The sequence below is a fragment of the Zingiber officinale genome, chromosome 1B (assembly GCF_018446385.1).
Source record: "Zingiber officinale cultivar Zhangliang chromosome 1B, Zo_v1.1, whole genome shotgun sequence".
Lineage (NCBI taxonomy): Eukaryota > Viridiplantae > Streptophyta > Magnoliopsida > Zingiberales > Zingiberaceae > Zingiber > Zingiber officinale.
The window spans coordinates 34,782,914-34,855,002 of NC_055986.1; the positions used below are offsets into that span (position 1 = coordinate 34,782,914).

The following is a 72,089-nucleotide window of genomic DNA, read 5'->3' on the forward strand; positions in this document are numbered from 1 at the left end:
AAATATGATGTAACCATGATTTAAACCTATAAAATCAACATCAAAACCATGCATAAATGAATCAAAATAATGCAGTAAAATCATGGTTATCAAATCCCCCGCACTTAGTCTTGAACGTCCCGTGCAAGTAAAGAAAACTAAAAATCATCTCTATAGAAAATTTCCTAACAATACCTAAAAGATATATAGTAAAATGAATTTAACTAAGACCATCTAAAAATCACAAACAATCATGAATACAATCCAAACAATAATCAGTAGGTATGGTAGTTTCAATCTAATCGAAAAATTAAGTAAGTTGCAATCTCACAAGGGATTTACCTAATCTATCTCTCACACTCAAGCATGTGTATAAGTGGAGCTCAGTCAATGCAACTCACAACATTTCACTACCATAAGCTTGCTTATTTTCTAATTCTCTACCACTATAGAACATAGCATATATGAATCAAAAGGATAATATCATGAAGAATTGAAATTGAAGCAAAAAGAACAATGAAAATAGATGAAATTGGCAAAAGAAAAATATTAAATGAAGGAAATGAGAAGATGAGAGTTTTGGAGGAATATACTTGATGAGTTGACCATTTTGATGTGAAAAGAGATGAATACCATTTGTTTTTATCAATTCAAAACATCAAGCTAACCTCTCCTTCAATTTAATAACCAACATAGAGTCTTGATACATTGTCTCCCTTTTGACACTCTCTTGAATGTGCTAATTTTCAAAAAAATTTCTTTCACTATTTTTCCACTTCAATTTCAACAATTTGAAACAAAAACAAACTCACATTAGCTAATGGAAAATAGCTCCCTCCCCCACACTTAAAACATTGTCCGTCTCGGGCAATAAAACATATCATTGAATCAAGCAAAACAATCAACGTTTTTAAGGTGTTGCTGTAATCTGCAAATGGATTCTGATTTCTATAATCTGCCTCTACAGATTCCAGCATCAAGCATTGTAAATTCCAGCATCAAAGAAGATCAAAATTTCAGCTCCATGAAGTACCAAATCAAACTCCATGCATTCAAATTCATCATCCAATACAGTATTTCTCAGAATTTATTTCCTGTCAGAATTAACTCAAGCATTTGGCACAAAGTTGGGTATACAATGAATGAATTCCAAACATTATCTAGGCCATCTCGGGCAATGAAACTCAACAAATTCACTCCAAGTTGATACAACAATTCCAAAACTGCATATTTGAATCCTGAAATTGATGGCTGAACTAAATCTCTAGGCTCATCTGATGGAGTTCAATCTGTTTGAAACTATTTTGAACTATATCTACCATTACATTAGGCTGAGAATAGAGCTTCTGTTCAGCAGCTTCAGTTTCAGTAACCAAATTTCTGACTTTCGACATCTGCATTTCAGAAATAAGAATTACATGCATAACATAATATGCAGAATTCCAGAATTCAGACTTATGACTAAATTCCAGTTTAAACTTAAATCATGAAGAGTTAAATTGCAAACATTGTTGGCAAAGCACTGTTCAAACACAAATTCAAATTCCATATATCTGCAGATATTTGATATTACTGGACTGGGCTGGTTTCTGCATACAGGAGAGTTCTTCATACTTAGTTTCATTTCTGCAGATGTTGCAGAATTCAATACCTAAATAATTTCTGCAGCTATAATCAACATCGCTTCAACACCTTCAAGCTACAGCTTCCCAAAAACAGAATCATATGTTGCAGAAATCACAGAAATTATGCATTCACAGATTCCTCACTGTTGCACAATCCAGCAAAATCTGATTTTTTTTTTCTGATCTGATATCAAAACTGGTATTAATATCAGATAGCTCGAGGGATATGGTCATGTTATATAAGTGGAGAACTAAACAAGTTAGCGCAACATCAGTAGCAACGTTCTGGAAATGAACTTTTCCATATCTGAATTGTTTCCACTAAGCAAACAGTTTCAAAAATCTGAATTTTCCACTGATAAGTAAACTGCAACAAAAACTTGGCACACACATATCGACTTGATACATCCCTTTTAGTTTCTACCAGAAAATTCTTCAAAGATGTCGCAATTCAGCCACTCATTTCTCAACAAACTCAGGTTCAGCAAATCTACTTTCGTTTCCACTGTTTCTTTGTGCCAAATGATTACCTTTATCTTCATCACTGCCTTCTAAAGCATAGAATACAGTTTCATAAATTTCTGAACTTGTTTTTCTGAATTCAGAGTATCATCACAGAAATGCTCCAGCAACAAAAATTTCTGCTCTACTTTTCTGATCTTTTTGAAAATTCCAGCCAAACATTAAAGCTTTAACCTCCAAAAGTCTATTCTCAAAGCATTCAACCACAATTAGCTTGGCCTTCAATTCCTTCCAATCGAAAAATTCATCACATACTCTAATACATTCCTGCACGTTAACTTATATGCATTTCTGCTTCATTCCAAATTCTGCCTTGACAAACTCTGCTGACCAAGATAAAAAAAATCTATAGAACACCAACAACAACCTTGATCACAGTGAGTTTAAGAATCTGGTTTCCTTTCTCTTGAAGAGTACATGGCTCGTACTAACTCATTTCCCAAAATTAGCCCAAAAACAGTGATCTACATATTTCACAAGCATGCTGGACAGATTCTAGCTACACTTCCATGATCCTTCTTTTCTTTTCTGAAATTACAGATATTCCAACTCACTGATTTAAGCTCTGAAGTGCAACTGGCCGATTCAGCAACTTCAACAATAATTTTTCAAAGTTTGCCTATTGCAGGAACAAGCCGAAACAAGTGCAGCAAGGTGTAGATTACAGATGAAACTTTCAGAGAATCAATTGGCACAAACTGCAATTGCTTCTGATTTTACATTAGGCATCTCTGATTCAAAGTTTGGAGACTGTATTCTTCAGAACTTGACAGGACTGCAAATCCTGCAACACTTTCCACACTTTGTTAATCATTCAATTTAACTCATCACTTCCACATAAAAATAACACCATTCGATTTGGCTAATCATATAGCTCTTGAAATCACAGCTTCTGAAACAGAATCAAAATTAATTCAGAAATTGCAGTAACACTGAGTTTTGTTTCCAGCTTCACCTCACTGTTTAGAGTGTCAATTGTTGCTCTTTTCTTCAACTTTCCAGAGTAAACGATGCTATCTTCACATGCTTCATGAGTGGAATTACACCCAACAATTAAATTCCAAATTCTGGTCCATTTTAATTAGATTTCAGTAGCTACAAGTACTCACTATTTCTTCATTTCTTTGTGTCCAGAATGAATTCTGTGCAGAAATTATCCTTTCTTGAATTGCAAATTCCATGAAAGACAACATGCCATTTGTTTTTAGTACCTTCTTAATATTCAATTAAGCCTCCCTCAATTCGATATTACATCCTGAATTTTGATACAAATCTGATACACAAAATTTCAGCACTGCACTTGAATTTCTGCAGATTTCCACAGCTCTCCCTTTCTTCTTTACTGTTTTGTTGTCCCAACATCTAATGTACCATTTCCAAATAACTTTCCAAAAATTCAGTTCTGTTTTTGGCAAAAGAAACAAATCAGCTAACTGGTTCTCACTTTCCAATTTCAACATTTCAGAAATCTGGACAAAACAAATGAAATCAGCAGATATTCAAGTTAAAATAAATTCCACTGAAGTGCATCTGGCAAATTCCAGGAATCAGCATCTGTCTACATTTTAGTTCAGGTAAGCAACCCTCAAAACAGCTCTGAATTTCAGTCTTTTCCCTTATCAGAAATCTGCAGCAACAAAAACATCATAGAGGTTTTGCACCAAACATGAACTTGTTGATAATGGGTTCCATTTCTACTTAATCAGATATTACAGAAATTACAGTTATTAGCTTGGAAACTGATGTATCAACTTGGATCAATTCTGCATCAGCTATTAGCTTCTCTATTCCAACAGATTCAAAATTCTAGATTAGTTCCAGAAATCAGTTTATAGAAAATTTTCAAGTCTTCATCACAAAGAACTTCTGGAGAAAAGAATACCAGATGACAATGATAAATCAATAGCTTTACTTGGACTTCTTATTGCTTCGAGACTGCAAATGATTTAAAAACTGGCAGCAACATCTACACTCTACCTTAAAATAGAAATCGACACACAATAGACCAAATTGATACTTAAAATTCAGAACTGATCTTTATCACAATTGAGTTGTAATTTTGCTGCCCAACTTTAAATCTCTGATAACAGCATTGAATTCATATCAGAGATTCAGCTTTCAACAATCGTAACAACAAGGTAAAGAAGAGTTCAGTAGCTCAATTTTGTCTTGATTCATATTCTTTGCATCACTGACCTGTTGCTCAAAAATTCTAGCAAAGCTATTATCATCAATTTTAAGATTTCTTTACAGATTCTATCTTTATAGATAACAGAATCTTAAACCACACCAGGCTAAGAACAGTCTATGCTTCTATACAACTTGTAAGATTTCTGAATTTTGGCATACCATTAATACAAAATTCTACATTTCTGAATTTTCAGATTCCACTCCAGATAGCAGTTGATTCTGATATTAATTTCAGATCTAAACTTATCCAATTCATAATTTCAAACCTTCCTTCTAGCACCAAGAAATCAAACTCAGAATTCAAAATTAACAGCAGCTTTGAAACTCATCTCCAAACCATCACTTCTGCAACTAACAGCTTGTTTTTTTTTTCTCAATTTGCCTCTGCGATCTCAACACACATGCACTTTATATTTCTGATCATGTTAGCAAGAAAATTTCTCCAATGCCACCTTCTTAACAAGCTACTCACTGATTTCTTGTAAAACTGAGTAGTTTCAGAAAACCACTTCATTGGAGTATCATATTTTGATCCATGGTAAGCTCGGAAAGGAAGGAGCATCAAATGAAAATATAATATGGCCAATGATCAGAAGTTTCAAGAAAACTTTGGCACAAATCTGAACTTCCTTGAGAACAGAATTCAGATACAGAATTATGGTTTTCATCCTCACTTCCAGCTACATTTCTTGCTATTTCCCTCTTTTGTATTTGATCTATAGCAAGACTTAACCACATTTCCTTACAATGGCACAAATTTCCAGCTCTAAATTGAGCTTTCTCCTGCTGCAATAACAGTCCAAAACTCAAGTTGCATATTTGATTCATTTTCAGTTTTCAGCATTGTTTCCTTGTCTAGTATCAGATTTCTTGTCTAAAAATCTTGTAGCTCTGTTGAAGCAAGATAATCCTTTGTCAATACTGGGTTAGCAGGTGAGTTTCAAAATTTGTAATGAACCAATAGCCTTGATTTCATTCTGCACAGCCACTGCTGATTCCATTTATGCACATTCTGGTCTTTGTACCAATTGCCACTGTTTAGCCACAAAATATTTCAATACTTCTTCATTTTGTCTCTTAAGACCCTTTACAATGCATAACTGAGAAGTTTACAGGTTCCAGCAACTCTACTTGCTGCAATCCATTTCCCCATTTGGCACAAAATTGCCACATTTTTCTGCAAAATCTGCACTTTGTTCATTTCTGTTCCTGCTGCTCAGCTTCAACTTCCAGATTCTGCAAATCTTCAATTTCTGCATATATTTTTTTTTTCCGATGTTGCTACTGATCTTCCCTTAAGATTCAAGCTTCTTCATTTCCAATAATTCCCAGTTACAGTCACCTCAATTCAACATTTGTTACCATCTACACATATTTGCTTCTAGCTACTTTTAAACAACATTTCTGCCATTTTCCAGTCCACTTCAACACTCTTCAGTTTTCTAATTTCAGAGCTTTGCTTTCTGAACTTGTAAACACAAAGAATTTTACTTTGAACCATAAAGAGTTAAGCTTGATCAAAGGATTGCAGCTTGATTCCATTCAGTGCTCACAGCCTATTTCTGGAATACATCCACCATCAACTTAAATACAACTTACTTCTATTCAATTCCAGCCCTTAAATTCAGTCATCAAGATTGCAACGGAATACACTTCCCCCAATCTTAAAACTTTGTCCATCATCGAACAATCTAACTCATCAAGATAGTCAACCAAAACCCTCAATGAAATAGAGCAAAGAAAAGGTAATCAAAGGTTAAAATGCTAGAGGAAAATGTTTAAGAAAATTGTGGAGAAAGAAATGGGAAGTCATGATGGAACAAAAATGACAAAAATCCTTCATTTTCATTTACACATATGCTATTGTGACCTTGAAAAGAAGCAAAGCAAGTTCTAGAGTTCAATTGCTATGAGTACATGCCACACAAAGAAAATAATAGTGTATAGGCTTTAAAGTGGTCCTCTCTAGGTATTTTCATGCAATCAAACTCAACTAATCAAATTGGAATCCACCACTAAATTAACTAATATCATGTAAGAAAAGCATCCAATCATGTATAATGACCTAAAATTGATGATCAAATTTAAGAGACTTTTACCATCTTAAAAATATTACTAGAAAAATTCCATAAAGAATTTTATTAAAATGACATGCTATGTATACTCAACAAAATGCAAAGTATGAAAGTAAAATGCAAAGTAAAATGCAAAATGTAAAAACAAAGTGCAAATGCAAAGTATGAAACCAAAGAAACGTATAACGAATTTATTAGAGAAAAACTAAACACAAAGCATGATTCAAAATGCAAGAGCAAGTAAGATTGGAACCAACTCCCCTTTAATTCCCGGTGGTTGAAGAAGGTTTAGAAGTAATAGCCACCCCGGAAGTGGAGTAATCATGGTTCCACTTAAATTCTTCTTATTAATCTTTTTTCCCTTCACCATTCTTTCTGGAGGTCTAAGTCGGTTTAGTTTAATCACCCACTCCGGAAGCTTATGTTCTCCTACAACATCAATAAAACAAAACAGCTCCCACACACATGTGGGGCAAAAACAAAATAGGAGAATATTAGTGTGGGTAGAAAATATATCAAGAAATGCATCACATCTAGTAAAATCAATGCATGGTACCTCTATAAAATTCTCTGAAAAATTACACAAAATACTCACCTTGTCATCTTGAAAGGTACCTGGAGTGGTGCTTGTTACCTCTATCTCATCAACTAATGGCTCAGACTCCAGCTCTGGTGTATGTTCAACTTCATGTAGTGATTCTTGGGTGCTTGGCTCCATAGCACAAGTCTCTACACTTACATCTTCAATTCTTGGTGATTCTTGAGGTAATGCTTCCAGTAAGTAATCCCCTACACTTAAATCATCTTCTGCAACAATACCTTCATCTTCAACAACATCTAAAGCAACACCATCAGTAGAATTAGAAATTTGTACAACTACATCATCATCACAAATAAAACTAGAAAATTGTTGTGAAGAAATAGAAGTAGTGTCAGGCCTGACAAGATCTCCATAATCCACCTCTTCACTGGCTCTTTGTGCTTGTAACTGATTAATAGATGATGCTATCTGATCTAACTGACTCTGTATATTCTGTATCCTTGCAAATTGCTGCTCTTGATGCTCTCTCATTTGTTGTATAACTTCATTGCATTTCCACATTGATTCTTCAATTTGTTCTTGTACATCCTCATACCTATTCCATTGCTCCATATGTAGGTAGGACTGAGTCTGAGGCTGATAGTAGTTATTCTCCATCCCATATCCAAAATACGGATAATATGGATCCATGGTCAAATAAATCTCCTGTTCTTACACTGAAACACTAGTAAATAAAATTAGAAGACTCAGGAACAAATAAAATCAAACACATGGATATATAAACATGAAAGCAATCAAAACAATCCTAAAATTACTAAACATTGCATATTAACGTTTTCCCGGCAACGACGCCAAAATTTGATAAGCGAATCTGTCACCTTCGCTAATCAAATTAACAAATGTATATTCACTGAACCCCTTAATTTTGCAATAACGTTGTAGTAACGAGCCCAGGATCACTCTCGAGGAATCAACAGTATGATGTAATCTAGGATTACCTTTTTATTCCTATTTTTGGGGTTTTCGATATAAAAATGGAGTTGGGGGTTTTAAAGCTTTGAATATAAATCTACAAAGAAAAACACAGCAGTAAAGAAATTAATCTAAAGCATAACTAAAACCTACTTATGTGCCAACAATCAAACCTTAACGCATTGTCACTCCTACATTGAGATTAAATCATTGACACCCTCTTAAACTAAGGAATGAAATACAAGATGCAAATAAATCTGATCTACAACACCAATTAGAACCCTAACTTAAAACTACCCAACTAAACAATTAATCAAGCACAAATTAAACACAATTAAACTTCAACTATGAAATGAAATGCTAGATTACTTTCTAAACTATAACAAACATAAAGGAATATGTTCTAAGCTGTAAAAAAATAATAACAAAATGAAATAAACCTTAACCAATCCAACTCACAACCAATCTCACCAAACTTCACACTCAAGCCGTCACACAAGAGTGCCAAAGTCGAGACCACCCAATTTCGGACCTCAGTGGAGCATCTAAGCTGCGTCTCAATTCAAGGAGTGCTCAACAACGCCGACAGACCACCCCCGGCGAGCTAAGAACATCCCGGAACCCATAAATGCCGAAAATCTGGAAATCTGGTCTCTGGATCTGATGGTAAGTTGTGGAACGCGGATGAACGTCGGATGGAGTTCAGCAACGCCGGAGGATCACCGCCGAACGCTTCTGATGAGAATCGGAGCTCGGATTTGGAGGACCACCTCCAAATCTGAGGTGAAACAGGGAGATGCCGCGAGCCAAATTCCACCGGAGAGAACACCCTCCAATGGCTCCAGAAGATCGGGATGATACCGGCAAGAAGCTCTCCACCGAGATTGAAGCTCGGGAGATTGAAAGGAGAAGGAAAGGGGCCGAAATCTAGAAGAAGATGCGCGCCGGGACGAAGAACAGCGCTGTGGAGGATCGACACTGGAAAACACTGTAGCTTCTGTGTTTTGAATCTGTTCCAGATCTGAATCGACGGCTGGGATCAATTTGAAGCTAAATCAACGGTGAAAGTTCGCCTAAAATCTGATCTGAAGGTACTGATCTTGGTCTAGGGTCTGGACCTACTCTCCCTTAGGTTGGATCGACCAGATCATTACTGGATGGCCCAGATCTGCTCTGTCTTCAATGAACGGTCCAGATTAATTAGGGCTGGATCAATGGCTAGATGAACTCAGATCTGGATCAAAACTTCTGGATCTTCATCAATGAATCAGATCTGCTCCCCATTAGGTTGGATCGGCCAGATCTTCAACGGATGGTTCAGATCTCTCCTATTCTTGATAAACGGCCCATAATGCTTCAAAGCTTGATCTTCTCGTTTGAACTCCGATTTGAGCCCAATTTTGGTCAAAATAGATCCAAATCCAAGATCCTTTGATGCCTACAAAATAAGAATCAAATATTAGCATCAAATAACACAAAAATATAATAATTTGCAATTAGGTCCAAAATAGATACAATGCACAAAATATAATGTAACCATGATTTAAACCTATAAAATCAACATCAAAATCATGCATAAATGAATCAAAATAATGCAGTAAAATCATGGTTATCACTTACCTTCACTTACCATTCATAGTTACTTGACTTTCCTCTTGACCCACTAGGTCTTTCTGCTAGTTGTCAGGTTTGCAAATCCAATTAGACTTCGGTTAGCTATCAGGTCCCGCAGACCCAGCTGGACTACCTGCTATATATAAGGTTATATCTTGACCTATCTATATTTTATGCCAGTTATTAGGTCCTCAAACCTAATTAGGCTTCAACCTGGTGTTAGGTACTCTAGATCTGCCAATTCTTACACACTCGGTGAAGAGGTTAGACAAATATAACACCTAACTTTAATCCATTTATCATTCATCAAAACTTTAGTTTAACCATTGGTGCTAACTGCACCAACACTAAGTCATCATAAAAACTAGGAGCTTGTTTATTCAAATTGAAACTATAATTAATACTCTCTCTGATCTAATATTGACCACAATACTAGAGGAAGTTGAAGGTGTCATATTGTCGGTACTCATATTTGTTGGTGCAATTGCTCCTGGGTCAAGATTGGCCAGGTTAACTAAGCTTGAGTTTCGATATTTGACAATATTTGAAGATTGCAAGTGCAATTGTCCATATGAAGATTGATGGTCAAAGTTTGACCAAAAGTCAAGTAGGTCAAGGTTGACTGGATACTTGACTAGGAAGTCCTAATTGGAGGTTAGGCGAGGGCAAGTTCAACGGAAATGTTGGCAGAAGATGAAAATCCAAGTGGGTTAGTGTTGACCGAATACTTGGTGTGAAAAGTCTCGATGAGTGAAGCCGGATAGTAAGAAAGTCTTGGTGAGTAAAGCCAGACAATTGGAAGTCTTGGTTGGTGAAGCTAGGCAGTGAGAAAGTTCTAGTGAGTGAAGCCAGGTAGTTAAAAAGTCTTGGTGAGTGAAGCTAGGTAGTTTGGAAAAATCCTAGTGAGTGAAGCTGGTAATAAAAAGTCATAGTGAGTGAAGCTAGGTAGTGAGAAAATCTTGGTGAGTGAAGCCACGTGAAAAACCCTAGTGAGTGAAGCTAGGTAGTGAGAAAATCCTAGTGAGTGAAGCAGGTGAAAGCCTTTGTGAGTGAAGCTAGGTAGAGGAAAATCTTGGTGAGTGAAGCTAGGTGAAAGCCTTAGTGAGTGAAGCTAAGTAAAGGAAAATCCTGGCGAGTGAAGCTAGGTGGTGAAAAATTCTAGTGAGTGAATCCAAACATGAGGAAATCCAGGTGGATCAAGGTTGACCGATACCTGGTGTTTGGAAGTCCAAATGGGTCAATGAGGACCGAACACTTGACACGAGATGGTAAGTCCAAGTTGGTCAAGATTAACAAGATACTTGACACTAGGAGAAAAGTCCAAGTGAGTAATGGAGAACTGACACTTGGCACGAGACGGTAAATTCAAGTGGATAAAGGTTAACCGGACACTTAGCACAGGGAGAAAAGTCTAAGTGGATTAAAGGTTGACCAAACACTTGGCACGAGGAGAAAAGTCCAAGTGAGTCAAAGGATTGACTGTATGCTAGGCATAAGGAAGTCTCAACAGGTCACGGTTGACCGGATGTTGAGCAAGGAAACTCTATACTTGAATTTGAGCAAGTTTGGGTTGGTCAATCGATTAGGTGATCGATTGAACTAGAACCCAATCGATTAGTAGATCAATCGAGTAGTGCTTTTTGACGCGAGGAGCTCAATTGATCAGGTGATCGATTGAGATAAAATTGCTTGAGCACAAAAGACTTCCCAATCTATCAGCCGATCGAGTGGGACACTCTAATCGATCAACCGATTGATTGGAGCAGGTTTTCTCGCAATATTGCAAGCAGACAAAATCGATTCTGGGTCTTCTACGAGAGTACAGAGACACTCTGAATCAATCAGTTGATTGATTGAAGCTTCCCCAATCGATTGGTCAATCGATTGGGATATAACCGTTGCACAGGTTGTGAGGTTTGGACGGTTAGGATCGCTTGGATCTGACTTGGCAATCAATTGGGAGCCCTAAAAGCGCAGATATAAACGCGACAGCGAGTTCAAATGCGACATTAACTCTTCTCAAACCTTCTTCTCTGATTCTCACCACCGATTCTTGAAGGTTCTTGGAGCAAAGTGTTGCTGCATTTCCAAATATCAAGAGACTTTTCCAAACAAGAAGAGAGCAAGCTAGGGTTTCATTGTTGTAAATCTGGTAAGATTTCATTTGTTTAGCTTCTTATTTTCTTCTTGTTGTATTGAGAACTTGTACGAGGTTTCTCCACCTCCGGAGTATTTCTGAGGAGTATATTCATAGTTGATGTGTGAGAGATGGTCAGATCCTTGGATTAGTCACCTCATCTTGAGGTGGATACCAAGTAAATCCTAGGAGCTTGGCTTAGAGTTTATCCGCTGCAACAACATCTACGAAGCGAACGAGACAAGCTATTCACCCGCTCTTCTAACTCCGAAGTGCCCCAACAATATTTATATTTAGAGTAATGGATTCATTTCGATTATCTATTTGTGAATCTATATATTGTATCATAAATGTGAACACCTCATCCTAAATTGGATCTTTCCTACTTTGATGCAATAAAAAATTAACCATATTATGAATAAAAATTCTATTAAGATTGTGAATATTTTTAAAAAATAAAAGTGAGTGGAGGAAGTCAATAAATCATTAAATGTGTATTTTACTAAAATTGTACTATAAACCTTTTAGGATTTATCCTTTTAGAAATAATTATCTTTTAGATAAAAACAAAATTAGAGTTTTGATTTAAAGAAGTTAAATAAAGACAGGGCTAACCCTAGACTTTGAAGGGTCGGTGAAAAAAAAAGACCCTTTAAATTCTATGAATGTCAATGAATGCATAATGACAAGGATATAAGAAATGTCATTGAACTACCATTTCAAAGTGGAGCAACAATCTGGTTCATCAACCATGGCATTTTTTGGATTTAATCATAAGTTATCCGTTTTGTTGCAACCTTAAACTTTTACCATGAGGTCTGCACATCTACAAGGTGTTAAACAGTGAAGCTTCATGAAGGTTTGCTAGTTGCTATGAATAAATTTTCTCAAGAGCGATAATTAAAATATATGGTCAAAATGAATTTTACCAAAATGTTAGATTACTAACCAACTGTATTACTGTGTTTGTGTAATATATCTTGTAATACCTAAATCACATATTCATGTATATTCTATCCTTGTCCGTTTTCCCTATAATGGCACAATGCCTACCCTTTAATTATCCACCTTAATTACTAGAAATCTAAAAACCACATATATTAGAGAAAAAAAACTTTAATTTGATGCTGAACCGACAATCAATGGAAAGTATAATCCAACCAAACATATTTAAGCAAAACAATAGATGCATAAGCAGAAATAGAAACCTGATACGCCCACCTGATGCTGCGATAGTGGCCACGAAGCCCAGAGGTGACTATGAATTTGTGATGATGGCGCTCGAGATCACTAGGGTTCACGACTTCGTGTGACCGGCGCGTTGTTTGCACCTAATAAAGCCTGTCGAGCCTTCGGTGTTGACGTCGACGTTGGTGTGGCAGAAAGGTTCAAAAAGCAAAAGGCAACATATTAGGTTTAGCCGTTTAGGAAAATAGAAGATGGTGGAGGAAGAAAATGTTCTGGATGCTTTTATAAAAACAAGACCATAACAATTTGTAATTTATAATTAGATCATTTTTAATTAAATTTTTTTCACTGATACAAGATTGTTTGTTAATACTATAAAAAATATAAAAAATTTATTTAAAAATAAGAAAATGGGGCCCACCAAAAGATGAGGCTCTCTACGGTGGCCTCACATTGACCACCTCTAGGTTGTCACTGAATAAAGACATCTAGAAATTAAAAATGTCAATCTTCTTACAGATTGATAATGCTAATATATAAAAAGGGAAAAGGATAACTAATAACTTGTAGAAGAAAATATACATGTCTTAATTGATCCTAGTGAAAAGGTTCTCGGTAGGATTTTAAATGTTGTTAGTGCTTTGGAGTTTTTCTATAATACTTAGAATTTTGGAGTGCTTTTTCTGTGTAAGGAGTTTTGGAGTTGTCGGATGAGTGATTTACACCAAACTAAAGCTCAACATCTCAATTTAAAGGATGCTTCTCCCTATAGGAAGATTTGAATGTTGACCTAAAAAAAGAATAGAGTTGAATTTTGCCTGATCGTTGTAGTCAGAGTTGGCCGTGAAGAAGGTGACGTTTCATCGATTAGGACTTCGATGGTCGAGATGGGAGGGTCGTTTGTTTTCATTGAGTTGTTGCACCGTGTAATAGACTGTCATAAACACGTCAGTGTTGGAAATGACATGATGTTTAGATTTAGATTTTCTTATTTGCCTATTTTGACAAAAAAGCTGCACCATTGTTAGCCGTCGGCATTGATTCGAATGCACACCACTAAGAAAATTCGAACGTGGTTCAAATTTCTCTTTCGGTTTGGATGCATGCAATAGCCACGAGGGAAAATGCTAAGGATAAAATTCGTATCCCATACATGATTTAATAATTTTAAAAATAATATATGTGAATTAGGTATTTGTTAAAGTTAGCTACATGGTTTAATAAAAAATTATATTTAGTTTGTTAAAGTTTATAAATAAAGATTATGAATTATCCATAATAATGTTTACAAATGTTTATGAAGTTTTTGAATGATATTTATCATTTTTTAATCAAATATATAAAAATAATTTTGTAATATTAAATTAATTAATTAATTAAATAATTTTTAAAATTTAAATAATCAAATAAATTTAAATTAAGAACTGAATGAATTAAATTCAAGTTAAATTTATGAAAAACATCAAGGGAAGTTTGAACTAATATTTTAATGATTTAATTCATTTTAAGTTTAACTTAACTCTACTTATTTATTTTATTAAATAAGATTGAATAATAACAAATTTAATTTGATTTAGCTCGTTTGTAATGATAGAAATTTTAAAGTTGAATGACTTTCTTTTTGAATTATCTATTGAATAAATTTAAAATATAATTTATACATATTTAAAATTCTACTATATTATCTTCTTATTGATTCCCTGCATTACACCCGTGAGTGGGTAGGTGCTTAGAGGGAGGGGAGGGTAGAGAAACGATTTATCCAATCTGGTCACAGTTGACGAGTCCGATCTGACCCGTTCCATGTTCTGATTTATTTGGCGCCGGGTTTCTTCGTCTCGGTAGATCTTCCTCGTCGTCTTCTTCTCCTTCGTGGTTGGTGACGGTGGGGATCGTGCTCGTCGGGGTGATTTTCCTGGATTGATCATTCGATTTGACCATCGATTTTTCGTGCTCGGTCGAGAGAGAGGCGAAGGGAGGATGTCGTCGGGCAGTCGGAATAACTACGGCGAGTTCAACCAGAAGATCGACTACGTCTTCAAGGTGGTACTGATCGGGGACTCGGCAGTCGGGAAGTCGCAGCTTCTAGCCCGGTTCTCTCGCAACGAGTTCAGCGTCGATTCCAAGGCTACCATCGGCGTCGAGTTCCAGACCCGCACCCTCACCATCGACCAAAAGACCATCAAGGCACAAATCTGGGACACCGCCGGCCAAGAAAGGTTATCTTTTTCGCCGATGTTTTCCCTTTTCGTTCCCTGATTTTCCCTGTTATTTCATTTGCTATTGATTTGCCTGATCAACAATCAAATAAAAATTCAACAACCAAAAACAAAAAAAAATCTTTTTCACGGTGTGATTGATATCTTTTGCAATCATAATATGAACAAGACGGTTAATCTAGTTTTGATACAACAACAAGCAAGCCTAGGTGGGGTCAAGCCTTATCCTACTAGTTGGGGTCGGCTATATGGATCCTTTTACATTCTATGTTCTACTATGAAGCATGCTTCAGAATATTTCGTCATTTTTCTTTCAGTTAGTTATCTTTTTTTTTTTTTGTCACTCTGATTAGGCTACTTGACTGTAGTTTGGTATGAACTACTCAATATCTAATGCATTAACTGCCTCTTTATCGCCATGATCAGGATGATGGATTCGAAAGTCAATCTGCATTACAATGTGGAAAGGAAAGCCTCAATCTACAATCTGCAAGAAGCTAATGCCCATTTCTTTAGATTGGAACTTAAATACACATGCATAACCATTATCTATGACACAAAAAGGTCACACTAGGAACTAACCTATAATATTGCACACCCTTCTACTTTTACACAGTATTCTAAATTTCTAGTTGCTCCACTAAGAATGTGGGCAGTGCTACATCTCTCCCTACTCTTACTTCGTTGATCTTTATGGTAATAGGTCTAAGGTGTTTTAGCTATACCTGTACATTCATTGATTGAGAATTCTTGTGCCTTTCCTATAATGCTGATTATTCACCTAGACATTTTTCAGACAAACTTATTGTGTGGTAGTTTTTGAAAATTTTTCTGCATTGTAGGCTTCTAGTGTTAATTTGGTAACATAACCACAATCTCTATAGTAACTCAAGTAGACTATATATTGGTTGTTTTAGCTTTGCTCATTGTACACTTCACTCACTATAGACTGTAGTTCTTCATTCTTAAACTAATTATGTCACTCAACTACGTGGTTGAATCCAAGTCGACTATTTTCCACAAATGTTTACTGCATAGGATGCACATTCAATTATGCAACTGAGTTGATCCATTAGTCAAACTTATTATTCTAGCTTTGTTTAGATAAATTAAAAATACTTAATGATGTGGCAATGATCATAATGACACCAAAGTTATGAATTTCATAGTGTCCACCAAAAGAAACTCCCTTACCAAATCAGTTGCAAAATTTGTCATATGGTTTCTTTGGTTTACCTTGTTTTAGAAAGGTGGAAAATGTAAGTGCTTTTGATTATCTATTGTTTTTGTAGCGGGCAATCCCTATTTGCAAAATTAGCCATTGAAATCACGTAATAACATCAGTTAACTTCTGTTTTGGAGTTGATGATCTTGCATATAAGTCACCTTTCATTTGTGTGGATTGCATTGATGTGTTAACTCAAACCTTCCTGTAGATATATTATAATCTAGAAAAACAAAAAAATTTATGAAGTATTATAACGAAACAAATTTATCCAATTCAACATAGTAAGCCTTTATTTTGTTGATTGCAAATTTCTTGCATTTCATGTTGATAGGGGAATTTCAGTTTCTGTAAATTTAATCAATGAAATGGACTTGCTTGAGCCAGAAATACTTCTGGAAATACAGCAGAACTCTTCCATCAAATTCATAATGATGTCATGCTTGCCATTTTACTCTGAGAATATTTGGTCCATATAAGGCTTTCTTTAAATTATTTTCCCTATTGCCTCAGTCTAAGACTATCATTTATATTCTCAAAACTGACTTTTAGGGTATGAGTTTGGATTTAATTTTGCTATATGCACTTTGATAGTTGGGTTATCTAGTTCGTTGAATGTCAAAGTCACCCAAATTATTTAGTCGAATATCCATCTTAAGCACAATATATTAGGGAAATTCCAGATAAAGCTAATTTCTTTGTTTTATAAAGCCGATTTCACTTCTTGTTAGAACTTTGGATGCTTGTGCTATGTCCAATAACTAAATTTCCAATAATATAACTTACTATTTTATCCCAAAATCAGTTTTAGGTGGCATTTTTTGGTTGAATTTCAAAACATCCTAAACAATATATAGTTGTAAAATCTTCTTTCCATTTTTGAGATACGTGGATTAAGAATATGTTTTAACATATGTTACCTATCATGATCATCAAATCTCATAACAGTTGAACTCCATCTTGTTTAGGGTGCAATTTCAGATAAAGCTATTTAATTTGCCTCTTAAATCAATTTCTCTTCTTGTTAGAATTTTGGATGTTTGTGCCATATATAACTAAATTTCGATAATCTAATTTACTTTTAAAACCCAGAATTTGATAAAATGCCCTTTTCTAGGTTGAATTCAGTGTGGTATCCTAATCGATACACAGTTATAAAATCTTGTTGTCATATATTGAGATGTGCGAATTAAGAGTATGCTTTATCATATATTACCTCACTTGATCATCAGATAATCAACCTTATTTCAGACAATAACAGTGAGAATACTGCCTTTAATTCTCAACAGGTATCGAGCAGTAACAAGTGCATACTACAGAGGTGCAGTAGGAGCCATGCTTGTCTATGACATAACTAAACGTCAATCGTTCGATCACATGGCTAGATGGCTAGATGAACTACGGACGCATGCTGACCGAAACATTGTGATAATGCTCATTGGAAACAAGTCAGATCTTGGAAGCCTTCGTGCAGTGTCAATTGATGATGCAAAGGAGTTCGCCCAACGTGAGAATCTCTTCTTCATGGAGACATCTGCACTCGAAGCTACCAATGTTGAGAGTGCTTTCGAGACTGCGCTCTCTGAAATTTACCGTATTGTGAGCAAAAAGTCTCTTGCTACTAATGATGAGCCTGGATCAACCGGGAACTCAAACCTAACGAAAGGAACTCAAATAGTAGTCCCAGGGCAAGAGCCTGCTGATACTAAAGCAACCTGTTGCTCATCTTCATAGATTCTATAGATTTTGTTGCTTTTCAATTCTTTATGGTTAGTTTTTCCTTCTTTCGTATAACATTTTTCCTTTGCTTCCTGTCCATTTTCCAATCTTTTACACTTATTATTATTCTCAAAATGGATATTTGTGTAACAATCTGATTGATTTCTAGTATGTAATCTGACGAACATTTTGAAGGTTTTTTTAAATAGCATGAAAAAGTCTAGATCAGGGACTTGGTTTGTAAACTGTGGCCACTAGTATGAACAGGATGCTCAATTGGTTCTAGGATTGATTCTCCTTTGTAAACTACTCTTTATAGAGCTTTATGTAGAAATTCAGTGAATCAACAATATGTTTGATGCCAAAATTCATTATAGAAAATTCCACTTTTATTTGCTAACTTCTTTATTTAGCCTCTAGAATTATGATAAATTGCATAATAACCAAGCTAGCAACATTAGGCAACTCGATAACATGAGATTTAAGCAATTTATACATGGCTGAGATTATAACAAATATACATATTAATTAAAAAAATATTTAAAAAATTAATTATTAATGATAATATTTATTTAAATACAGATAATAGTATAAATGAGGATCTGATCGAACAATTGATTGTTATTGTTGTTTTATTTAATTTTATAATTATTATGTACTATCTCATTCGTATCATCTCTTTTTGCAAGTATTTTCGCATCATTCCACAATGGATTGGCGTAATGACGGTCATAATTAAGTATTAACCAACAGCTTAAAGCCTCACGTTACAAACAAATAACAGTCCGACGACATATAACATAAGTTGACGATCATCTGTGTTGTCGAAGACACCAACACGAAATTTAAATGAGTAAGAGATCCTAGTTCAGTGCTTAAACTGGATGCTTAAAATCAATAGAAAGGTTCGTGAATCTCCATCGTGAATTGACAGTGACAGCTAATCTTACCGGTACCGATATCTGAATTGGCGGCCCGCTAAGTAATCTTCTTCTTCGAGACTCGATTCGTGACTACTGTCGTTGCTTTAAGTAGTTCTCTCTCTTCGCTAGCTCCACTCCAATTAGCGGCCGCGATGGTCGACGACAAAGTAGAGCCCTCGATTGCGACGGACAGCGGCGGTGGTGGGCCCAAGCCACTCCTCCGCCCTCGTCGTGAGCCCTTCGAGCACGGTCTCCTCCCGATCCCCAAGCTCATCCTCTCCGATGGAACCCTAACCCTCGGGCCGCTCGCCGACAAGCTCCTCCGGAGATCCGTCCCTTCTCCACACCGTGTCGATGCGCCCGCCCTCGCAGAAGCCCTCCAGATCTCTCTCGAACACGCTGGTCTCGCCTTTGACACCCTCGCCTCCGTCCTCCACTCCGATCCGGCTCCGGATGGCACCGCCGACGTCCTTGACCTTGTCCTCTTCCTCTACATCCAGTCCTACAAGCGGCTTGTTCCCCGTCCTCACAAAGACTCGGCTGCTGTCGCTGATGTCTGGCCCTCCACCTCGGCCTTCGACGGCTACCTGTCGGCCCTCTCGCCGCTTCAGGTTGGTGACCAGTCTTGAATCCCTGGTCTCTCCATCCTTCGGTTATTGGATAAAAGGCTGCTTTGTTTCTTCCGGTTTAAATGAAAATGCGCTTTCGCTTTCCTCACATTGCAGCTTGTACGAAGTAATAGTCGCAGGTTTCCTTCACAAGCAGATGAAGAGGCTCATCAGTTGTCATACATACAGAAGCATATGGGAAATATACTTGCTCTTTTGGCGGAGACTGTTGAAGGAGATGGCGACGAATCTCTGGTTTGTTTCACTCAAATATCTAAAAAATTTCTGCGATAGACCCTCGCTTTTCTCTCAAATGCCTTCTCCCATAAACGTTGTCCTCACTTTCAGTTGTGTTTCATTTTCTTATTATTTCATCTTCTAAACTTGAATGATTTTTTTTGGACAAAATGGTCTGCTTACTGTCGTTAGAATCTTATTTGATTATTCTTCACATGAAGCAGAATAAATAATCTTTAGCCAAATTTGTAAAACGGGAGGAATCTGAGATGATAAAGAAGTCTTAATCTGGGTAGAGCTGAACCAGTTTGATACCAGTAGATTACATGTTCATTTACTTATTGCAGAATCCTAAACTAGTGAGAGCTTCGCGTTGATCAATTCACTAATTGTTTTTTTTTACACTCTTCAGATGTAGGTCTTTAGAAGTATAAAGACTAATGCTTACATTTGCTCACCATGAACTGCTCAAACATTTGCATTTTTTTCTTGGGATTTTCATATATGCCCATATCATGTAATTATCCGATGCAAATGATTAAGTTCTTTCAATATTGCAATTGTACTATTTTTTCTAGTTTTTAAGTTACAACATTTTTAGTTTTTGGAAAAATTGGCTAACAGGTTTTGACAATGGAAAGATTTGAGCACCTTGGTTTCCTCCTCCATTTTTCTGAAGGAATTTCTTTGACCCAAGGAGCTCCATTTTTTGCTAATTCAGATCCAGACATGCCAGCTGTTCCTGTTCCTGCCGCCCAAGTCCATGAATGGGTTGTTCAAAACATAATTGCTTCACTGGATCACAATGCTGAGAAGGTAGTAACAAAAGAAAATGGCATGCAAAATCCTGCAGATGTTGACGTGTATATGACAGATGCATGTGCAAGCCATTCAAAGACCCAAAGCAGTGGCTCTCCTTCTGGGGTTGCAGTTCCTGCTAATTCAGCATACTCCATAAATGTAACTTTTGTGGAAGGTATATCAAAAGCTTCTGTTGTCAAGCAGCCATGTGATATGAAAGGAAATTCTATAAAGGCAAGGCCTGGACTTTTAATCTTTATTTCTTATCAGATTGCAAGACCAACCTAGACCTTAGAGAATGGCTTCACAATCCAATCCCTATGCGGTGTCAGGCAGCTAGTAGTCAACTATTGCATTAGATTAAAAGCAAAAAGATAGTGGAGACTGGAAAGTGTTTCTGTATCCGCCTTTTGTTAAGTGGATACATATTTGATTGTAGATTTGAAAAGTATATGTATATTTGCTTATAACAGACTCAACTATAGGGTGTAGGTTGAGAATTCAATTCAATTTTTTAATGGATTTAAGTTTCAATTTTAATTCTATCTACTGGAGCATGTAAAAAAAAAGCCAACATATTGATCATATCTGTTTCAATTAACTTCATTACACTAGTGAAGTTTACATTCGTCACCAACATGAACTGAAGGTGTAAAGTTTTGGTGAGCAAGCTAATTGCTGTTTCACTTCTTTGTATATCATGAATATTTGTTTGCTTCTGTATGGCTGTGGTCTAATCAATAACAATTTTGTGGGCATTTTACTAAATGCACTGCTTCTGATTTTTTTCCAATGATTTTTTTTTTCACATGTTATGGATAATGGTATCCTTAGAACTTCTTTCCTTTGTTGAGAATCTCAAAATCAACTTCTAAAACCATTACACTGCTTCTTATTTTGTATTATGGTTCAAATTCCAACACAATTGTACCTCTAGTACAGCCTGGCTTTAGTGTTTTGGAATCATATTTACTAGGTCCTATCTAAGAATGAAGTTGTTGTACTGCAGGTGTTAAATTGCCATGATTCAGTGATTTATATCTTGGCACCTCTGAGGCTTGCCACAGTTTATGGATGTTCGGATGCAACTATCCTTCTTGGTGCTGTTGGTAAGGTATGTTGTATGCCTATCCTGAATTTCCAATACCATTATGATTATCACTTCTCAGTTTATAGCATGTAGCATATACAGCATTAGAGCTCTAGAAGATTTTCCACATAGTAGGTATTTCCAAATATTTTGTAGAAGGTAACTTCTTATAGTATTGATCCTAATATTTATTTAAATCTCATCTATGCTTCCTGTGATAAATTTTATCCTTATATTCAATTTGACATCGCCTTTGAAATACTCTTTCAGAAGTTAGGAACTTTGTAGATAGATAAGTTTTAATTTTATTAAAAGGAAGGTCTTCAGACAAGCATCTTTTTTAAAATGTAGATAATATAGATACTTGGTAAATTGAAAGTTAAAAATTTAGATATATGTCTCATATTCCCACTTGTTCTTCTCTTTGGAGTTCCATCATCTGGAACAGTGGAGCACTTAATGGCTATGTAGACACCACATGATTCTTGGAGCAGCTATGGAATTTCCTATCCTTTTCCATTACTTGATATGCCTTCTATAAGGATCAACAATTATTAAGATCTGTTTTGTTTTATGTAATGTCTTACTACCGATGTATATGCTATTCACTTTTGGTTTGCAAATTTTTAATATATGTGGTTTTCCGGTTTCATTTTTTTCACAGTAGTCACTTTTTGTTGTTTGTCTTAGTCTGTTAAAGTGGAGCACTGCGAAAGGGTACACATCATTGCAGCTGCGAAACGCATGTGTATTGCAAACTGTCGTGAGTGTGTATTTTACTTGGGAGTCAATCAACAACCCCTTCTTGTTGGCGATAATCACAAGTTACAAGTATGCTTCTTTTGCTTGCTTTTGTTTTCTTTATCTCTCAAGGAAGTGTCTCTTGAATAACTAGAAAAGGACTTCAATGGGTAGAGATAACTAAACACTACAAGATATTGATGGTAGTGATATATCCATAGTACATAATCCATTCAATTTTATTGTTGATATAGTATGTTGTGTCTAATATTCTGAAGTATTATTTTTGTCAGCAGACATTACGTATCCTGGTAAAGTTTTCTGATTATGACAGTAGGTTCAGATTTTTGATTGTTCTGAAGGCATTACAAGTAATTTGATAAACTTATATCACTATAAACTATTTTGTTTGGACATTACAGTTCACATTGTTTCTGGGCTTAAACTGTCGGAAACCTACAATTTGTCAATGGTTTTATGGAATCATGACCAAAGGTAAAGCTCAGTGGAAAGATCAAGATTTATTATCTTTAGTGGGAAAATTAGAAATCTTATTTTTATGTTTCCTCATTGACCACTTAGCACTTTAAACTTAGCTCGAACTTTCACTACCCATCTGCTCAAAAATTAGAAATGAATCTGATACAGAACCAACCCAATCCAATCTGACTCCTTGAACTTCAAAGAGGCATCACTTTTGACTCGGGATTCGGAATTAGGCTCTATTACCGCTCACGTGTACAGAATTGGAAGATCTATGTTTGTTATGGAGCCTGTAACCGTCAAGTTTCAGGGCAAAAAACTACCCTTTAGGCCCTCATTTGAGCTTCCAAACATATTTTTACTATTTTTAGTAATTTTTGTTTTTATGATATATAGGGTATTTTTGGTATGTTTGACATTTATAGGTTAGGATTAGACTAATTAGGTGTCCTATTTTGGTAAATTGTTTCTGTTAGGATTTTTCCTTTTTTTGGAAAGAATTCTTTCCTTTCTTTATAAGATGGGAATTGAGGTCCATATATTAGGATTTTTTTTTTCCTTATTTGGGTCTTAGGGTTTGAAGCCTATATCAACAACATGTTTAGTTGTTTGAGGATTCATCCTCGATATTGAATAAATTTTCTTTTTTTGGTAAATGATAAATTTCTCTTTGTTTTCTCGATTTCTCTTCTTGCCTTCTCTTCAAATCTTTCTTCTCGTTAGCCGATAATCGCCATCTTGTCCAGCGTCAGTTGGTATCAGAGTAGACTGTGTCTGATTGAGGAAATTGAGCGTCAGATCCAATGGAAGGTTGTTGTGGTCGCGGTCGCGGTCGCAACATGAGGAAGCCTCACAACCTGGTTGTAGCGTTCATAACATAATGATTTATAGAGGCAATTTAACCCAACATCTAGTGGAGGCTACACGAATTATTGAGGATCTTGAGATCTCATATTGTGGATCTGAGTCGTTTTGAGAACCCTTGTCACCAGTAGGCTACATACCAGGAGCGTCGTAGTCAGGAGGAGCCCTATGGCGACCTTCGTTTTTGGGTTAAACTGTCTGAATTTTATGGTACATTACGAGTAGAGGACTTCGTCGATTGGCTCAATGAAGTGGAGCAGCTCTTTAACAATAAATAAGTTCTAGATCGGATGAAGGTGAAGCTGATTGCTATCAGACTCGAGGGTCGAACATCGGCGTGGTGGAAGCAGATGCTGTGCTCAGCAGATAGGCAGAGCCAACCCCAAATAACTGACGGAGAAGATGAAGAAGAAGATGAGGGAGCACTTCCTTTCTTTCGCCTATACCCAAACTTTGTTCTAGCAACTTCACTCGTTAAGACAGGATGCGAGATCTATCGACGAATATATGGATGAGTGCTTCCAATTGATCGCCCAAAATGACTTATCCGAGATGGAAGAGCAGATGGTGGCTTTGTCATGCCCTGGGGGTAAGGTTGTCTAACGAAAATCGGACAACATTTTCTTTGTAACAATGATAATTGAATCTGGATACATTGCCACAAGGTAATACAAGATAATATCTGCAGCCCACACAGCTGAAAACAAACGCGACTACGAAAATAAGAAACTAGACTACGTATCGGTATGACTTACCTCAACCAATACATAACAGACAAAAGGACACCACAAGTCCAGAAATCCACATAGAAGTTATACAATACATGAATTAGTTTAGAAAGCTAAAATACGGGTAAGAGCAAAAGCAGAAACAAAAACTCTCGATGCGATGTGAGATTGATAGCCAGGACCTCTAAGCGACACCACATGTCATCTACCTGCTAACTTGGAAACAAAGGGAGAGCAAGAGGTAGTGAGTATAACATACTCTGCAGGTACAAGAAGATAGTGCATGATAATAACATGAGATAAAAAGGGACAGTCTCAAGAAAATACTTACTAGAAAATAAGAGTGTCGCTGTAATCGTTTGTTAACTAGAAGCATAACCAACAATAATAATACTCCACTAACCTGTTTAACCAGGTGTGACCAATAAATCAGGAGTACATATTGTACCTCTAAACCTGCACAAACATATGCATAACAAGCACATACCAAGTCCTGACTAACTCAAATTGCTATCATGAATGGATCTCGTGGTCAGTCAAGATAGATATATAACTAGTCACTGTCCGCAGGAGAACGCTTTACCACGGATGATCCCGTGAGAGGACAGGATGAGGTAGTTGTTTAGCTCCCCAGCCACTGACTGCAGGAGAAACTCTACTACGGATGGGCCCGTGGACAGCCAGGTATATAAACAGTCACTGTCTGCAGGAGAATACTCTACCATGGATGGTTCCGTGGGAAGACAGGATAAATAAATAGCCACCGTCTGCGAGAGAACGCTTTACAACGGATAGTCCTGCAGACAGGATATCTAAGTGTACAAATCAGAAATGATAAGTAGTAATAATTACATTCAAGAGTGAATTCTGCTAGCTACACTGTGGTATGGTCTCACTAGCATATATCAAGTATAACAATGATTGTTGACGACTCTCTCAACCACGAATGAGAGACAATGGTCCACACTGGGTTTAACAATGTATTGATAGAAGGGTTTAACCTCACTAGCATTTAGGCATGAGCATAAATAACAAACAAGGCCTTGTAAGATATTCGATATCCTACACTAGTATGATCTTACCAATGTATATGCCTGAGGATCAGTAAGATACTCGATATCTTACACCGTATGTGTGGTCCTACTAACACTCAAGCATGGATAAATGTCAATTGAGTATCTTAGCTCAATATTCTACATCTATGTTATGGTATAGCATCGCTAGCATGATAGTCCGAGCATAAATGTTCATAAATACCTTGGACAATAATAAGACTGCATGAATCTCAAAATAGGCTAAAATATAAGATCAAGCAATGAAAGATCAACTCAGGAAGTAACATAGGGTGGATATCAAGGTAAAATACTACGCAATGAATACAAATAACAGGATCACGCACTAAGAGCAATGAACTATGAAAGCAAGGAAAGAAATTATCCGTTTTTATATGTAGATCGTTCCAATCGTCTTCAAGTCCGAAAGATCACATCCACCTCGAATCCTACCAATACAAGATACGAGGCAAAACTAAGGATCTATAATCAATATGTCAACCTATTAATTAATTAACTAACTTCTTAATTAATCTTTAATTCGATTAATCATAGATCCATATAACACTTCACTCTTCATTAATGATTACCTTTAATTCAACCAATCCATTTATTAAATTTGAGTTAACCCTTCATTAACCCAATTAATCCATTAAATCAACTACTAAGCATCATAAACTCAACATGCATAGTTCATCCATATGATCAATTGCTAACCATCAAATCTGATACTTAATCTAATTCATTAATCAAATCAGATTTAACTAAATCATTAACTCTAATTAATGATTCACCTCAATCAATACAATCCACAATCAATCACCACTAATCATCACACTAATCATCACACTAATCATCACACTAATCAAATCCAATGTAGTAATGAAAACAACTCTAAACTCACCCAAGTCCGGATGCTCCTTAGTTGACCCACAGTCAAAGAACATGTTGTCAAAAATCATGACTGGAGCTAGGTGGATCTACTGTCTTCCAAATCAAATGCCCCAAATCAACCTAACGCCATCCCCTTGTGATTAACAATTCCAATTTTAGAAATGAAATCAATCCTCTGTTCACTAATTAACAATTCCAATTTTAGAAATGAAATCGATCCAATGCAACAAAACAAAACAATAGATTCAATTTGGTATTAATTCAAGTCTACGCACATCTTACCCCAATCTAGATTTGCAACTACTTGGTGAAGGATCTAGAGGTTGCTGCTAGTGGTCGTGAAATTGCGGATCGCTTATGATTAGAAACAATTGGGGCTAAGGTGTAGTGGTGCGATGAATCAGGGAGAATAGATGGCGACGTCTATGGTGGAAGCCAGCTTCAAGCTCCAGTGACCCTTGACTGTGGAGAAGGTCGACGTTGATCTCACTGACCGTGGTTGAGGCGATGAGGAAAGGGGCTCGGGAGGAGTAGATGCCACGGTAGAGGAGGCTTTGCGACTCTTGCAACAGTCAATAACGTCAACTCCGTTGGTATTAATCCAATTCTACGCACATCTTACCCCAATCCAGATTTGCAATTGCTTGGTGAAGGATCTAGAGGTTGTTGCTAGTGGTCGCGAAATTGCCGATCACCTATGATCAGAAACAACTGGGGCTAAGGTGTAGTGGTGCGATGAATCGGGGAGAATAGATGGCGATGTCTATGGTGGAAGCTGTAGGACCGTTAGATTCGATAGAGGGGGGGTGAATATCGTTTCGAAAATATCGAGTATAAGCGCAGCGGAAAAGTAAAGTAGACACAGGGTTTTTTACTTCGTTCGGAGCCTGTGACGACTCTTACTCGAAGGCCCGTACTCCTTGAGTACTTTCGTTGGGCAATTCACTAGCAATTCGGATAATTACAATTTAAGTACAAAAAGATGCTAATGAAAAGAAAAACAAAGCTGTACCGACAGACAAGGAATTTAAAAGAGCGGGATCGTGTCGTCGGAGCTTTGTGAGCGTCGTTGGAGCGCAGAGCAGCAGAGCGAGTAATCTTAGAGTTCTCAGATGTGAAAGGTTGATTCTGAAGCTCCTGCCTGGGGCTTCTTTTATATGTTGCTCAGGGCGCCTGGATTCCTTCCGGGCGCCTGGAATGTGACGTAGTTGCTCAAACCGAGATGCTCCACGTGGCGACGACTTGGCCTGGATATAATTTGCTTTCCGGGCGCCCGGATCCCCTCCGGGCGCCCGGATCACCTTGTTCCATAAAACTCCCTTTTCTTGCAAAACAAAGTTAGTCCGAGGCAATATATATCCTGCAAAATAGATTGTTAGCACATTTTATAATAGTATGAATTAGCACAAATAGTATGACTTAGATTCCGTCTTTCCGAGACCGGAATCTAGTCACGATCTTGACTTAGACATCCGAAATGGATCTAAGCCGGATCGACGCCTAATGTTCCCTTCCCGGGAACGCGTCCTCGCAGTCACTCCCTTCCAGTGACTTACCTTTACTCACCTGCCAGACGTCCGGTCAGCCCTTCGACCCGTCTGGACTTCTCGCCAGCTATCCGGTCAGCCCGTCGACCTAGCTGGACTTCTCGCCAAGCGTCCGGTCAGCCCGTCGACCCGCTTGGACTTCTCGCCAGCTATCCGGTCAGCCCGTCGACCTAGCTGGCACCCGTCGACCCGCTTGGACTTCTCGCCAGCTATCCGGTCAGCCCGTCGACCTAGCTGGGCTTCGTGCCAGACATCCGGTCAGCCCGTCGACCTGTCTGGACTTCTTCTGCACACTCGATCAGAGTGTTAGACAACAACAGACTAACTTAACCTGATTTGTCATTCATCAAAATCTGGGTTAAATCGTTAGTGCTAACCGCACCAATAATCTCCCCCTTTTTGATGGAATGACAACCTGGTTAAGTTAGTGAAAACATATGCAAGAAAAAAACAAGCATTTAAAGGGTTTTTAAGTTAGTTTGTATTTTCAATTCTGGTTTAGCTAACTTAACCACCTAACCCTCCCCCTTTGGCATTCATCAAAAATAAGCATGGATTAAGTAAGCATAGACTTCAGACAAAGAAAAAATGTCAAGATAATCTGGGGGAGTTTAAACTTTTTGAAAACTTGTTTGAAGCATTAGCTTTTAGCTTTTAGAAAAACAACTTTCAAACATAAGTGTATAAGTTCTAAATTTCAAGATCAAGTTTTAAATTTTCAAGACACGTTTCAACTTTGAAACGCTTTTCAAACATAAGTTTTCAAAATCAAAATTCCAAAACTAAGTTTGAAAAATCCAGTTTTCAAAACTGATTGAAATTAATTTTTCAACACTAAGTTTGTAAAAGATTCAATTTTCAAAATTAAGGAAAATGATTTTGAACTTTACTTTTGTTTTTCAAAAATAATTTTGTAGAATTCTTTTTCCAAAATCAAAATTTCAAAGTTCAAAAGTACTAGTTTCAAAACCATGGTTTAAAATACTAGAAAAGTTCAGTTTTCAAGGACTAAGTAAAAAGGATAAAAAATTTGTGATTTAAAACAAACAATTGTGAGTTGATTTAAGAAATTTTTCACAATTTTAAACAGGTTGATTTTGAAAATTGATTTTTAAACTTTGATTTTCAAAATTAAGTTTAAAATTCGATTTGAAAAACTGAATTAGTTTTATTTCTCCCCCTGAACCTGACATAAAATTTTGAAAATATTTGCTAAATATATTCAAAGTAGAAAAAAAATTGAGGTAGAATTTTCTAGAGAGATTTTAAAGAGAAGATTAAAAAATAACACTTAAGGAGATAATTAAAAACCTCCCCCTGAATTTGATACTCCTTTAATTTATTAATCCTCCTTATTTATTACTCCCCCTTAATATAAAATTTTACAACCGTAACATATTTTCGTACCTAAGTGTTTTAGGCGATTGTATAATTATCTTTATAAAATTGTTCATTTAAATTTGACTAAACGTAATTAACGTTAGATTCAGTTGAAATGAGTTAACCTTTAGTGTAATGTTAAGTAAGATAAGTTGTTATTAATTCAATAATTAATCAATATTAATAATTTATTGATTAAATTTTGCTTGATTCAATAATTTAATATAATCTAAATTTTGTATTAATTGATGAAGGTGTTAGTTATCTTTTCATTTACTTCCTTTTAAGTTGGATTAACTTAGTTTAAAGTTGGTAGTAATTTAAAGTTAAAGTCGTTATTAAACAAGGTTAAGTAAGGTTCAATTTAAGTCAAAGTTTAATTATGTTTTAAAAAATAATTAATATTTTAAAGGTTGATAAAAAAAATGACTTAGAGTAATTTTAATATTTTTACTAAGGTTAAACCTAGGTTCTAATCAAATCAAGCTTAGTTCTCAAATAAAGTTAAACTTAAATAGTTAAGTTCTACTTATTAATTACATAATTAAGTTTAAATTTAAAGTTAACGGAATTTAAGTTTTTAAGTTAGGTGTCTAAGTTTTAAATGAATTTAAAAGAATTATAATTATTATTATTTTTAAGGGATTTCTAACAGGATTTTAAAATGATTTTTATAATTATTTAATGACAATTAATATACGTTCAATTCAGTTTTGATTTTAGATTAAAATTAATATCAGTGATTAATTTAGGTTTAAGTTTTAAGTTTAAGTTAAATTTTTAAGTTTTAATTTTCAGTTAGGTTAAATTAAGTTGAAAAGTAATGTTTAAATTAAGTTTTAATGAGTTTTAATTGAAGATCTAATTTTCAGTTAAGTTAAATTAAAAAATAATTTTAAGGTTAAAATGATGTTTAAGATTAAAAATGAGTTTAATGTCAAAATAATAATTTTAAAATGAAAATAGTCTATAGAAATAATTTATTATTATTACTATTTTTTTAAGTTAAAAGAATTTTATTATAGTGAAAAAATAAAAAGAATTTTTCAAAATGATACATAATTTTAAAATAGTTTTAAAATTATTTTTAAAATAGTTTTTAAATGATTTTTAAAAGTTTTTAAAATAATTTTTGAAATAATTTTTAAGTTAAAATAATTTTTAAAATAACAATAATTTTTAAAAGGTTTTAAAAGAATTTTTAAAGTTTTTAAAATGATTTTTAAAAGAGTTTTTTTAAAAATAATTTTTAAAATGTTTTAAAATAATTTTTAAAAGAATTTTTTAAAGTTTTTAAAATGATTTTTTTTTTAAAAGAGTTTTTAAAACAATTTTTTTTAAAAGAATTTTTTAATGTTTTTAAAATGATTTTTAAAAGAGTTTTTTTAAAAATAATTTTTAAAATGTTTTAAAATAATTTTTAAAAGAATTTTTTAAAGTTTTTAAAATGATTTTTTTTTTAAAAGAGTTTTTAAAACAATTTTTTTTAAAAGAATTTTTTAATGTTTTTAAAATGATTTTTAAAAGAGTTTTTAAAATAATTTTTAAAATGTTTTAAAATAATTTTTAAAAGAATTTTTTAAAGTTTTTAAAATGATAATAACAATAATTTTTAAAAGGTTTTAAAAGAATTTTTAAAGTTTTTAAAATGATTTTTAAAAGAGTTTTTTTAAAAATAATTTTTAAAATGTTTTAAAATAAATTTTAAAAGAAATTTTTAAAGTTTTTAAAATGATTTTTTTTTTTTTAAAGTTTTTAAAATGATTTTTTTTTTAAAAGAGTTTTTAAAATAATTTTTTTTAAAAGAATTTTTTAATGTTTTTAAAATGATTTTTAAAAGAGTTTTTAAAATAATTTTTAAAATGTTTTAAAATAATTTTTAAAATGTTTTAAAATAATTTTTAAAAGAATTTTTTAAAGTTTTTAAAATGATTTTTAAAATGTTTTAAAATAATTTTTAAAGTTTTTAAAATGATTTTTTTTTTTAAAAGAGTTTTTAAAATAATTTTTAAAATGTTTTAAAATAATTTTTTTTAAAAGAATTTTTTAATGTTTTTAAAATGATTTTTTTTTTAAAAGAGTTTTTAAAATAATTTTTAAAATGTTTTAAAATAATTTTTAAAAGAATTTTTTAATGTTTTTAAAATGATTTTTTTTTTAAAAGAGTTTTTAAAATAATTTTTAAAATGTTTTAAAATAATTTTTAAAAGAATTTTTTAATGTTTTTAAAATGATTTTTTTTTTAAAAGAGTTTTTAAAATAATTTTTAAAATGTTTTAAAATAATTTTTTTTAAAAGAATTTTTTAATGTTTTTAAAATGATTTTTAAAAGAGTTTTTAAAATAATTTTTAAAAGAATTTTTTAAAGTTTTTAAAATGATTTTTAAAAGAGTTTTTAAAATAATTTTTTAAAATGTTTTAAAATAATTTTTAAAAGAATTTTTTAAATTTTTTAAAATAACTTAAAAAAATTCTTTTAAAAGAGTTTTTAAGATAATTTTTAAAAGAATTTTTTAAAGTTTTTAAAATGATTTTTAAAATAGTTTTTAAAATAATTTTTAAAATGTTTTAAAATAATTTTTAAAAGAATTTTTTAAAGTTTTTAAAATGATTTTTAAAAGAGTTTTTAAAATAATTTTTTAAAATGTTTTAAAATAATTTTTAAAAGAATTTTTTAAATTTTTTAAAATAACTTAAAAAAATTCTTTTAAAAGAGTTTTTAAGATAATTTTTAAAAGAATTTTTTAAAGTTTTTAAAATGATTTTTAAAATAGTTTTTAAAATAATTTTTTAAAAAATTTGAAAATAATTTTTAAGTTTAGAATAAAATTTTTAAATTAAATATAAAATTTTTAAAGTTAAATTTAAAAATATTTTTTAAAGTTAATTTTTGTTTTAAAATAATTTTTAAAGTTAATTTAATATTAATTTTTTTTAAAAAAATTAATTTAGTTTTAATTCGAAATTTAATTTTTAATTAATTCGAAATTTAATTTTAATTTGAAATTCAAAATTTAATTTTAATTAATTTTAATTTAATTTGAAATTTGAAATTTAATTTTAATTTGAAATTCAATTTAAAATTCGAAATTTAATTTTAATTAATTTTAATTTAATTTGAAAATTAATTTGATCCTTATTCATCTCACCCGATCTAGATTATCAATCAGGGAATCCTATAATTTTGTGAGATGAATTAGATTTATTTACAGAGTTTGGTTTAACTTGTGTTAGATTCAGGTTTAGCTTTGGTCTCAACAAATAGGCATTCTTCGGATAAACTTCTAAGCTTGGTGAGTCACCTGGACATCATTAGAAGTAACCAACCCTTCGAGGTTTTCCGAATAGTCCTATCCACATATCTTAGTACTAAACCTTGGTCTACCTAGTTAGGATCCGTAAGGGGTAGTTTCGGTCAGTTCCACTTGGCCAAATGCACCAGATCGAAGTCATATCTTTCTAGACATGCGATGCCCAAGCTTCCCCAACGTACTATCATCCAAAACTTCACCAGTACTACTTGTCAAGTTAAACTTTTGTCCCTATTTATTTTATTCCTAACTACCCTGCCAGGTAGTCTACTCTTATTTTACCCTTGTCGGGTAGATTAATTTTGGAGGTGCCAGCTATTCTGGAGCCTCTCCTGAATTATTGGCCTTTAATTTAAGATTTTTGTATAATTAGAGTTGGTTTTAGTTAAGTTTTAATGTTTAATTTGTAATTTAAATTTAAGATTTTAATTTTGAATTAATTAATTTGGTCAAATTATCTTTCTTTAAGAGAGTGTATTTAATATTTGAATTTTCTTTCAATTTCAATTTTATTGGGTTAATTGAATTATCTTTCTTTAATAGCTTATTTTTAAAGTTTAAGTTTTTATTTATTTTTAAATTTGAATTAACTAAACTGTTTGAATTATATTTTCTTAACGGTTTATCTTTTAGCTTTTTATTAATTGTTAATTTTGAAATTTCTAGATTATTTTTGTTTAATATGTTATCTTTAACATTTAATTTTAAGTTTGTTAAATTCCGTTTTGATTTTATCAAAGTGTTTGATTTTATCCTTATATTTTCTTTGCCTTTTAAATTGATATGGTTAATTGAATTTATTAGATTAGTTTTATCTTTAAAGTTTAATTTCTTATTAATTAAATTATCTTGGTTTTGGATAGCATTTTCTAGATGAATATTGTCTAGATTAAATAATTTATTAATTTTATCTAGATCAATATTGACCTTGTCATCTTTTTTGTTTGAATTTTCAAATTTGTTTAGGTTTAAATTCAAATTTTTTGATTTATTAATTATTTTCAGATTTTTTGTATTTTCTAAATTAATTATATTTGTTTTATCAGAAAATATCCTAGAGGTATTTTTGCAAGTATTGTCATGTACACTATTTTCACATATACTTTCAGACATATCCAAATTAACAGGCGCATATTTTAAACTACTACTAGCAAGGGTGTTTTGGTAAATATTACTAACCTTGAGCGCAACCCCTAATTCAGCAGGCTTCTCCGTTGGATCTGACTCGAGTCCGGATTCGACTTTAACTTGATCTTCTAGCTCCATCGGCATCTCGTGAAGCTTGATCAACTGGGTCCACAGCTCATATGCATTCTTGTACTTTTCTAATCTGCATAAAATATTGTTAGGTAAAACATTACAAATAATGTTACTTACCTTTTTGTTCAGTTCCGAGTTTTGAGAAGGTTTCCTCAAAATTAGCATATAATCGATGTCTACGCTTCCTAAAAAGCATTCCATTAATCGCTTCCAGTAGTTGAAGTCTTCATGATCGTAGGGTGGTGGTTCGCAGGGGTTCCGTCCTTCTAGAAGAGTCATAATTTTTTGCACACAGAGAAACAAACACAAGATCCCAAGACTTGGTCTTGGATTAGCAGTGCTGAAAAAAAATAATATTTCACTATTTTCGAAAAAACTAATAAAATATTATTAAAATATTAATAAAAAATATTATTTCAAATTTTTGAAAATGTAATATCTTATCAATACTAAGCAATGATGAAGAGATGGCGATGTATTTTTCAAAGATAGTTTTGGAGGGAAAAAAAACGAAAGACGTAAGGTTTTATTTTAAAGACAAACGATATCTAATTTTTCTTTCAAAAAGTCCCCCCTTTGCCTGATTGGTGGTTGCACCAAATCAGAGCGGTACCTGCTCTGATACCACTTGTAGGACCGTTAGATTCGATAGAGGGGGGGTGAATATTGTTTCGAAAATATTGAGTATAAGCGCAGCGGAAAAGTAAAGTAGACACAGGGTTTTTTACTTCGTTCGGAGCCTGTGACGACTCCTACTCGAATGCCCGTACTCCTTGAGTACTTTCGTTGGGCAATTCACTAGCAATTCGGATAATTACAATTTAAGTACAAAAAGATGCTAATGAAAAGAAAAACAAAGCTGTACCGACAGACAAGGAATTTAAAAGAGCGGGATCGTGTCGTCGGAGCTTTGTGAGCGTCGTTGGAGCGCAGAGCAGCAGAGCGAGTAATCTCAGAGTTCTCAGATGTGAAAGGTTGATTCTGAAGCTCCTGCCTGGGGCTTCTTTTATATGTTGCTCCGGGCGCCTGGATTCCTTCCGGGCGCCTGGAATGTGACGTAGTTGCTCAAATCGAGATGCTCCACGTGGCGACGACTTGGCTGGATATAATTTGCTTTCCGGGCGCCCGGATCCCCTCCGAGCGCCCGGACCACTTTGTTCCAGAAACTCCCTTTTCCTGTAAAACAAAGTTAGTCCGAGGCAATATATATCCTGCAAGATAGATTGTTAGCACATTTTATAATAGTATGAATTAGCACAAATAGTATGACTTAGATTCCGTCTTTCCGAGACCGGAATCTAGTCACGATCTTGACTTAGACATCCGAAATGGATCTAAGCCGGATCGACGCCTAATGTTCCCTTCCCGGGAACGCGTCCTCGCAGTCACTCCCTTCCAGTGACTTACCTTTACTCACCTGCCAGACGTCCGGTCAACCCTTCGACCCGTCTGGACTTCTCGCCAGCTATCCGGTCAGCCCGTCGACCTAGCTGGACTTCTCGCCAAGCGTCCGGTCAGCCCGTCGACCCGCTTGGACTTCTCGCCAGCTATCCGGTCAGTCCGTCGACCTAGCTGGGGTCGACCTGTCTGGACTTCTTCTGCACACTCGATCAGAGTGTTAGACAACAACAGACTAACTTAACCTGATTTGTCATTCATCAAAACCTGAGTTAAATCGTTAGTGCTAACCGCACCAACAGAAGCCAGCTTCAAGCTCCAATGACCCTTGACTGTGGAGAGGGTCGACGTTGATTTCACTGATCGTGGCTGAGGCGATGAGGAAAGGGGCTCGGGAGGAGTATATGCGACGGTAGAGGAGGCTCTGCGGCTCTTGCAACAGCCAATAGCGTCGACTTCGGTGATGACAATGGCTACTGCATCGCCGACTGGTCTCATGGAAATGGACTACAATGGCAGTGGATCGAAGCTAGGGCACGACCGAATGAAGGACTCGGATGCTCGGCTTCCGGCGAGCACTTGATGTTCGCGACCCGGAGAGGGGAGATCGGGTGGCACTCGGGTGGCGAGCAACTAGCGCCTGGATGCTCGTCTGACGTAGCTGCCAGCGTCGGGTCGTGGCGGTCGACAACGACGCATAGAGGAGAAGGGAGGGAAAGTCAGGTGGAGGAATGAATTGGGGAAAAAATAAGAAAAAGAACCTAGGATTTCATACACACGCACAGGTTATTTGATCAATTAACTCCCACATAACTACATAAGTGATAATCCAAACAGGCTTTCTCCTAATAGATTCATCCCCTTAAACATGTCACACGAACTCCGTTTAAATTCTGAAATTTTTTTAAAAATTCTCAGAAAATTTCATAAGATATTTTTTTAATTAACGTCATTATTTATATGTTATTTAATTGCTGAATCTAATAGGCTCGGTACTTAGGGGCTGCGCTATTCCTTGCAAGATGCTCTCATCCTTCATTCGTTGTAGACGGTCTTTGAGACCTTCCAGTGTGCACGGGTTGTTGAAAAATATTAGAATCGGAAACCCGTGGCTAGAGGCGACCAAAACAGTTATTAGTTCGCCCTCAGAATTCTCGTCCTTCGTAGCAGCAACCAACATAGGTTAATTCTAAGACCCCCTATCAGATAACAGGTGTTATCATTGTGGTGAACAGGGAGATTGGGCAAACCAATATAGGAAATTTGCTCTTGCTAATCCGAAAGGTAAAAATTTATTGATCGAGAAAAACATGATAGAAGAGATAATAGCAATTAACGAACCAGAGTATGAAGCTGACGACATGCTTTACAGTGATGACCATGTGACTTTGGTCGTGAGCAAGAGTTTGTTGGCTCCCAGAGGCAACTTGGGGGATGAGTGGCTGACAACTAATATTTTCACACTACTTGCACTGTCGTGGAAAAAGTCTGCAAGATGATCATTGTCAGCGACAGTTGTGAGAGTATGGTATCCGAGGAGGTTGTACAGAAATTACAATTGAAGACGGACTGTCATCCTAAGCCATATAAGTTGTGGGTAAATAAAGATAGCGAGGTAACATGCCTCGTTCCTTTTTTAATTGGTAGCCAATATTTTAATAACGCTTGATATGATGTGGTGACCATGGATGCATGTCATGTACTATTGAATCGCCTTTGCGAGTATGATTGCAGTGATATCCACGACGGACGGAAGAATAGTTACACCCTTGAAAAGAAGTTTGTGTTGGCACCGTGGTGAGACGAAACCACTTCGATTCCGGTTACTAAAACTACTAATCTGCTTTCTATACCTAGGTTGTTAGATGAGATGGACAGTGGAGGCATTGCGTATGCCTTGCTACCATGCTAGAGTGATGCCCCAACCACTTCCAGTTGAAGTATAGCAGCTATTAACGGATTTTGATGAGTTGATGCCAGAGGATCTTCCTTCGGGGCTACCGCTCATGTAGGATATCTAGTATCAGATTGATCTTGTTCCGATGTCGAGTTTATCGCCTCATTCCCAAGGAGGTTGAAGAATTGCAGCGGCAGGTGGTGGAATTACTAGGGAAGGGCTGTATCTGCGAGAGCATGAGCCCTTGCGCCGTTCCTACCCTACTAGTGAATGAGGCCTAAGGCCTGGAGATGAATGGAAGACAACATTCAAGACGCAACATGGGCTATATGAGTGGATGACCATGCTGTTTGGATTGTCCAATGCGCCGAGCATGTTCATGAGGTTTATTCATTAGATCTTGTGGTCTTTTATGGAAAAGTTTATGGTAGTTTATTTTGATGACATTCTTGTCTACAATCCGAATTGGGCATCACACTTCGATTACCTTCGTGCTATTTTTGAGAAGTTGAAAACGGAGTGCTTATTTGTCAACAAAAAGTGTTCTTTCTTTACTACATCGATAACTTGTCTTGACTTTATCGAGACTTAAGAACTCTTCATTTAGTTCTCTTTCCATAAGAAGTTCTTCATACTTAGCCTTATAGTATTGGGCCTCCTTCTGTAGCCGATCTATCTCTCCTCCGCACCAAGCGATATAGTATTGTTGCTCATGTATTAAATTTTTTGGAAAAAATGGAGCTGGTGTAGCAAGGGCTATCGATACCTTTTGGTTGAAGTAGTATGACCCACAAAGAGTGCATGCTGTTATAAGGCAATTCGGGCAATGGATTCTCGCCCTTTTGATGGTTTCTCTTTTACAGCAACTACAGCTTGAAGGTTGTTGTGGAATGATGTCTTCATTGAAATGCCACTTATGGAGGCAATTGAGCTGTTCATCCTTAATTTTTATTTGAGGTCTGTAACCCCAATCAATCTGCCCAAGCATAAGAATTAGTTCATTGGATATACTTAGGGATTGAATTGTCCTGTGAAGGGTTTCACGATCTTCTTCTTGTTCTGAGATGCTAAAGATAGCATCACTTTGCTCTTCACCTTCCTGTACTGACAATATATCATATTCTTTAGGGATATTGAGCTGCTTAAACATGACCACTCTTTTGATGTTTCTTTTATTATTAGGGCATTCTCTGGCAAAATGGCTTTCTTGGCCACACAAATAACACTTACACTTTTTGTTTTTAACCAAGTGCTTTCTTTTCTCTATTCGGGCATGGGATTCGTGTGGTTTTCCCTTGTAAGTCTTGGACCGTCAGATTCCAAATTTCTTTTGGTTATGGTTCTTTTAATACGCGAGAATTGGCATCTGGCTGCAAAAAGATAGATCCTTTAGAGATCTCTTAAAAACTGCATCAATGCATTCTTGCTCCAGGTACTTATATGCGAAGAGGATTCTTGGAGATACGCCAATGGTTAGGCCTGGGTACTTAGTATCCAAGGCTTCTTTTATTTTATTTTCAAGTTCTCTTGGCATCTTTAATCAGAATTTCTCTGAGAGCTATGGTCCAGTGTAAAGTCGTCCTGTTTTAGATGATAGCTTCTTGTAATCATTCATATATTGGACAATGTTTTTCACATTGTCACAAGATAATTTTTTCAGGTTGCGGTAGGCTGCATCCTGGATGACCGTTGATCCTTGTGTCAGATCCTCAGAAGAGAACACCCTTTGCGTATGGGATAGTATGTTTTGGGTTCCTTCCCAGCCATCTGCAATCTCTATTAATGTGGCATATTCTGTGGAATAGTTCACTCTCCATTGAACCCACGTTGGCTTTTCAATCTCTCCCAAGAGATTTTTCATATATTCTATTTTATCCTTTGGGTATGTGAAACCTTGGCTAGCTACATGGTTCTTCGTGATAGATTCCCAGTGCGAGAATACGTCATGAAATAGTCCAATTTGCTTTGGGATAACAAATATTGCTCCACCTTGTTGCTGAGCTGAGGGCAAAGTGCACATTTCATTATTTTTTGTCTCTGGTGAACGTGGTATTGACAGGCCTCTGCTCAAAGGTGGGCTGGGATGGGCTTGGTTTCACTCTTGTTGTTACCGGTGGATAGCCTGGTGGCCCCATCATGGTGTCTTGGGGTGAATTATAAGGAGATACCACTGTGCTTGTGGAGTAAATTTGTTCTGAATGAGTTTCCACAAGACGCCTTAAACTAGGGTATTCCATTTTATACCCCGTAGCAATAAGTTGAGTGGATGATTGGGATTGGGTTTCTGTCCCACCGCCTTCTGTTGCAAATGGGTTAATCCAATCCTCATCATCGTCTGAATATGAGTCCCATATTGGTTGGCGAGGATCTTCCATAGGTGTGGTAATAGCTACCATATAACAGATATGATCAATGAGGGCTTCCCCGTACTCAGAATTGTCTAGAGAAAGGTCCATGGACCGGAGTACAGTGGCCTTGGGCTTATATCTCCTGCATGGTTTTCTTCTCGACCTTCTTGAGGGAGGCTATGCTCCTCGAACAAGACCGAGATCATATGTTTTTCTTTTGGCAGGATTTTTGAAAATATAGGAGGTGATTGTTGTAGAGCCTTGGATGTTGAGCCAAACCCGCCATCTCCTCGACTTGTTTGGGTGAGGCTTGGAGCTTCATAAATGTCTGGTACCAGGATTTGGTTGAATTCGAACAGGGACATTAAAGTGATTAAATGTCATAATAATAAGTTCACCTCTATAGTCGCTGTCGATAACTCCCGCTCCTATGTCAATTCCCAAATTCCATGCAGCACTGGATCTTGTAGCAATTCTTTCATAACTGCCCCATGGAATTTCTATTTGAAGTCCGGTGGGAATTTTGCCTTTTCCTCGGGCTACAATAACACATGACTCACTTGCAGCTAGGTCAAATCCTGCGGCACCCTTAGATTTCTTTTTAGGAATTTTGGCTAGTGAGTAGATTTTATGTACCAGGACGTAGGGTTGAGCATCTTCATATTCTTCAAAGGCTTCTTGTTGATGAGTTTCTTCAGGATACTCATCATTGCAGGCGACGAAGACACCTGGAGCTTGTTCGATTAGAACAGCCAGTGTTTGGAAGGTTTCTTCATCGCTTTGAATTTCCTCATCCCTTTCATTGTAGCTTGGCTGTCTAGTTGATGTTGAAGCAACATAATTGTTGAAGCTTAAGGATATACGTCCATCCATTAGGGTTCTGCTATTGACCTCTTGCGGGTTCATAGCAATGCATACTTGTGTGGGTTTGATTACCCAGTTTAAACCCTGCAGGCTTGTCGTAGAATATCTTCTACCAGATAGTGCTCGAGCTCCGTGGCTGGTTAAATAATCAACTACTCGGACTTCGTAAGCGAAGCCCATATTTGGGGTATTAGAGAGCCTTCCAACTAACCCTCGTGTTATTAGAAGATTAGCTCCCCATGTTGCCACTGGTCTTATCCCCTAGTGAGGATGGATAATTGGATAATCCTGTAAAAATCACCTATGGTTATCATGATGTTAGGTATAATATACACTAACTGGCTACCATGGGTGAGATCAATTTCCATGGTTGCAAGAATTGTCTGGTCACCCATCCAGCAATTATCTCTGAATACTTCTAAAGCCATTGTACTTCTTCATTCATGTGGAGTGTTTCTATTCGTACCTGCATCACTCTTAGGTGGATGTACCTCATTCTGCTTCTCTATAATTGAAAGTAGCTTTCTTCTTGTATGAAGGCTCGGTCAAGCTAGTTGCCTTCCGTTACTAGGATTGACTATTGCGATCTGTGCATATAAACTCGATGGTTGGCGTCGTCTCTTCTTGAGTGATAGAGGACTTCCGCAGGAACCAAGGCTGCCCTTTCTTGCATGGACAGTTGTAGCTCTGTTTGGGGATCAATGTATTATATAGTCTTCTTTGGTTCCTTCTGTATTCTCTTATCTAATCATCATAGAGGGGAGTTCGTGGTTGCTTCGTCATAGTCCTTGTTGCCATTAGCTCTTAAGCTTTTCTTGCTCTTTCTTAAGGATTTTGTACGGGTCTATGAAGACGTGGAGCTTTCCCCGCCCCTCCTTTGGCTTCTCTGAAGGACCTAAAGATAAATTTTTCAATTTGATAATTAAATCTTCAGGCAGGGTAGATGAAGAAACTCCTTTTGTTTGCTCGATTAAAGTTTTGAGGTCTGTGGATGTCTTTAATACTTTCGGCAATTTGAACTAAGAGCTGACGCTGAGTGTTATTCTGTTTGATGATGGCTGTACTTTCGGATGTTGGTCCTTGAAAGTCACTTGGTCTTGTGAACCTAATAGCTGGGGATTCAATTTGTTCAGTGACCTTGACAGCTTCTTTGTATGATGAGGTGTTCTTTGTTAGGGCGTAGCTGCTCATGAAGCGACCCACCTTTCAAGCTTGTGGAGCAAGCCTTCCACTCATTCAAGCTTTTTGTTAAGTTCTTTTGTTATCTTGAGAGTTCCTTCCTCCGTAGGCTTAGGTTGTCTGAGATTTCAGCGACCAAGCTTCGGATTTCCTGTTTTGTTAGTGACTTGTTTTCTGTATATATAAGCGTTTAATCTTGTAAAGCAGTTTTAAGTTTGATAACTTCTTCCTCAAGGGATTGACAGTACTCTAGGATAAGTTTAAAGGTTTTGAGATGGACACGGGAAGATAAACAGGTCCTATCGTAGATTACAACAATATTGTTAGCTAACTGAATGGGAGTAACTTTTGTGGTTGAAGTGAGGTCAAGGTACTCTAGGTCAGACGTTCAGGAGTTTTCATTCCACTCCTTAATTTTTTTTTCCCATTTTTAAGACATCTAGGGTTTTATAAGTTTCTTTTGGAAAGGGCAGTTCCTTACTAGGTATGCTCATATAGGGGTTCCCTTGGGCTTACTACGGCCTCTTTCTTTACTGCCAAGTTAAGGTCCTACCCTTTTGCAATCACTTAGATTTGCATAATATCATCATTCCAAAGAAAACAAATTTAACCATAATGGTCTTAATTTAGTAGAAGCATAGAATGAGTATGCTAAAACCTTCCTCAATGCTTCCTTTTGTACCTTGCCTTTAGAAGTTTTACGCTACCATATGCATCTTTTAAAACCTTGCTTTGATACCAGCGAGGCAGCGGGTAGATGTGTATAGAGGGAAAGCAGATAATAGAAATAAGGAGAGAAATAGATCGTGTAAGATACTGTAGAAGATCAACAACAATGTCTACAGGTTGCACCTTCCTAGTTATTTGAAGACTTGTTATGTCTTCAATGTGAAACATTTGGCTCCTTATTCGGTGGATGCTGATGAGGCTACTATGAACTTGAGGGCGAGTTCTTTTCAACCCGAGGTGATTGATACAGGACCAACCCAATCCAATATAACCCTTTGAACTTCAAAGGGACATAACTTTTAACTCAGGATTCAGAATCAGGCTCTGTCAGCGCTCATGCGTGTAGAATTAGAAGATCTATGTTGTTATAGAGCTGTAATTGCCAAGTTTCAGGCCCCAAAACCACTGTTTAGGCCCTCTCATCCGAGCCTCCGAATATAGTTATACTATTTTTAGTAATTTAATTTTTATGGTATTTAGGGTATTTTTGGTATGCCTGATATTCATGGGTTAGGATTAGACTAATTAAGCGTTTTGTTTTGGTAAATTTTATTTTTCCATTTTATGACAAAAACTCTTTTCTTTAAGATGGAAATTGAGGTCTATGTATTAGGATTTCTTGTCTTATTTGGGTTTGGAGTTTATATAAAAAATCTATTTAACTATTTAAGGATTCATACTCAATATTGAATAAAATTTTCTTTTTTGGTAAACGACGGATTTCTCCTTGTTTCCTCGGTTTCTCTTCTCGCATTATAATCATCGTTATCTTGCTTGGCGTCAGAATATGTAATTTTGCATTCAAAGCTCTTTCATACATAAGCACATAGAACGCCCCAAGTCTTTTCACAGGAACAGACTAATCCCAATTCTCTATCCCTGACAAAACCAGGTCCTACTTAGTAGTTAGTGTTGCTAACTATTTGCTCAAACTAAGTTTGAATTCGGGTGTTAGTATCCATAAGCCACTTCTAACCCTCTCAAAATTATCTTAGGGAATTCCCCCCTTTCTAAATATTTTTCTCAAAGAGTAGTTTTTTCAGTGGCCGACCCCACCTAGTGGGAAAAGACTTGGTTGTTGTTGTTGTTGTTGTTGTTGTTGTTTTTTTTTCAGTGGCAATGCTCTTACAAATAATAATAACTGAATGAAGCATTCTTTTGTGTTGAGCAGACTAGGGTAAGAACTCCTTATTCATTCAGTATAAATCAGTTTTACCAGGTTGTTACCATTGTGACACAAGTAACAACCTATTGCCTCAAATATTGATCTTGATGCTTATTTTCTCTTTGCATCTAGCAACTTCACATTTGTCGTCCATAGTAGTAGGCTAATGCATAGTGTGTTGCTTTTTTTTTTGTTTATTGTCTTCCTTTCAGGTGGCGCCATTTAATACCTATTATTCACAACTGGAACAGCATCTAGCTCAAGCTGGCATCGACTCTAGTGTCAATAAATGGGACCAACCCTTGGTGCTGGGGATGGTCGATCCTCATGATCCTTTATCTCATCCTGCTGGAGTTTCTGACATTCAAGCTGAGTCAGCCACATGCATTGACCCTGATCAATTTACTAATTTTTTGGTATGCCGACCTTATTTCCGTTTTGGATCTAGTTCTTGAAATTAGCATCACTGTGGTATGCAATTAAATTTCATTGGCTATAATTGCGAGCTATAGCTTTGGATTGAAAAGACATAGACAAGCTTGCACATTCTTTTGACTTGGCTAAGAGATTAGAATATGGTTTTCTTCAGATTCCTAACTGGTTTGGAGCTGAATCACCAGAATGTACAAAGTACAACCCATTTCCCTTGCCTGAAAGCTACAGAACATCCCAGAAGAAGAAGGTGACTTCTCTTATGCTTATTTGTACCATGGCTATGTTTCACTTATACTAGTTTTTCCAATTCTAAATGCTTAGTTGTATGATTTCTCCAGCATAAAAACTTGCTTGATGTTCAACAAGCTATCAGAGATGCGCCAGTTGATGAAACCCGGAAGCGAGAACTAGCATCCGCCCTTCATGCACATTTTAAAGACTGGTTATATGGTACTTTCTAGCTTCCCACTTATCCAGACTGATAAAACTCCATGCACAAGTCCATCCACTCGTGTCCTATAAATTTGTAGTCTACATAGAGTGTCCTTTGAACTATGGCCTATAGTATTAACTTTATACATTTTGACAATGCTTTTACTAGGCATCAGTTTTTACTTGTATTCACTTAACCTATTTAACTTGCACAAATCCATGTTGAGCTCAGTTGTACCTGGTCTCGCTGGTTCTTTGTCAATCTGATTCCATATCTTGAAGCACATGTCCAAATTTGGCTCATTGAAGCAATATCAGTCTGGTTCTTAAAACATTGACAAGCAAAAAGCGAGCAACTGTGACACCTCAGATTAGTCTCATATGATAACCTGTGAGCTAATTTATAAACTTAGATGAGGGAGTGACTATTGACTTATTGAGTTAGGCTAATAGTTGGTATGACAAGTTAATCGGGTGAGTTACATAAGTAAGTGGGTCGGGGCAAGCAATGGAAGCAAGAATAAAGGAGAGGGAGAGTGCCAAAGAGGGTCGTGACAAGCAATGGAAGCAAGAATAAAGGAGAGGGAGAGTGGGCGAGAGCTATGATAACATACCTTTAGACTTCATCACAGGGCTTAATCTTTGAAATTTTGGTCTCTCTCTACTTTTGGCATCATACACCTTGTATTTCACCATCATGCAGTGAGACATTTAATACCACCATACTCTCTGAATTTTACTTTTAATAATGCAAGTGATTGTTAAACAAGGTCCCTAACTCAGATCAAATCCTTTTGCAGCGTCCGGGAACATTCGCCAGCTTTACTGTCTACAAGCCGAATGAACTTGCTATAGCAACACCATTGTTATGCTTTGTAATTTCTCTGAAGCAACTGCAAGCTCTTTCCCGTCTATTCTGATCGGCCTACCAGACTCAATCGTTTTAGATCTAGGGCTTCTTGTGTTTGTGCAGTGGTAGCTGTTTTCCCCCATGATATCCATGTTTTTATCTTGTTGCTGAATCGTCATCACGTTGTTATTGTGCATGAGAAATAGTGAGAAGATTGTTGGTTACTGCTGCATATTACAAGTTTTGGAGAGCTAAATTTGTTCAAGCTTGTCTTCTTCAAACGCTGCTATGCCACCCCAACCCCATTTGATGATTCCAAAACACAGCCAGCAAGTGAAGTTGGCACTTGATACCTTTCATTCTAGCCAACCAATTGCTATTTATACATCTATAAAATCTCATAATGTTTTTTCATCAGTTTTTTCTCATGGATAATGTGTTAGTCAAATTGATATATAATGTAGTAAGCTGTTAAACCCTTTTCAAAATTTGTTGTTTTTTAAGATTTTATTAATTGTAAATATTTTTTTTACTATACAACCTAACTAGCAACTTCAGTTTTAATTTCAGATAATATTTTGATAATTAATGGGACTTCAGAAAGCATTTTAAAATATGAAAGTTTGAATTAGTATATTTAAATTTGTTATAGGAAGTTAAGAACAAAACAACATACCATTGGAAGATGTTATTGTTTAGAAAAGATTTAATTTTATCACCTTCGTATTTAAATAAAAACAATGGAATATTGAATTGAAAATTTACACATCCAAAGCATATCTGAGGCTTTTAAATATATAATAAATTCAACCATAAATTTAAATTAATAAAAACATAATATAAATAATTAGATGTGAAATAATATCCACGCGCAATCCAAGTTCATATAGTAGGTAAGTCTTTTAAAACTAAATAAAGCCATCCACGCAATTCGTACGCTCATCAGATTTATCACGTTCTGGAATTTAAATTCTCACCTCAAGTATTCTTCCCACGTTAAAAAAAATCACTCAAGGAAAATCTATAAATTTTTTAATCTCCACAATAATTAATCACTCATCTAAAAATTCTAAAATAAATTTCATCCGATCATCACATCAGCTAAAGTGACCGACATAAGCTACCAATTAAACATCTACCAATCAATCAATTAATGACCAATAACCATAAAAAAAATCATCACGGGTTAAACACGGCTTAATTTGATATTCAACTACTATAATTGATGTGACGATAAAAGGGATCCACCCAACACGGATCAAATATAGAGATAGCAATCGACGCAGAAGTCAAAGTCCATGTGATCAACGTGGTCAGCGGTCCTACCAAAGATGGTCGAGTGGAAAGCGACACCAACTGCTGATTGAGCATGAAGTGCTCGATCTGCCAGGTGACTTGTCTGAGTAGAATGCCCGTCTGACAAGATCATTATGGCAAGAACATCAGATGCTCATTATGGATTAGAGGAACGTTAAGGTGATTGGAGCGCTTGTCCGGTCGGGCGAAAAAAATCTACTGAACTAAGTCACTATGGGAAAAAACAGCAGAGGTTGACTTAGCGGAGGAGTCTCGGCCGAGCGACTAACCTGCTCGACCGAACAGTGGGACAATTCTCGTATCTCTTAATATCCCTTTGGGAGGTAACAACAGGGCATGGTCAACAGACGGATCGTACGACGGAAGCTTCTACTGTCTCATCAAAGATTTGCATGCCTTGTTAAAGTATGATGTTAGATATACTTTTCTGATATATCCTTTCATAAGACAATTGGGGAAGCGTGCTCGCACCTTGAGGAGTATGCACATCGCCCACTGGGACACTATATAAAGGGGGGAGGGGGGGAGTCCATCCATCGGTGGAGGTATGTGCTATTCACTATTCATGCTTGTGCTTTCACTGTTGCTTCGCTTTCTTCTACTGTTCTGGTGACTAACTTGGACGTCGGAGGGTCAATGCCGGGGACCCCTTCCCTGGCCTGGCACTAACGTTTCTTGTGTTGCAGAGCTGGGGAGAGTCTACACGCGGTCAACCAAGAAGCCACCTGCCCAGCTAGCCTTCTTCACGATTTTCAAATAGGATCATATTGGTGCCATCTATGGGAGCGTAGCCTATATATGAAACGTAGAGATGGAGGATGTTGGATGACTCACGACAGTGGCACTGACGCAGGAGGAATTAGATAGGTTGATACAAGCTCGGACGACCAAATTGCTGGAGAAGCTACAACAGGAGATAGCTGAGCGACACGTAAATGAACCCGTGGCATCAGTCGTGGGACAACAAGCCTGATATAAAGACTGAGTGGAGAACATATCTGTTTGGGGAAAGAATAAGAAGCCGACCAACATGTACGGGGATGCGCCGATATCCAGACTCCATCGGAGGAACAAGGCTGAGTGGATAGGGAGCCAGGATTCTCTTCGGACGACGTGCCCGTTAGGGATGCACGAAAAGGAAAAGTACCAATAAACGATGATTCGCCCAAACGTATCAACCGATAGTTCTCTTAGGGGATTCTGGATGACCAACTACCTTGACATTATACCCCATTGATGATCGGGGAATACAATGGAATGACCGATTCGGATGACTACCTGACCAAGTTTGATAATGCGGCCACACTCTATTAGTACATCGACGGAGTGAAGTACCGGGTCTTCCTTACCATGCTCTTTGGATTGACACAGTGGTGGTTTAGGCGCTTGCCAATCGGATCAATCCGCAGCTTCAGAGACTTTTGGACGACATTTCTACATCATTTTACTAGTAACCGCCGCTACCAGAAGACGAACGTTAATTTGTTCGCTCTGAAGCAATGGCCCAAGGAGATACTGAGAGCATATATTAAGAGATTCAACCAGGTGGCCATGGATATCCCATCGACATCCCCAGATTTATTAGTAAGTGCCTTTCGCAGGGGCTTTCAGAGAGCGAGTTCTTTCACTCATTCATCCGAAGGCCGCTGAAAGACTTGGACCACCTACTCAAGCGCGGCAGCGAATACATCAATATGGAAGAAGCCCAAGTGACACTAAGGAAGGAGGCACCCGCTGAACCTACCGCCACCCCTGAGCGACGGCTGGACAGAAGCCATCAACCCCCAAAGGGCCCCCTAGTGGGTGTAGCAAAGTTGCACTAAGAGCCCCGAACCCATACTGTGCAACATGTAGCAACAGATCGACCCAAAGCTGCTAAAGGCACGACTTAGAAGCCATTGTTTTGATCGTTCCTTCAAGTGGTGACACACAACACCCGAGACTGCTACGACTTGAGGATAATTTCAAGTCGACTGCCTCCTCCAGGATATTATCGTTGGCCACCATCTCCCGATCGACATCATCACCGTCAGACAGGAGGCGAGAAGAATAAAGAATGGTGGCCGAGCCGCATCAGCGTCAACCTCAATGGAGAAGTAACACAAGTCCCGCTCAAGCTTCTGTTAAGCAGACTAGACCCTCGGCTTGGGAGGAGGAAAACCAAAGCAACGCTGCTCGGGGCGAAATTGGAATGATTGCCGGTGGGCTGACCAACGGTGATTCCAATTGAGCAAGGAAGTCGCACGCCCGACGACTGAGATACATGTTGTAGGATGCAACAAAGAGAAGGCTAAGGGACTAGAGATCAATTTCGGCCCTTGAGACCTAGAGGGAGTGGAGATCCCTCACGACGATGCCTTGATCATTCGAGCGGTAATAGCTAACTATACTATTCATCGAACTTTTGTTGATATAGGTAGTTCGGTGAATATAAACTTTAAGAAGACATTCGACCAGCTACAAATCGACCGGAGTGAATTACAACCCATGACGAGCCCGCTCTACGGGTTCACAAGCAACGAAGAATTACTGGTTGACCAAGCTCGACTAGCAATATTGCTCGGAGAGGAGCCTCTCAAGAGGACCAGGACCATAAATTTCATTGTGGTAGATGTGTCGTTCCCTACAATGTCATATTGGGTCAACCGACCCTAAATGAGTTCCAAGCTATGGTGTCTATCTTCTGCCAAAAAATAAAGTTCTCGGTGGACAACGAGGTGGCCGAAGTCAAAGGCAACCAGTTAGTCGCTCGGTGGTGCTACGTCGAGATGATCAAATCGGAGGCAAGGGCTGCACGAAAGATTCAACGTTTGGAGGTGAACACCATCATGGAAGAACCTCCCGCATTGATCTATGATGAAAAGGAAGAGGTTCAGTTCTATCCTAGCCCGTCGGAAGCCACTACATTTGTTGTCGTCGACTTGACAGAGGAGAAGAAGGCAGAACTGGTCGCCTGCCTTAGGCGAAACCACGATGTGTTTACCTGATCGACACACGAGCTCCCAAGCATCTCGCCAAGTGTGGCTCAGCACGAGCTTCACGTCTGACTGGATGCTCGGTCGGTGAAACAAAGGAAGAGGGCTTCAACTCAGAGCAAAATTAGATCATTCGAGCAGAGATAGAAAAGTTGTTGGAAGTTAGTCACATTCGCGAGGTATAATTTTCGAGATGGTTGGCCAACATCGTGCTAGTCTCCAAGTCGGGCAATAAGTGGCGAGTTTGCATCGACTTCCGTGATCTAAACAAAGCCTGTCCGAAGGACTCCTATCCCTTACCCCAAATAGATCAAATGGTGGACTCCATGGCGGGTTATGAGCTGATCTTCATGCTCGACACATACCAGGGCTACCTTTAAGTGCCGCTCGCTCATGAAGATCAAGAGAAGGTGAACTTCATTACCGCTGATGGGACCTATTGCTACAACATCATGCCGTTCGGACTGAAGAATGCCGACATTACTTATTAAAGATTGATGAATAAGGTGTTTCGAAGGCAGATCAGCTATAACATGGAGATATATATTGATGACATCTTTATAAAATCTTTCCGAGCCGTTGACCTTTGCCTAGATATCGAAGAAACTTTCCGAACTCTGAGGGCATATTGAATCAAGATGAAATCGAACAAGTGTCTGCTCGGAGCAAAGAGTGGCCGCTTCGTTGGCTATATTATCACCGAATGGGGGATTGAAGAAAATCCGAGTAAGGTGAAGGTGTTGCAAGACATGCCCCTGCCCTATAACTTGAAGGAGGCCCAATAGCTGATCGGACGGATCACCGTATTATCAAGATTAATCTTAAAATTGTCTGACCTGAGTCACCCGTTCTTTAAGGTACTGCGCTATGCGACGAATTTCTAGTGGATGCGGAGTGTGACAAGGCATTGGAAGAGCTTAAGGAGTACCTTACCTCCCTACATATATTGGCAAAACCTAATGCTGGTGAGCCGCTCTGGATTTATTTGTCATCCACAGAGCATACAGTTGGCTCAACGTTGGTGCGGCAGAACGACTCTGAGCAATAGCCGGTGTATTTTCTAAGTCATATATTAAAATATGCAGAATCCCGCTACACCAGTCTTGAAAAATTGGCATATATGCTAGTACTCGCCGCTCGGAGGCTTCGTCCGTATTTTTTCTCATATCCGATCATGGTGATGACCAATAGTGCATTGGGGAGAGCTCTCCTTAACCCAGAAGCGTTCGGACAGCTGATTAAATGGACCACAAAGCTGAGCAAGTTTGACATACACTATCAACCAAAGACGGCGATCAAGGCCCAGACCTTAGCTAATTTTATCACTGAGGTCCAGAACGCCGAGCCGGACGTGACTTGGAAGATATATGTAGATGATTCATCCACTTGGCAATGTAGCAGGATCGACATCCTCTTGATATCACCACAGGAAGACAAGATGCAATTGCCCATACGGCTGGATTATCGGGCTACAAATAATGAAGACGAATATGAGGCCTTGATAGCTAGCTTGCAGGCAGCTCCTATGTAGGAGCCACAAAGTCCTCATTTATTCTGATTCTCAGCTGGTAGCTCAGCAGTTATAGGGCACGTTCGAGAAAAGTAACGCCCGACTCAAGCTATATGCTCAAGCTTTTGAGAAGTTGAAGGCAAGTTTCCAAGAAGTGATTACGGAAAATCCCCTGGTAGGATAACCAGTCCGCAGATGAGTAGGCTAAGTTAACTAATTCGTTATCGCCAACCGTTATTAATAAGCCGATCGAACAAGTCTTACTAGTGGCACACATCGACAAGTTGGTTGAGATAAACTTCTCGAGTGACTGGAGGACGCCCTTGATAGAATTCTTCCGATCGGGCACTACACCGGTCGATCAGGAAGAAGCCCGCTTGTTAAAAAAGAGGGCAGGACAGTTTACTTTGATTGGAGACCATTTATATAAAAGAGCTTTCTCAAGGCCACTACTCAAGTGTATCGGATCAGAGGACGTTGAGTATATCTTGCAAGAGGTTCATCAAGGCTTCTGCGGTAGTCATTCGGGCAGTAGATCACTGATCGGAAAGATCCTGCTGGTGGGATACTTTTGGCCCACATTGCAAGACGACGCTGTTTGGATGGTGGCCACATTCTTGTCATGCCAGAAGTATTATAACATCCCACATCGACCCAACGAGGAGATGAAAGCATTCACGATGTCCTGTCTGTTCGACCAGTGGGGCATGGATATCCTTGGACCATTCCTATAGCGACAGAGCAACGAAGATTTCTACTCATGACAGTAGATTATTTCTCAAAATGGGTAGAGGCTGAACCACTAGCCGAGATAACCGATCATATGGTTATCAAATTTATATGACAAAACATCTTATGTTGGTTCGACATCTCTCACTAGCTTGTCTCAGATAATGGAAGACAGTCGCAGGATGGAGGCTCAAGGAGTGGTGTGAATGCTATGATATTACATAGGCTTTCACCTCAGTGGCTTATCTGTAGAGTAATGATTAGGCAGAAGTCACCAACAGGGAGATCCTCAGAGGACTCTGAGCTTGGCTCGATCACACTAGAGGCAGCTAGGCAAATAAACTCCCCAACGTATTGTGGGATCATCGCACCACACCAAGAGATGTGACTGGCATAACCCCATTCCACCTGGTGTACGGGGGTGAAGCAGTCATTCCAATGGAAGTTAAAGTAGAGCCTGACCGGGTGCAACTTTATGACGATGGAAATATCGATCGGAGGCTCATGAAGCTCGACTTGATAGATGAGGTGTAAGAAAAGGCCACAGTTTAGCTAATGGCATACCGACAACACATGAAGCAGAGCTACAATGGAAGAGTGATCCTGAGTTCATTCCATGCCAGCGACTTGGTCTGGAAGAGAGTGAAGCTGGTCAGTGACATCACCAAACTAGAAGCCCCATGGGGAGGACCCTACAAAGTTATTCAGAAGTTCCAATCGAGAGCTTATTATTTGCAGGACTAAGATGAGAGAAAGCTCGAGTGGCCCTAGAGCGCAAACCATCTCTAGTCCTGTAGGATCGGATGAGAGGTGCGTGATTAAATTTAGATACACTTGTATAAACATATATTCTTTAAGTGCAGGGAACGATAAATAAAAATTACAAGTGTCCCAAACTCTTGTACCATTAGGCCAAGTTAAAAGTTGAGCGGCGACTATAAACTTTTGATACGAAATTATTTAAGAAAAGTAAAAAAAGTTTAGCGACGACTATAAATCCTAGATCAACAGTCGAGTGGCGACTATAAACCCTTGAGTTGACGAAATCAACAGTCGAGCGATGACTATAAACTCGAGAGTCTATGCCATCAATAGTTGAGCAACGACTATAAACCTTTGAGTTGATGAATTCAACAATCGAGCAGCGACTATAAACCCCGAATTAACAGTCGAGCGATGACTATAAACCCTTGAGTTTACGAAGCAATAGTCTAGCAGCGGCTATAAACCCTTGAGTCTACGAATCAACAGTCGAGCGGTAACTATAAACCCTTGAGTCTATGAATCAACAGTTGAGCGACAACTATAAACCCTAGATAAAAAAGTCCAGCGGCGATTATAAACCCTATATCAATAGTCGAGCGATGACTATAAACCTATGAGTCAATAAGAACAAAAGCTGAGTGGCGGCTATAAACTCCGGAGTCAACGACTATAACCGAGCGGCGACTATAAACTCGAGAACAAAGTTAGTGGAGAGTTGAGCGGTGACTATAAACATCGGTTCTACGGCCGATTGGTAGATAAGCTTTTTGATTACAAAGGCAAAGAGGCCATTCAGCCTACGTTGAAATGGGTGGTCGGACATCTCATCGATTAGTTATATAGACGAGCGAAAGTGCAAGGATTCATGCTTAGAAAATTTTCACAAAGCGCTATAAGATGGTTAAAACGCCGAACAACCCCATGGGAGCCGAATGACATTGCAGGGAAGGACGCTAGGAAGATTTAACATATGCTGAAAAGCGCCGAATGGGCGTGCGTTTGTTGACACTTAGAAAATTTTACAAACTACCAAAGGGGTACAGAAGGTGGCTTGAAAAACTAAAAAAGAAGGTTATTCGAGATAATCAAGTATTTCATCTGGCAACGACTCGGTGAGCTTCTCTCGGTTTATGGTCTTATTGGTCAGCGCAAGAGGGAGATAGCCATCGTCCTTTAGCTGTTGGAGGTTCCCATTGATGCCAAAGTTGAAGAGGCGAAGCACCCGATTCATGATCTAGTCGTTGAAGGGGTCCGAATGGAGATAATCACATTTGAAAACTTCAAACCAGCCAGGCTCTTCATCTTGGTGCTTCTTGAAGGCCGCTCGGGATGCCTCTAATTCAGCTTGTAAAGAAGCCAACTTGACATCTTTGGCATTGAGATGAAGCTTAGTAGCCACTTGCTCCTCCGATCCGCTCTCCCGTTTGGTCACTAGAGCAACCTCCGTCTCCTTCAAATTTTGGGCCAATACCCGAGCCTCCTTGTTCTTGATATCCAAATCTTCGATGACTCAGAGCTTCCTGGCATTGGCATTGGCGGAGTTGATCTTCGCCTCGAAGGAATTGGCTTGATTGGTGAGCCGCTCAAGTTTGAGGCCTGCTTGGCATTCAAGTTTGAGCTCCGTACTGAGCTACTTGCAGTTTCTTTCCAGGTTGGTCTTCAGTTGAGCCACCTCTGCAGTCAACTGTTAAAAATGAGCTCGGGAGGCCTCGGAGGGGCCTATTGGGGCGTGCATCTATTGGACTTCATGCTCTAAAAAGGCCAGTCTCTGGCATATGGTCAGTCTCTCGACCCAGAACTACAATAAAAATAAGTTAGTAAGTGTTGTGTGGGAAATAAGCAAGTAATATAAGAGTAATATACATACTTCAGTGGCCTTCTGAGTATGACCGTTTGTGAGCTCCCCCGGTGAAATGGTCATCGTATGGGCCCGAGCATCGGCCCAGATTTGTGCCAACGGTCCTTGAATCCTAATATGATGTTCGGGGGAGCGGGGCTCGGCGTCGTTCGAGTGGCGCCACTCATCAGCTGGCAAGTGGATGATGGCTGTTATGTGTCTCTGGCCGCTCAGATTAGAAGGCTCGGAGGTCGCTTGGCCGATGGACTTGAGAATGGGGGAACACTGGATAGTGGATACCTAGGCGGCCGAAAGGGAGGTGTGCAGATCCATATACGTGATGGGTAGCCTGCATATGGTCTCCGATGGCAACCCGGACAATGAAGGTGTCCGGTCCGATGATAGGGAAGTAGGAATTGTGACGGTCCCCTGCTCGGGAAAGGCGTGTGATGAAGTCTCACCTTGCTCGAGGAAGGACACGAGCCAGTATGGGCAGGGGTCTGCAAGGCAGAGGTTGATGAACGAGATGATGCTTCCCCTTGATGCCTCTTGCGTCATTGTATTAGGGGCTCGCTTGAGGTGGTCGACTCCGAGGGCACCGCGATTGTCAACATTGAAGGCCGATCAGGAGGAAGGTCAGCTGTGGTAGCTGCGACATCGGTAGCCGCTGTCTGATTTGCTCCGGTCTCGCTGGCCACCACGTGGCTCCCTCCCACTTCACCAGTCAGACTCTCAGATTGGTTGACTGATTGTAGGCCACGACTCTACAGCTCGGCAATGTCCATGGCATTAATCTCCGCGTCTACGAGCTTGCTCTTGCCGCTCAGACGTGCCCTTAACATGATATGAGATGCAAAAAAGGAGGAAAAATCAGTTAGATTTAAAGTTTGAGAAAAGAAAGAGCATACATAGGGTGAGAGGCAGCTACGTTCAGATTGGGCTCAGCCCAAACATGTATAAGACACTTTCCAATAGCAACCGATGAATATGATATTTCTGATTGGCCAAGATGGAAGCTACTTGGAGATAGTCCGATCGGCTTTGATATCTTGTGAGCGATGGAGGCTTCACGACTTCCATCTGCTAGCTGGTTGGGAAGTTTGGCTGATTGAGAAAATGAATGAAAAAATGATGCACCCTCCAGTACTTATTAGAGGACAACATTTTATTAAAAAAGACAGAGCCCACTCGGGCTTGGAACAGAAAAGTCCTTGGCTCAGACAACTTGGGATAATAAAAATAATAAAATACCCGAGGTACTAAAGGGATGCCATGCAGATGAAACAGTATGACTACCTTGCACAACAAACTAAAGGAGTTAGACACTAATTGGTACAAGGAGATACGAAAGTATTTACATACAGCTGAGAAGAAAGGGTGGGTGGGAAAATGAAGACCGGTGCATAATTGGTTCTTAAAGAAGGGGGAAAAGCTGGTGGGAGGTAAATGGGACCGGTCATAGGTTGAAGGGGTAGCAATTTGAAAATCGGAGGGGAAATGATACGTAAGTTTCATTTGATCGATTTCATCCCCGTTGAACTTCGACGCGGTAGAAGTATACCAAAGCCCGGGGATGGACGCAGGAGGTTGTGGAGAAACAACCATAGAAACTCGAGAAAGAAGCAGATCGTGGACTCGATGAGAGAAAGAAAGAAAGGGCTTACTGAGAAATGTCGCTGGTGAAGACAAAGAGAAGGAGAAGCATCAAAGTGTTGAGATTTTCGGGCCGCAAAAACCGCTTTTTGTGTTACGGAAACCCCGAATCCCATGCCACTGGATCCGTGCGAAGTTTATAAAATCAAAAATTTCATGTACGAGTTATCTACTCCTAGATCTACATGCTAGATCTACAAGGAAGAAAGGTTATACCCTTGAAGCGAAGCCCTTCGTAATCCCGTAAGTCCAAGGTTCTTCGGATCTCGAGTGTGTACAAGCGTACACACCTCTAATAATATCCACACGAACAAGTAGTGATTCACAAACCACTCTAAATGGAGAAGAGAGCACCACAAGTGTGATAGCACTTCCTAGGGCTCTCGGGTAGGATTTAAAAGGGAGAAAAAGAGAGAGAATAAGAGGAATCTCATACACTCCTCTAAGTACCCTCCTTGTGACCTTCACTCCACCCTATCCTCTTGGAACTCAACTCACTCACCTTTTCCTTGCTTGGTGTTGGTGCAAAATCCCTCAGGTCAAGGTTGACCTGGTTAACCAAGCTGAGTCTTGGTTTGAGTTTAGATGTTTGACAATAAGATATTGATTGAAGAAGAGTCAAGTAGGTCAAGGTTGACTGGATACTTGACTGGGAAGTCCTAACTGGCAAGTTAGGCAGATGGAAGTCCTAGTGAGTGAAGCTAGGCAGAAGGAAATCCTGGTGAGTGAAGCCAGGTGAAAGTCCTAGTGAGTGAAGCTAGGCAGAAGGAAATCCTGGTGAGTGAAGCCAGGTGAAAGTCCTGGTGAGTGAAGCCAGGTGAAAGTCCTGGTGAGTGAAGCCAGGTGAAAGTCCTAGTGAGTGAAGCTAGGCAGAAGGAAATCCTGGTGAGTGAAGCCAGGTGAAAGTCCTGGTGAGTGAAGCCAGGTGAAAGTCCTAGTGAGTGAAGCTAGGTGAAAGTCCTGGTGAGTGAAGCCAGGCAAGGAAGGAAATCCAGATGGATCAAGGATGATCGGACATTTGGTGTTGGGAAGTCCAAGTAGGTCAAAGGGATTGACTGGATACTTGGCAAGGAAGGAAATCCAGATGGATCAAGGATGATCGGACATCTGGTGTTGGGAAGTCCAAGTAGGTCAAAGGATTGACTGGATACTTGGCAAGGAAGGAAATCCAGATGGATCAAGGATGATCGGACATCTGGTGTTGGGAAGTCCAAGTAGGTCAAAGGATTGACTGGATACTTGGCAAGGAAGGAAATCCAGATGGATCAAGGATGATCGGACATCTGGTGTTGGGAAGTCCAAGTAGGTCAAAGGGATTGACTGGATACTTGGCAAGGAAAGAAGTCCAGATGGGTCAAGGTTGACCAGACATCTAGTGGAAGTCCAAGTAGGTCAATGGAGTGACCGGATACTTGGCACGACGAGTAAAAGTCCAAGTGGGTCAAAGGGATTGACCGGACACTTGGTGGGGAGTCCTAGCAGGTCAAGGGAGTGACCAGATGCGAGGCATGATGTACCAACAGGTCAAGGTTGACCGGATGTTGGTGAGGGAGGTTTGGGACTTGGTTTTGGGCAAAAACCAAGTGCTGGATCGATCCGTGGATCGATCCAGATTCTTCCCAGCGAACAGAAAGCTTCTGGATCGATCCGTGGATCGATCCAGAGGTCCCGATCGATCAGCCGATCGATCGGGACGATGCTGCTTCGCGCGATAAGCGCTGGATCGATCCGTGGATCGATCCAGGCGCGTTTCCAGAGCACAGAGGCGCTCTGGATCGATCCGTGGATCGATCCAAAGCCTCCCCGATCGATTCGGAACATTCGAATCGATCGGGATCCGACCGTTGCGTCGGGTTTAAAGCCGCAGGCGAGCGTGGTCTTCGGTAGAACTTCAACGACAACTTCTCAGATTCTCGCCAGCTCCTCCACAGCACTCACAAAGCTCAGATCGCCAGTTCTTGAAGGATCTTGGAAGCTCTCCAAGTCAAGAGGCGGATCAAAGCCAAGAAGAGAAGCTAGGGTTAGGGTTTGTACTCATTGTAAAGCTTGTAAGCTTCTATTTCTTGTACTCCTTCCCTTTCTTCTTGTATTGAGTCTTGTAGGGCTTCTCCGCCCTTGGTAGTTACCACAAAGGAGGTTTTATTTAGTGGAGGGTGTGTGCGTTGGTGTGGATCCTTGGATTAGTCACCTCTTGTGAGGTGGATACCAAGTAAAATCCTAGTGTTAGCGTTTTATGTTTGTTTCTGTATTTTCCGCTGCACATCCAAGAAGAAACAAGCAACGAAGCGCACCAAGCGAACGCGACGAGCTATTCACCCCCCCCCCCCCTCTAGCTACTTTTGGTCCTAACAAGTGGTATCAGAGCAAGGTTGCTCTTCACCGGAATCATCGCCGGAAGGGTCAAGCATATCAAGAAAAGCTAGAGGGTGAAGAAGTTGGAGCAAATTCTTCAAGTTCAAGACTTCATTAAGCTCAACTTCAAGATGCAATTCCAAGATGGACTTGGATTTGACACAAGGGTGGCTCCACCATACACTTCCACAAGTTTTGATTCTTGGAGATCAAGAATCGAAAACTTTCTTATGATGGAGATAGAGCAATGGTTTGCTCTTACGGAAGGCTTCGAAGCTCCAACAAATTCCAAGGGCAAAGCTCTAAAGAAAAGCAAATGGAGCCCGGAGCAAGTCCAAAGGTGCAAGGCCAATGACAAAGTGACCAAGCTTTTGGTCAATCTACTGCCAAGCACCATCCTTTGCAAAATTGGAGAATTTGAAGATGCAAAGGATCTTTGGAGCAAATTGGCCAAGCTTCATGAAGAGATCCCCTCCACTGTACAAGATCAAGAAGAATCCAGAGAGGGTGACTCTTTGGAGCAAGACCAAGAGGAGGATTCCGAGGTTGAGAGATGCTCAACCTCCGAAGAAGAGGAAATCCAAGAAGCTTCATCCTCAAGGGAATGCAACGAAGGGAACAAGGAGGGAGCATACTCCTTGTTTCATATTCAAGATGATGAAGCCTCCACCTCTAGGATTGAGGGGGAGCAATCCTTGGTGACACCGGATCAAGAAGAAGAAGAAGCTTCTACATCCGGGTCAAGAGAAGAAGAGGAGGAAGAAGCTTCTACCTCCACAAGTCAAGAAAAATCAAATGGAGGAGAATCAAGGTCCGATCAAGAGGAAGCTTCTACCTCCGGATCCAAAGAAAAAGATGCCACTCCTATGAGCAAAGGTATAAATATTTCAATTAATAATAAAAATCATATTATATGCTTTGAATGTAGGGAACATGGGCACTACAAGAGCAAGTGCCCTAAATTAGCCAAGCAAAAGGGCCAAGTGGCACAAAAGGGCAAGGTGAAGCCCAAGGAGACCATCCCCAACACAAAGAAGAGCAAGGAGCATATTATATGCTTCTCTTGCAATCAAAAGGGGCATTATCGTAGTCAATGCCCCAAGGGAAGAAGAAGGTCAAGGCTCAAGGAGGCACTAGTCAAGGGGGAGCCTCCAAGGTAAAAAGGAAGGTAACTTTCATTGAGCCTATTCCTTTGCAAAATGGTAAAAAGCATGATAGTTCAAATTTTTATCATTTTAATGCAATTTACCATAAGAATAGAAAGCATGAGGGCTTTAAGGAAAAGCATGTGGCCCTACATGCTAAGACTATTACACCTAAGGTTAGGAATGTAGGTAGAAATCTAGGCAATAACTCTAAGGATTTTAGATACAAGCCTAGAAACCAAAATGCTCATGGACTTAATGAAAAATCAAATACTAAGGACTTAGTGAGAGAAAATCAAGTCTTAAGGTCAAGACTTGATAAAATGGAAAAGACCCTAAAAAGGATGGAAAATATCCTATTAGGGCAAAATGAGCATAGCCTAGGTCTAGGAGCACAAAGGTCATCCAACGGCCATAGAGGTTTGGGATACAAACCAAAGGCTAAGAAGGATGTGCCCTCTTACCATAGAGTTCCATATAGTTATGGAATAAACCCTAGGTCTAGAGGTCAAGTTAAGGATACAAGGGAAGATATCCCTAGAAGTATCTTTGCAACCAAAGTGACTAAGACCTCTAAGAAGTTTAAGAAAGTCACTAACAAGGTCACAAGGGAGGCTATCCCTAGAGTTGACCTAGAAAATGTGACCAAGGCTTCTAAGAAGCCCAACAAGGTCATTAGGAAGGTATCTAGGGAAGTTATCCCTAGTGAGTACCTAGAGCATCCAAGGAGCACCAATAGGTGTTGGGTTCCTAGGAGCATTTTCTCTACCCCATAAATGGGTTAGAGAGTGTCAACTCCGATTAGAAGGGTAGTTAACCCAACTTTGAGGAAATTGACACTCAAGGAGCATTTTCAAGGTTTTTGTTAACCTTTGAAAATGAAATGGAACTATTATTTACTCCTTGAAAGAGTAAAATGTGCCTAGTGGTGAAAAGTTGATTTTAATCTTAAAAGGCACATATTGGGAAATTCATAAGAGCTACCAAGTTGGGATTTTGGTATGTTCTTAGGAAATTTAAGGCAATCCGGGCCTTAACTTTAAAGTGCTACTCTTGTGGAAAAATGAAATATGCCAACATTTGAGGAATATGCTTAATTTCAATTGGCATAAATTAATCAAGGGAATTAGAAATGCCAATTTAGGTTTTGGCGTTTTCTTGACGCACTTAAGGGCAATCTAGGTTTAAGTTGTAAGTTTAGCTAAGGTTTTAAGGATACTTAGATAGGTAATCTAGGTATATTTTACATATGCTAAACCTTGCCATGATTGTTTGCTCATAATATGCTATGACATCATATTTTATCTTATGTGTATTTTGCATTCATGACTTATTATGAAAAATACAAGAATACCATGTCATGACATTCATACATCATGTAGTTATAGGATATTTTCTTTTGAAAATTATTTCCTTTTGATGTATGCCATAACATTATCATGCATTAGTTTAATTCCTTGTAATTAAGGATAAATGGCATTTAACAACACTTATTAACAAGTGACATCCTAGGTGGATGTCTAATATCTTTGAAATGTCTAGATAGATATGCATGATCCCTAGATTAGGGCAAAAACAAAATCTACATCTCACAAAGACTATAAGGTGACTTGTATGTGCTTTAGTGCACATTAGATACAAGTGAGATGTTAGGATGATGAACAAAGCTCAAGATGTTGATTTAGTGCATTCATTTGAGTTTTTAAGTTCATCAAAACACATAGTTATGTGGTTTCCCATCATTGGGAAAGCTAATGTACAAGTCATGTGCATTAAGCCCAAGGAATATGGTGGGATATTGGTTTTGAAAAAGTTTTTAAAATGATTTTGGAAAACCTTGGTGAAGGCTATCTTTTGATAGTAATCATCATTGAATAGTTAGACACAAACTTGAAGAAAACACTAAAGTTTTTGCAAGTTTTCAAGTTTGTGTCAATCTTTGAAAATATGAGGTATTTTCATAGAAAACTATTTTTCCTTGATAATATATACCCTAAACAATGTCTACACGAAATTTCATAATTTTTGGATTTTTGTAGAATTTTCTAGGGTTTCGTTGACCGAAATGGAATTTCAGCAACTATCGAGTCTCGATCGATCCATGGATCGATTGAGTTCTGAATCGATCCATGGATCGATTCGGGAACTCCAATAGCTCTGGATCGATCAGCCGATCGATCCAGTATCTGAATCGATCGGTGGATCGATTCGAAGGTTCAATCGATTGGAACCCAACTCCAATCGATCCGAGTTGCTGATTTTGTGGGAAAGCCTGATTTCAGCACTTTGAACCTATTTTAGTCTAGGTAACCATTCCAAACCCTTAAAATACATTTGTATACATAAAAAGGGTGTTTTCGTGTTGAAAACAAGGATGGAATGGTAAAGGAAGACTTCATTGAAGTTTAGGTTGAGGTTTGTTTCAAATTTTGAACATTTGAACCTCAAAACTTCTAAATCTGGGTTTCCTAAAGGTTTAGGGATTCCAAGTCATTGTTGGTGCAATGACAGAAGTTACCACCATGTCTTTAGGGGGAGGGACTCTTTAAAGACATGAAAATTATTTTTCATGAACCTTGGAAGGTGGTTAACCTTGCGAACTTGCTCAAGGTTGAGCATTTAAACTTGAAATGGGGATAAATGGGGAGTGGATATCCTCATCATTTCAAGTGGCAACTCAAGTGGTTGAAAATGCTCAAGGTTGGGTATTTGTCAACATTGAGGGAGAAGTTAAAGATAATGAAGGGTATGGGACCTTCAATATTGAGTTGATCACAATGAGTGAAATTGTGATCACGATGAGCAACTCTTCAGGGGGAGAGTCTTCAACAAATGGAGTTGTTGAAGTGTGCCCAAAATTGGAGCATAGGTTGATGTGTGTCCAAAGACGGGTTGATGTTTTTTTTGGGGGGTTGATGTGTGCCAATAGGGGGAGAATGAAAGGAAGTAAGTTAGGTTTTCCTTACCTAGAGGGAGGAGTTTGCCCTCTTAGGGGGAGAATGGAAAGCTTAATTTATGGGTTCATTACCTAGTGGCATGAAGAAGGAGGCTATAGGATTAGCCTAACTTACATGTGGGATTGTAAGTGTTATTGTGGTATTGTCAAACATCAAAAAGGGGGAGATTGTTGGTGCAAAATCCCTCGGGTCAAGGTTGACCTGTTCAAGCTGAGTCTTGGTTTGGGTTTAGATGTTTGACAATAAGATATTGATTGAAGAAGAGTCAAGTAGGTCAAGGTTGATTGGATACTTGATCGGGAAGTCCTAACTGGCAAGTTAGGCGATGGAAGTCCTAGTGAGTGAAGCTAGGTAAGGAAATCCTGAGTGAAGCGGTGAAAGTCCTAGTGAGTGAAGCTAGGAAGGAAATCTGGTGAGTGAAGCCGGTGAAAGTCCTGGTGAGTGAAGCCGGTGAAAGTCCTGGTGAGGAGGCGGTGAAAGTCCTAGTGAGTGAAGCTGAACACCTGGTGAGTGAAGCCGGTGAAAGTCCCGTGAGTAAGCGGTGAAAGTCCTAGTGAGTGAAGCTAGGTGAAAGTCCCGTGAGTGAAGCCGCAAGGGAAAATCCAGATGGATCAAGGATGATCGGACATTTGGTGTTGGGAAGTCCAAGTAGGTCAAGGATTGATTGGATACTTGGCAAGGAAGGAAATCCAGATGGATCAAGGATGATCGGACATCTGGTGTTGGGAAGTCCAAGTAGGTCAAAGGGATTGACTGGATACTTGGCAAGGAAGGAAATCCAGATGGATCAAGGATGATCGGACATCTGGTGTTGGGAAGTCCAAGTAGGTCAAAGGGATTGACTGGATACTTGGCAAGGAAGGAAATCCAGATGGATCAAGGATGATCGGACATCTGGTGTTGGGAAGTCCAAGTAGGTCAAAGGGATTGACTGGATACTTGGCAAGGAAAGAAGTCCAGATGGGTCAAGGTTGACCAGACATCTAGTGGAAGTCCAAGTAGGTCAATGGAGTGACCGGATACTTGGCACGACGAGTAAAAGTCCAAGTGGGTCAAAGGGATTGACCGGACACTTGGTGGGGAGTCCTAGCAGGTCAAGGGAGTGACCAGATGCGAGGCATGATGTACCAACAGGTCAAGGTTGACCGGATGTTGGTGAGGGAGGTTTGGGACTTGGTTTTGGGCAAAAACCAAGTGCTGGATCGATCCGTGGATCGATCCAGATTCTTCCCAGCGAACAGAAAGCTTCTGGATCGATCCGTGGATCGATCCAGAGGTCCCGATCGATCAGCCGATCGATCGGGACGATGCTGCTTCGCGCGATAAGCGCTGGATCGATCCGTGGATCGATCCAGGCGCGTTTCCAGAGCACAGAGGCGCTCTGGATCGATCCGTGGATCGATCCAAAGCCTCCCCGATCGATTCGGAACATTCGAATCGATCGGGATCCGACCGTTGCGTCGGGTTTAAAGCCGCAGGCGAGCGTGGTCTTCGGGATCTCTTTACGAGCTCTTCTCAGACTCCTCCACAGCACTCACAAAGCTCAGATCGCCAGTTCTTGAAGGATCTTGGAAGCTCTCCAAGTCAAGAGGCGGATCAAAGCCAAGAAGAGAAGCTAGGGTTAGGGTTTGTACTCATTGTAAAGCTTGTAAGCTTCTATTTCTTGTACTCCTTCCCTTTCTTCTTGTATTGAGTCTTGTAGGGCTTCTCCGCCCTTGGTAGTTACCACAAAGGAGGTTTTATTTAGTGGAGGGTGTGTGCGTTGGTGTGGATCCTTGGATTAGTCACCTCTTGTGAGGTGGATACCAAGTAAAATCCTAGTGTTAGCGTTTTATGTTTGTTTCTGTATTTTCCGCTGCACATCCAAGAAGAAACAAGCAACGCCAAGCAACGAAGCGCACCAAGCGAACGCGACGAGCTATTCACCCCCCCTCTAGCTACTTTTGGTCCTAACACTTGGAACTCTTAGCAACAACAAAGAAGGAGGAAGAAAAACCAAGGAAGAAGATGCCACAATAACCACAAATAAATGCCACAAATGAAACCCACATTCCTTAATGTGGTCGGCCACACATGGAATGCCAAGGGTCTTTGGCTCTTGACATTCCATGCCTCTTGATCTCCTTTGATGATGTGGAGATGATGTGGCAAGGCTAGTCATGCCATGTAGGATGAGTCATCCTTCATGAAGTGACAATACATCAAGTCAAACTTGATGTTTCAACTTCCCATTTGGTCAAGTCAAAATTGACCAATTTTTCTTCCTTGTTGAGTTGAATCCAACATTTGATTCAAGTCAATTTCAATTTAATGAATCTCAATTCATTAATAAAAATTGACTCAATGAATCAAATTTAAATTAGACTCATTCAACAATTGAATCTAATTGAGTCTAACTCAATAAGTCTAATTTGAATTAATCCTAATCCAATCTTTAGTACATCACATGAACCTAATCCAATCGGTTCATCATATGAACCTAATCTCCATCCACTTGTTCTTTGTGTGTGACCCAATAGGTTCTTGCAACGTTGACAATGTTTCTAAACTCCTTTAGAAACATAAGCAATGAGCGGCATCTAGCAATACATCATTGCTACCCAAGTTACAAGAATGTTGAGATCCAACATCACCTTGTGACTCCTCACAATATATGACATTGTCCTTCTATCCTTGATATCTAGATTGATCAATGTGAGGCATAGACCGTGTCATCCTCTAATCAATCTAAATCTTGAACTCTAAGTAGACTCACTCAATCAAATGAGCTCAATATCTCATATTGACTCACTTGGGCATGGCCATGCACTTCGTGGTCTCACTTTATCAAGAATATCGATGTCACTTCCGTCATATAGGAGGGATATATCCCATCTACATCACTCACATCTCTCCGCATAATTTGTTACATACCCAGTAATGGCCTTTATAGTCCACCCAGTTACGGGTGACGTTTGACGAAACCAAAGTACATAACTCCTTATGTAGGGATCCATGGTGACTTCAGGTCTAAGGACTAATAGTCATACTAATAGCCACATGAGAAAGTATATGACACTCATATAACGATCCATGATACTTTCTCATGGCGGGTCATTCAGTATACATTCTCTAATGCATACCCATGTGTCAACTTGATATCTCTATATCCATGACTTGTGAGATCAAGTCATCGAGTTGACCTACATGCTAGTTTCGTCGCATTAACATTGTCCCTGAATGTTAATACTCGACTAGGAATGATTAAGAGTAGTGTTCCCTATATCATCTCACTATCGATTCAACCAATCGATTGATATAGGTAAGAACCTTCTACTCAAGGACGCTATTATATTTAGTTTATTTGGCACCAATACAAGTAAGTATAATAATAACCAAAAACAAATGCCTTTATATATAAGAATATGATACAATGAGTCCATACAGCAATCATCAAATGATTGGCTCTAGGGCTCTAACTAGCAATCTCCCACTAGCACTATTGCCAATCAGTATAGGCTCTAAGGCCTAATGACCTAGTGTGACCATCATGCTTTCTCTGTGCCAAAACCTTGGTCAAGGGATCTGCGATGTTAGCCTCTGTGGGTACTCTGCAAATCTTCACATCTCCTCTATCGATAATCTCTCGAATGAGATGGAAGCGCCGTAGTACTTGCGAGATTGCGAAGGGCTTCACTTCAAGGGTATAACCTTTCTTCCTTGTAGATCTAGCATGTAGATATAGGAGTAGATAACTCGTACATGAAAATTTTGATTTTATAAACTTCACACGGATCCGGTGGCATGGGATTCGGGGTTTCCGCAACGTAAAAAGCGGTTTTTGCGGTCCAAAAATCCCAACAATGGTATCAGAGCCACGGGCGAAGTCTTGTACGAGTTTAATTTGCATTTTTATGAAAAATAGTAGATCTGTAAGTTTCTGTGAATTTTCTAATTTTATAGTTTTTATGGGTAATTTTCTTGTAGAAGCGAAGCACAAGTGTTTAAACACTTGTAGGCTTCGACTACCGAGAAGATTTTTCCGAAACGGCAAGGTTTCACCCCAAAACGTTTTGGGACAGCAGGCTAAGGCGCTGTATGATCGCTAAGGAACACTCGCGATGGTTATATCACGGGTAGGGGTACTGTCCCTAACCCCGCAAGGGAATTCATTCCGCGATTGCGTCTGAAAACCGCTAATCGGGACCGCCGGGAATTCTTTACTCATAAAAATTGTAAAATAGTATTAAAATTACAGAAAATTATGGAAATTACATAATTTAGAATTATGTATAATTTGTGATAGTTATGACCCAAAAATACCCAATTTGATTGGAATATTTGTGTTGTAATTCATAATACGGCCTGCGTGCCGTCATGTGATTGTGCGTGTTGTATTTGATTAGCGACCTGCGCGTCGTGCCTTCCTTCATTTATATTCTTGTTGTAAATAATTTAGACTCGAATGTAACTCGAGTTTCACCCTTTTGTAATATACAAAATGAGCCGGTGGATGGTCCACTCGAGACGGAGCTACGAGGAGGGCGCGAGCAACACAAGGTGGTCAAAGGGAGGAGCTTGAAGAAGCTGTTGACCCTAGGTTTACCATCCGATCTTCTCATTGGCTTGAGAAGATCGTAGTAGGGCCATGACTAATCACAAATAGTATAATTAATTGCTTGTGTGTGTGTATTTGATGCATGCTAGTAAAGTAGTTAATTAGCGCATCGACGATTAGATTAGATCTAAATTGCGTAAATGATGCATAACGATTAGATTAGATCTAAATCGCTTATATGATGCACCAAAATTAGATTAGATCTAAATCACGTATATGATACACATCGTTGATTAGATTAGATCTAAATCGCGTCAACTATAATGCCTACCATGCCGTGATACCTATCACTACCTCGATCGCATGTTATTGTTGAATCTGCCAAAGCAGAGCAACACATACTATCTTGGTAGGGTACGGAGAGACAATTTTAGTCCCGCCTATCAACACATGGATGAGTACAACTCAATTAGATTGAGTAACTAGTTAACTCAATTGGATCGAGTTTAACTATAGGCATTTTCCAATTGTTGGTAGATAGGACAAAATCACGTTTATATTAACTCTTGGACGTATTAGCTAAAGCTAACTTGAGTTTTAATATAAATGCAGATCTTGATCCTATAAACAAGAGTTGCATAGAGATGTAATTGGTAAATTAGTTACCTACCGATCATACTAAGTCTTGGGCGATTTAGCCAAAACTAACTCAAGGCATAGTATGATGTGGATCTTGTCCCACATGAATTATAGAATTTAGTGGGAGCATTATTTAGTTAAAGGCCTAATTAAATGATTAATAGAATATGATATTTATTTATTTATCTGTATTTTTCTGTTGTAGATAACCATGACGTCAAACACGAACACCTTCTCTCTGCGTTCTGTCCTTGACAAGGACAAGCTCAACGGAGCAAATTTCCTGAACTGGTACAAGAATCTGGGAATAATTCTCACCCAAGAACGTAAACTGTACGTTCTAGAGCAGCCCATTCCGGAGGCTCCTCCTGCCAATGCCACGCGAGCAGACAAAGATACTTACAAGAAGCATCAAGATGACGCATTAGATGTATCATGTCTAATGCTCGCGACCATGAACTCTGAGCTTCAGAGGCAACATGAGTTAATGGGTGCTTATGATATGGTTAAATATCTTTGTCAACTATATCATGGACAAGCAGGGCACTGGAAAGGGAACTCTAATGGATACCTGGAAGATCTTAAGAAGAGAAATAAGATTTCTACTTCAGGTATACATGTTATAGAAGTCAATCTCTCTATTTCTTCATCGTGGGTATTAGATACCGGATGTGCTTCGCACATTTGTACTAATGTACAGGCGCTGAGAAATAGCAGAACATTGACGAAGGGTGAGATAGACCTACGAGTAGATAATGGAGCACATGTTGCTGCTATTGCTGTAGGAACTTACTATCTATCTCTACCCTCTGGGTTTGTACTAGAATTAGATGATTGTTGTTATGTGCCTGCTCTTACTAAGAACATTATATCAGTTTCTTGTTTGGACAAGAAAGACTTTTCATTTATTATAAAGAACAAATGTTGTTCAGTTTCTTTAAATGAAATGTTCTATTGTAGTGCACCTCTGATGAACGGACTCTATATTCTAGACTTTGAGAGCCCTATCTATAACATAAGTACCAAGAGGTTCAAGTCAAATGATATGAACCCAATCTATCTCTGGCACTGTCGCTTAGGTCATATAAATGACAAACGCTTATCCCAGCTCCATAAAGATGGTTTGCTGGACTCATTTGATTTTGAATCATATGAGACATGCGACTCATGCCTACTAGGCAAGATGACCAAAACTCTTTTTAGTGGACACAGTGAGAGAGCGACTGACTTATTAGATCTTATACGTAGTGGTGTATGTGACCCTTTCAATGTCGCTGCTAGATGTGGTTATAGGTACTTCATTACATTTACTGATGACTTCAGTAGATATGACTATGTGTACTTGATGACACATAAGTTTGAATTATTTGAAAAGTTCAAAGAATTTAAGAATGAAGTACAAAACCAGCTTGGCAAGAGTATTAAGATACTTCGATCAGATCGAGGTGGGGAATACCTTAGCCATGAGTTTCATGACTATCTAGCTAAGTGTGGGATTCTATCCCAACTCACTCCTCCTAGAACACCATAGTGGAATGGTGTATCCGAAAGGAGGAATCATACCTTATTAGATATGGTACGGTCTATGATGAGTCACACAGATCTTCCTACATTCCTTTGGGGCTATGCTCTAGACACAGTAGCCTTCATTCTCAACCGAGTTCCATCCAAGGCTGTGATAAAGACACCATATAGGATATGGACTAGGAGAGATGCCCAGGTGTCTTTTATGAGGATTTGGGGTTGTGAGGCTTATGTTAGACGTCAAGTCTCGGACAAATTGGGACCCAAATCCGACAAGTGCAATGTCATTGGATATCCCAAGGAAATGAAGGGATATTACTTCTACGTTCCCAGTCAACACAAGGTGGTTGTGGCTAAGACTGGGGTTTTTCTAGAAAGGGATTTTGTTTCTAGAAAGACTAGTGAGAGTACGTTCGATCTTGAAGAAGTTCAAGATGCGAACAATAACACTCAAGCCTCGATGGAAGTTGAACTAGAGCCACAAAGTGTTGTGGATGATGTTGTTCTATAAGGAGTTGAGGAACAACAACCAGTTCAAGTAGACATACCTCTTCGCAGGTCTGATAGGGTACGTCGTCAGCCTGAGAGATACTCATTTTTCTTGTCTGACCATGATGACGTTATGCTCATAGAGGATGAGCCCACCTCCTATCAGGAAGCTGTGATGAGACCAGATTCCGAGAAATGGCTAGAGGCCATGAGATCCGAGATGGAATCTATGTACACTAACCAAGTATGGACTTTGGTTGATCCACCTGAGGGCGTAAAACCCATAGGATGTAAGTGGGTCTTTAAGAGAAAGACTGACATGGATGGACTTATCTATAAGGGTCGCTTGGTAGCTAAAGGTTTCAAGAAGATTCATAGTATTGACTATGATGAAACCTTTTCTCCAGTAGCGATGTTTAAGTCCATTCAGATCATGCTTGCCATTGATTGCCATTGCAGCATACCATGACTATGAGATATGACAGATGGATATCAAAACCGCGTTTATGAATGGAAACCTGCTCGAGGATGTATACATGGCACAACCTGAGGGTTTTGTAGATCCACAGCATATTGGTAGAGTATGGAAGCTGCATAGGTCCATTTATGGACTAAAGCAAGCTTCTTGGAGCTGGAATCTTCGATTCGATGATGCAATCAAACAGTTTGGTTTCATCAAGAATGAAGACGAACCTTGTGTCTATAAGAAGGTTGTTGAGAGCACAGTTGTCTTCCTTATATTGTATGTGGATGACATACTACTCATTGGGAAAGACATCCCTTTGCTACAGTTTGTCAAGACTTGGCTAGGGACTTGTTTCTCAATAAAGGACTTAGGTGTAGCATCCCGCATTCTAGGCATACAAATCTATAGAGATAGATCTAAGAGGGTGCTTGGCCTAAGTCAGAGTACATATATTGACAAGGTACTCCTACGGTTTGCCATGCAGAACTCCAAGAAGGGATTTCTGCCAATGTCACATGGCGTGAGTCTTTCAAAGACTCAAGGTCCCTCTTCTAGAGAGGAGAGAGACCGCATGGATCAGATCCCTTATGCCTCAGCCATAGGATCTATCATGTACGCCATGCTATGTACTCGTCCTGATGTCTCGTATGCTTTGAGCATGACGAGAAGATACTAGTCAGACCTAGGTGAAAGTCACTAGATAGCGGTCAAGAATATTCTTAAGTACTTAAGAAGGACTAAAGAATATTTCTTAATATATGGAGGCGATGACGAGCTAGCTATAAAGGGTTACAGTGATGCCAGCTTCCAGACCGACCAGGATGATTATCTATCACTGTCAGGGTTCGTGTTTTGCATAAATGGTGGTGCTGTGAGCTGGAAGAGTTCGAAGCAGGACACAGTTGCTGATTCTAGAACAGAGGCCGAGTATATTACTGCATCAGAAGCAGCAAAGGAGGTAGTTTGGATCCGCAAGTTCATCACTGAACTTGGGGTGGTTCCTAGCATTGCTGACCCTATTAAGCTCTATTGTGACAACAATGGAGCAATAGCACAGGCTAAGGAACCTCGCTCACACCAGCAGACCAAACACATACTACGACGCTTCCATCTCATTCAAGAGATTATCGATAGAGGAGATGTGAAGATTTGCAGAGTACCCACAGAGGCTAACATCGTAGATCCCTTGACCAATGCTTTGGCACAGAGAAAACATGATGGTCACACTAGGTTATTAGTGTTGGTGCGGGTAACACTAACGGTCTAACTCAGGTTTTGATGAATGACAAATCAGGTTAAGTTAGTTTGTTGTTGTCTAACACTTTGATCGAGTGTGCAGGAGAAGTCCAGACAGGTCGATGGGCTGACCAGATGTCTGGCACGAAGCCCAGCTAGGTCAACGGGCTGACCGGATAGCTGGCACGATGTCCAAGCGGGTCGACGGGCTGACCGGACGCTTAGGCACGAAGCCCAGCTAGGTCGACGGGTTGACCGGATAGCTGGCACGAAGTCCAAGCGGGTCGACGGGCTGACCGGACGCTTAGGCACGAAGTCCAGCTAGGTCGACGGGCTGACCGGATAGCTGGCACGAAGTCCAGACGGGTTGACAGGCTGACCGGTCGTCTGGCAGGTAAGTGAGGTAAGTCACTGGAGGGGAGTGACTTCGAGGACGCGTTCCCGGGAAGGGAACATTAGGCGTCGATCCGGCTTAGATCCATTTCGGATATCTAAGTCGAGATCGTGACTAGATTCCGGTCTCGGAAAGACGGAATCTAAGTCATACTCTTTTTGCTAATTCATACTCATTTTGCTTATCTATAAAACTGTGCTAACAATCTGTGTTGCAGGGTATATTTGCCTCGGACTAACCTTTTCTTGCAGGAGAAGGACTTTCTAGAGAAGAGGGGTCCGGGCGCCCGGAGGCAAGTTTTATCCAAGCCGAGTCGTTGCCACGTGGAGTTCGCTGATTAGA

The 72,089-nt window shown here is 38.7% G+C and overlaps 2 protein-coding genes across 2 annotated transcripts; both read left to right on the plus strand.

Moving 5' to 3' along the window:
* Positions 1 to 14,581: 14,581 nt before the first annotated feature.
* On the plus strand, positions 14,582 to 18,234 carry LOC122054740 (ras-related protein RGP1-like). Its single transcript, XM_042616181.1, has 2 exons — positions 14,582 to 15,062; positions 17,577 to 18,234. The coding sequence occupies exons 1-2, from the start codon at positions 14,824 to 14,826 to the stop codon at positions 18,019 to 18,021; spliced, it is 684 nt and encodes a 227-aa protein (XP_042472115.1). The 5' UTR covers positions 14,582 to 14,823; the 3' UTR covers positions 18,022 to 18,234.
* Positions 18,235 to 18,995: 761 nt separating this feature from the next.
* LOC122054751 (TBCC domain-containing protein 1-like) lies at positions 18,996 to 45,454 on the plus strand. The gene is made up of 9 exons (XM_042616192.1): positions 18,996 to 19,540; positions 19,655 to 19,792; positions 20,399 to 20,809; positions 21,585 to 21,689; positions 22,356 to 22,496; positions 43,718 to 43,921; positions 44,095 to 44,187; positions 44,279 to 44,390; positions 45,173 to 45,454. Exons 1-9 carry the CDS (start codon positions 19,082 to 19,084, stop codon positions 45,214 to 45,216), a joined length of 1,707 nt encoding a protein of 568 aa, XP_042472126.1. The 5' UTR covers positions 18,996 to 19,081; the 3' UTR covers positions 45,217 to 45,454.
* Positions 45,455 to 72,089: the final 26,635 nt, after the last annotated feature.

What these genes read in the sequence shown, in the direction of transcription:
- LOC122054751 (XM_042616192.1), top strand. Translation starts at nt 19,082, where the DNA reads ATGGTCGACGACAAAGTAGAGCCCTCGATTGCGACGGACAGCGGCGGT. An exon ending in CGGCCCTCTCGCCGCTTCAG is followed by an intron (nt 19,541 to 19,654) that starts GTTGGTGACCAG and finishes CTCACATTGCAG; the next exon opens with CTTGTACGAAGTAATAGTCG. An exon ending in ATCAATTTACTAATTTTTTG is followed by an intron (nt 43,922 to 44,094) that starts GTATGCCGACCT and finishes GGTTTTCTTCAG; the next exon opens with ATTCCTAACTGGTTTGGAGC.
- LOC122054740 (XM_042616181.1), top strand. Translation starts at nt 14,824, where the DNA reads ATGTCGTCGGGCAGTCGGAATAACTACGGCGAGTTCAACCAGAAGATC. An exon ending in GACACCGCCGGCCAAGAAAG is followed by an intron (nt 15,063 to 17,576) that starts GTTATCTTTTTC and finishes AATTCTCAACAG; the next exon opens with GTATCGAGCAGTAACAAGTG.